Raw genomic sequence first — 70,882 nt, forward strand, 5'->3', positions numbered from 1 at the left:
TGTTGCTTCAATACCTTTACTTTGATTTATTGCTTTATGAGTTAACTCTTATGCAAGACTTATTGATGCTTGTCTTGAAGTACTATTCATGAAAAGTCTTTGCTTTATGATTCATTTGTTTACTCATGTCATTGCCATTGTTTTGATCGCTGCATTCATTACATATGTTTACAAATAGTATAATCAAGGTTATGATGGCATGTCACTTCCAAAATTATCTTTCTTATCGTTTTACCTGCTCGGGACGAGCAGAACTAAGCTTGGGGATGCTGATACATCTCCGACGTATCGATAATTTCTTATGTTCCATGCCACATTATTGATGATATCTACATGTTTTATGCACACTTTATGTCATATTCGTGCATTTTACGGAACTAACCTATTAACAAGATGTCGAAGAGCCGATTCTTTGTTTTCTCGTTGTTTTTGGTTTCAGAAATCCTAGCAAAGAAATATTCTCGGAATTGGACGAAATCAACGCCCAGGGTCCTATTTTGCCACGAAGCTTCCAAAAGACCGAAGGAGAGTCGAAGTGGGGCCACGAGGTGGCGAAACACCAGGGCGGCGCGGCCCAGGCCCTGGCCGCGCCGACCTATGGTGTGGGCCCCTCGTGCCGCCTCTTTACCTGCCCTTCCGCCTACAAATATCCTCCGCCGCGAAACCCCCGATACCGAGAGCCACGATACGGAAAACCTTGCGAGACGCCACCGCCGCCAATCCCATCTCGGGGGATTACGGAGATCTCCTCCGGCACCCTGCCGGAGAGGGGATTCATCTCCCGGAGGACTCTTCACCGCCATGGTCGCCTCCGGAGTGATGAGTGAGTAGTTCACCCCTGGACTATGGGTCCATAGCGGTAGCTAGATGGTTGTCTTCTCCTCATTGTGCTTCATTGTTGGATCTTGTGAGCTGCCTAACATGATCAAGATCATCTATCTGTAATACTATATGTTGTGTTTGTCGGGATCCGATGGATAGAGAATACTATGTTATGTTAATTATCAAGTTATTACCTATTTGTTGTTTATGATCTTGCATGCTCTCCGTTATTAGTAGAGGCTCTGGCCAAGTTTTTGCTCTTAACTCCAAGAGGGAGTATTTATGCTCGATAGTGGGTTCATGCCTCCATTAAATCTGGGACAGTGACAGAAAGTTCTAAGGTTGTGGATGTGCTGTTGCCACTAGGGATAAAACATTGATGCTATGGCTAAGGATGTAGTTATTGATTACATTACGCACCATACTTAATGAAATTGTTTGTTGTTTTGCAACTTAATACTGGAAGGGGTTCGGATGATAACCTGAAGGTGGACTTTTTAGGCATAGATGCATGCTGGATAGCGGTCTATGTACTTTGCCGTAATGCCCAATTAAATCTCACTATATTTATCATGTCATGTATGTGCATTGTTATGCCCTCTCTATTTGTCAATTGCCCGACTGTAATTTGTTCACCCAACATGCTTTTATCTTATGGGAGAGACACCTCTAGTGAGCTGTGGACCCCGGTCCTATTCTTTACATTGTATACAATCTCTGCAATACTTGTTTTACTTGTTTTCTGCAAACAATCATCTTCCACACAATACGGTTAATCCTTTGTTACGACAAGCCGGTGAGATTGACAACCTCAGCTGTTTCGTTGGGGCAAAGTACTTTGGTTGTGTTGTGCGGGTTCCACGTTGGCGCCGGAATCTGCGGTGTTGCGCCGCACTACATTCCGCCGCCATCAACCTTCAACGTGCTTCTTGACTCCTACTGGTTCGATTAAACCTTGGTTTCTTACTGAGGGAAACTTGCCGCTATGCGCATCACACCTTCCTCTTGGGGTTCCCAACGGACGTGTCAACTACACGCATCACTTCCCTCTGCTTGTCCCAAAATGTGATTAATTGTGGTATAACTTTGATGCTTTTATCTTTGATAATCTCTACTTCCAATCTTTCCATGAACCTCAAAGGTGCCCGAGCATTTATGTTTTGCTGTACAAATACGGGCAAGCGAGATACCACTTTATCATATCCTTTTATGAACATTGCAATCCTGCTGATAGACATGATTCATGATGCTTATTATTACTTTGTTGGCACCTTTTCCATGATTGACATAGCTATTAGATGACTTTATTTGCATGTGTCTTATTATGAATTTCCTAAGCATTTGTCCATATCATGAGAATATTTACATCATATGAACAAATGTGTTCGTGAAAGTTCTTTTATCGCACTCAGTTGTTAACTGAATTGCTTGAGGACAAGCAATAAGCTAAGCTTGGGGGGAGTTGATACGTCCAAAACGTATCTACTTTCCCGAACACTTTTGCTATTGTTTTGCCTCTAATTTGTGTATTTTGGATACAACTAACATGGACTAACGCTGTTTTCAGCAGAATTGCTCTGGTGTCTCATTTTTGTGCAGAAACTAAACTTTCAGGAAAATCCCCGGAATTAATGTCGAAGGGCCTATTTTCCCAGAAGAATCACGGAGCCAGAAGGGCAGGCCAGGGGGAGGCCCACGACCTCCAGACCATAGGCCGGCGCGGCCTAGGAGGGGGGCGCGCCGCCTTATGGTGGCGACGCCTCGTGCAGCCCCAGGTGCTCCCCTCTGGACTACTTAAGGGCTTCGACCTAAAAACGCACGGGGGTTAGACGAAATCGCCAGAAGACATCCAGAACACCGCCGCCATCGCGAAACTCCGTCTCGGGACCAGAAACTCCGTTCTGGCACTCCGCCGGGACGGGGAATTGGAGGAGATCATCACCATCATCACCACCGACGCCTCTCCATCGACCAGCCATGTTTCCCCCATCCATGTGTGAGTAATTCCCCCGCTGTAGGCTGAAGGGGATGGTATGGATTGGATGAGATTGGTCATGTAATAGCATAAGATTGTTAGGGCATAGTGCCTAGTATCCGTAGTTGGTACTTTTATGATATTGTTGCAACTTGTTATGCTTAATGCTTGTCACAAGGGCCCGAGTGCCATGATCTCAGATCTGAACATATTATTGTTTCATGATGATATTCATTGTTTCATGATCTTACCTGCAAGTTGTATACACATGTTGTTGTCCGGAACCCGAGGCCCCAAAGTGACAGAAATTGGGACAACCGGAGGGGAAGGCGGTGATATGAGGATCACATGTGTTCACGGAGTGTTAATGCTTTGCTCCGGTGCTATATTAAAAGGAGTACCTTAATTTCCAGTAGATTCCCTAGAGGTCCCGGCTGCCACCGGCTGGTAGGACAAAAGATGTTGTGCAAGTTTCTCATTGCGAGCACGTACGACTAAATATGGAACACATGCCTATGGATTGTTTAGTACTTGGATACCGTTTTATTATTATCTGCAAATGCCCTATCTTGATTGTTACATGAGTTTCTCTCATCCATGCAACGCCCGTTCATCCATCCATGTGCCTACAGTATTTTAATCCTGTTGTTTACTATAATCACTACTGCTGTCTTTGTTACTCTGCTGCTGATATTTCACTACTGCTACTTGCTATAAAGCTGCTTACTATCGATAAACTCTTGCGAGCAAGTCTATTTCCAAGTGCAGCTGAATTGACAACTCCGTTGTTAAGGCTTACAAATATTCTTTGGCTCCCCTTGTGTCGAATCAATAAATTGGGTTTTACTTCCCTCGAAGACTGTTGCGATCCCCTATACTTGTGGGTCATCAGCATCATATGCTTGAATCTTGTCGTCCATCTGGTGATAATGGACATGTGAAGATGTGCATCAATGGAGCTTTCCCATCATAGTGTATGGGGGAGCATTTGTGAGTCTTCACGAAGCAACAATGATCAAGTGAGGCATTCCAGCTTGAGTGGAGCTTGAAGAGTTATCATCAAGATCAAGAGGGATGCGCAAGGCAAAGGTATGGCCTTGATAGGTTTTCCTTTTACCGGTCTCAAGGTGGTTGATGGGAGACCGGATTATAGGATAGATAGCCGCACTCTCAACAGGGGCTTTCGGTTCGGGAACTTGATCACATCGTCTTAGGGAGCTCAATCCTTTGCATACTTTGAATACCCCTATTTCTTCTTTGTGTTTCTCTGTGAGAGGTTCTTGAGCTTGTTGCTAGCTTTATAACAAGCCCAAGTTCATCGAAAACGGAATTCGCATGCATCTTCTATTGCGTTTTCGAGTTTGGACGTCTTCACCGTTTCTTGACGGTGGGAGACTTCCTCTCTAAAAACATCTAAAAATATCCTGTGAGGAGTCTACATATTTTATCATTTTTGTTGGGGTTCTATTCGTCGTTGTCTTTCCAACAAAATTGGTTTCATGTCAATCGGGGTCCGAACACAAAAGTTATCATAGTTTTTGTATAACATGTTTTCCTGCTGGCCCGGTTTCTCGCCCGGCGTGACCGGCCGTCCCACCGGATGGCCCGGTTCCAACCGGCCCCTAGACCGGTGCCAACCGGGGCCATGTATTGTAAGACACAGAAGTGTCCCGGTCACATGCCCGGTTTGGACCGACCGGGTCCGGTCAGTGGCCCGGTCTGACCGACACCTGGACCGGACGGCCCGGCCCCAGGCCCGGTTGACCAGTCTCCTCGACTGTGCTGAGCTGAAACTCATTCAACGGTTATATTTCTCCCTAGACTATAAATAGGCCTTCTTCACCTTGGGTTGTACAAGTTCTTACACTCTCTCTCCTCCATTGTTGACTTTGAAGAACTTGCCCTCTCTCTTGATTCCCCCCATGATTCTTGCTCATTCTTGAGGGATCTAAGAGAGGAGATCTAGATCTACAATCCCCACCAATCCATTTCTCCTCTAAGTGAGGGGAACCCTTTGGATCTACATCTTGGAGTCATTTGTTGATTTCCTCTTTGTTCTTCCAGGCTCGGGCTTCTCCTTCGTGGAGCTTGTGAAGTGGTTTTGGAGCTTGCCATCTCCGGAGTGGAGGAAAAGCTAACCATAAGGAAAGGGCCACTATCCTTCGTGGGTTTGGCTCGGAGAATAGGGTGAGCCTTCGTGGCGTTGGGGAATCCTTCGTGGGTCCTCCACCCCTCCAAACGTGATGTACCTTCTTGCAAAGGAAGGGAACACGGGAACACATCCTCGTCTCCGCGTGCCTCGGTTATTTCTATACCCGAGCTTACTTTCCTTGTGATAGCCATTGTGCTTGAAGTACATATATCTTGCTATCACTTGTGCTACATATATCTTGTGCCTATCTTGCTTAGCTCTAGTTGTTATTGTTGCACTTAGTTGAGCCTAGCATATTTAGGAGTTGTGCTTGTAAAATAAACGTTAGTTTAATTCTGCATTCTTACAAGCCAAATCCGTAAGAGTTTCTAAACGCCTATTCACCCCCTCTCTAGGCGACATCTCGTCCTTTCAGTGATACCGAAGATCGAACCTCGGATAAGTAAAGTATCGCAGGACAAAGGGAATCGGTATCGTATGTTAATGGTTCTTTCGATCATGGAGTCATCGTTGAATATGTGGGAGCCATTATGGATCTCCAGGTCTCGCTATTGGTTATTGATCGGAGAGGTGTCTCGATCATGTCTGCATAGTCCACGAACCGTAGGGTGACACACTTAAGGTTCGATGTTGTTTAAGAAGATATGGAATTTGAAATGGAGACCAAATATTGTTCGGAGTCTCGGATGGGATCCATGACATCACGAGGAGGTCCGGAATGGTCCAGAGAATAATATTCATATATGGAAATTCAAATTCCAAGTTTGGGAATAATCCTGTGATTTTTTATCAGAGGTTTGGAAGGTTCTAGAAGGTTCTAGGGCTGTCCAAAATATTCACTAAGGAAGGTTGAGTCCAGGAGGAACTCCACCAACCCTAGCCGACCCACTAAAGGGGAAGGTGGAGTCCACCACCTTGGCCGGCCAACCAACAAGGAAGGGGAAGTCCCACCCCCAAGTCCACCTTTGACTAGGTTTGACTATTTGATTTTATGGAAGGTTTGCACTAGGACTCCTAGGAGGAGTAGGTTTGGATCCTTGGGTGTTCCACCTATATAAAAAGGAGGAGAGGGGGCTGGCCAGCCACACCAAGGCTGCCCTGGCCGCACCCCTCTCTCTCCCAAACCCTTGCGCCACACCCTCCTCCACCTCTTTCTCGCACGGTGACGGCGAAGCCCTGCAGGAGATATCCACCACCATCGTCACCATGCCGTCGCGCTGCCGGGATTCCGAGGAGGATCTACTACTTCCGCTGCCCGCTAGAATGTGGAGAAGAACGTCTTCATCAACACAGTACGTGCGACTGAGTGCGGAGGTTCTACCCGATTGCGGCACCACATGGATCTTCTACTCACTCCTGAGAGCGGCAAGTGATCGACTACATCATCCATGATATTCATCTCGTTAAATGCTTAGCGATCTTCGTGGGTATGTTGATCCCATCTCGTTGCTACCATCTAGTAGATTAGATCTTGGCTTCTTGTTCATTCCTGGCAGACCTCCGTATTGTGGCCAATGCGGTTCTCAAAGCACCTCCGCGCCAGGCCCCATAAAAACTGACAACTCAACTACCAAATCAACCGTTTCCCTAGGGGTCACTCATTTTTTTCTCTAGCAATGCAACTTTGCATGTGGGGTACGTGAGGTTTCATTCACTCACTCTCCCTTAATCTCCTGCACCTACTCCCTTATAATCAACACAACCATGTCTTAAATCAAAATAAGTTGTACATGAAAAAGTATGCATCGATGATATGATTCCATTGTAATAATCGGTTTCAATTTTTGTTTGCTATAAATCTTCATGTTCATGTTTGGAGGTTTTTTGAATGAATTTTGTTAAATTCATCGCACACGGTCGACCGTGTAGTGCTTCCTGCCTCTATGTTGTTGATTGGGATTTTGGCACTCTAGAAGTCACATGAGTACCATCAATTGCTTCAATACAGTCATGTGATGATAATAATAAACAGTCAAACTTTTGTGAATTGTGTTGTTCTTGAACAATGTGGAAAGCTTATTTGTGCTCACCTTAAAGTATGGATACCATCTTTTGTTGTTCCGTATCTTGCTTGGTGTTTCACCAGAATGTGGCTTGATCATCTCTTACGTGAGCTCCCCAACTAAATAAAATACTTGGTTGAAACATCGGAATACAGTCTCTATGGATCTCCCGAGTGTGTTGTGTATAAATCCTAACCTCTAGTTATGTCCAACAACATGAAGAAACATAGCAACTTGCTCTTCGACATAGATGTGGATGCTATCTTACAACAACCCACTCTCCCTAAACCTCTTAACTAGTTCATAGAAGGGAATCTACTTATCCGAAGCATCTGAACAACCTTTACATCACTTGTGTTGTAGATGAAATTCAGATTGGTAATCCTCTCTTGATCTCGGGGAAGCATCGGACCATAAGTTACTAGTGGATAGGCAGCTCAAATAGCTGATCTTTTGTGGAGGAGGAGGATCCAGGTCTGAATCACAAATACCAGTGCTGCTATCTGGTGGATCAGGCTCATCCATTCACCCTAAGCAAATAGATTTAACATGAGTGTCTGCTAAATCTATCATCCAGGCTAACTACTAACTACGGGTACACAATAAATTGGAGGGCACGGTGATTTACCTCCGCCATTGCACATGAGGGAGAGTTGCCAGAGTCGAAAAAGAAAGAGAGATATCTCATGTCGATCATTGGTCGGAGAAGGAGGAGACCAACTGCTGCGACGGACAAGGATCTCGTGCCTGAGTGGATGGATTTGGAGTGGTGAGACAGATCAGTGGAACAACCGCGCCACCGGTGTCGAGAGCAAAGAATGGAGGTGTTTTGCTAGGAGGTGAGAGAAGAGAGGAGGTGATATTAGCTTAGCCGCGAAAACGTAGCACCCTTTTTCGCATTCTCCCGCCATCTCGCGTCGGCCTCCCGCGCACACGCTTTGCCACTTTTCGCATGGCTGACACGTGCCTCTAGGAAAACGGGTATTCCGAATGTATCCCCGGGCTTGACCCAAAACTACTTATAGCAGCGTGCCTGTCAGTATGCAGGCTGCGCCTAAAAATCTAAACATCCAAATTTTTTTTCATCCGAATCCTATTTGAAAGCGATGCGGCCTACCGATCGCGGCCTAGTCCCCAGCTTCATCAAGGATGATATTGGGCTAATTGTGATAGGCCCCAAAGATAAGGCCAATTCAAATAGTGTTTTGAACGAGCTATCCCCAAACCTGCCCGCGGCCCAAAATGGCTACACGCTGCCAAACTCGGTCACAGAAAAAAAAAACTCGGGCACCGACTGGCGTATGTATGCCGCCACGCGCGCGCACCGCCGTTTCGAGGACAGACAGGCGTCCTCCTGTTCGGCACCCTGCATGGGTGCCACCTCGCAGTACTCCTCCTAGCTTATTAACGACGCCCATCCGGCGCTGGACTGAAACAAGGATTACACGCATGTGTACCATGGCCGCGCGGCTTGTCCATCTCCTTCTAGCGCTCGCCTACGTGACGTCGCCCAGCGGCGCCGGTGCTTCCGGCTACGACGTCATCCGCCAGGTGACGGACACCGGCTACGGCGCTGGACTTCCCGGGCTGCTCCCGGAGGCACAGTTCGCGGCGTTCGTGCGGCGGCACGGCAAGGAGTACTCCGGCCCGGAGGAGTACGCGCGCAGGCTGCGCGTGTTCGCGGCGAACGTGGCCCGCGCCGCCGCCCACCAGGCGCTCGACCCCGGCGCACGCCACGGCGTCACGCCCTTCTCCGACCTCACCCAGGAGGAGTTCGAGGCGCGACTCACGGGCCTCGTCGGCGCCGACCACGACATGCGCAGCGTGCAGGGGATGCCGGCCGCGGCGCCGGCGACGGAAGAGGAGGTGGCCGCGCTGCCCGCCAGCTTCGACTGGCGCGACAAGGGCGCCGTCACTGAGGTCAAGATGCAGGTATATATGTTTGCCGACACAGTTCGCTCAGTGTACGCGTGCGTTCCGCTCTTGACCTTGCATGTATGTGTGTACGTAGGGTGTGTGCGGCTCGTGCTGGGCTTTCAGCACGACCGGCGCGGTGGAGGGCGCCAATTTCGTCGCCACGGGGAAGCTCCTCAACCTCAGCGAGCAGCAGCTGGTCGACTGCGACCACACGGTGCGGACTCAACAAGCACCCGCTCTCCTAATTACTTCAGTCTATAATGTCTATTAGCTAGACGATCAGAGTACAATCCGATTTAATTGTTCCTCTTTATCGCTTGCGAAGTGTGACGTGGTGGCGAAGAACGACTGCAACAACGGCTGCTCCGGCGGGCTGATGACGAACGCGTACGCGTACCTGATGAAGGCCGGCGGGCTGATGGAGCAGGCCGCGTACCCGTACACGGGCGCGCAGGGGCCGTGCCGGTTCGACGGGAGCAAGGTCGCCGTCCGCGTCACCAACTTCACGACGGTGCCCCTCGACGAGGACCAGATGCGGGCGGCGCTCGTCCGCGGCGGGCCCCTCGCCGTGGGCCTCAACGCAGCCTTCATGCAGACGTACGTCGGCGGCGTGTCCTGCCCGCTCATCTGCCCGCGGGCGATGTTGAACCACGGCGTGCTCCTCGTCGGCTACGGCGCCCGCGGCTTCTCGGCGCTGCGGCTCGGTTACCGCCCCTACTGGCTCATCAAGAACTCGTGGGGGGAGCAGTGGGGCGAGGGAGGCTACTACAAACTCTGCCGCGGCCGCAACGTCTGCGGCGTCGACAGCATGGTCTCTGCCGTCGCCGTTGCGCCGTGATCCACAAGGAACGATGGCCTGCGACCAGCGTAGTGCGTTCATGTAGTAGCTCAGTAGCCTAATGAGATATGTACTCTATCCGTGTCCCGACAGATGGTGCTGTTAAAATGGGGCGAAGGTGAAATCCTGATCGTTGTTGTCGCCTAGGGATCCGAGTCGACTGTTGACCAAACTGCATGCAGCTGTCTGTATATCCAGGTATTGAGAGTATAGCAGTTTTTCTAGCCGTATGTATTGGAAGAAAGATTCCCTTTAGGTAGGGCCGGAGACGGGTCCGGACTGGCCGCTCAGGCCTGCACATGACTGTGTCTCGGTCTCCGAGCTCTGCTTACTTTCTCGGGACGGGACTGCGAACCATACCCACCACCTGTACTAGTAAAGGCTTGAATGTTTTATCCGATTTCACCTCCATGTTCTACCACATGACTGACTGCCTATGCAACTAGTACAGGCTTCCTTTTTGACAAATGATTATGATTACTATCTAATTAGATTTCACATGGCTTGATCTTCGAAGAGATTAATTACCTATATACTCCAAATTGTGAAACTGTCACAGATAGGTTCGCTCATCGTGGAGTTCTTCTCTTTTTTCTTACAAAGCACATACGACATATCTATAAAGTCCTGTGTGTGTTTCAAAAAAGAAAGTCAACCAGCCTAAGCACATACGACATATCTATAAAGTCCTTTTATAGTCTTGTTCGTATCCCAATATCTTTAATTTTAATTTGATCAATATAATATCTTTACTATTATATTGGAGTTGGGATGGTGTACCACTTTGACATCAAACATTGGAGAAATCTCAGCCATCAAATCACTCTCTAAAACTCTCATTAAACACTGGACCAATGGACCATTTGTTGCCTTCACCTTCCGTGCATATCAAAAACATGGAAAGCAAATAACAAAGAATCACGAGAAGTAATTATGTACCAAAAATAAATATGTCTTCATAATCAGGACAAGCAAATAATTTGGAAATCAATCACGCTTAACGATCGGTGATAGTTGGTGTTATGTCGTTCCATTCTCAAACACCTCTCGCCGACAATCTTACTTATTTCGTTGCTTATTTTCCCGACCCCCCTACGTCTTGCGCTGCCACTCCGTCCTCTCGGCCGCTGCCTCCGGCGACGTCACGCTCCTACTCAAGCTGGCTGACGATGGCTCGCTGGACACCGTCATGGCCCGGCGCGGGGGGCGTTCCCGGAGGCGACGCTCACAGACGTGGCGGCGCAGGAGCTGTCCGGCCTCGCGTACCTCCACGCCCGACGCGTCTTCCACCTCGACGTCAAGCCGGCCAACCTTCCCGTCGGCATGCCTGCGAGGTCAAGATTGTTGACTTTGGAATCACCAAGCTGCTCACCCGGGTTGGCGCCGAGTACGAGGGCATGACGGCATACATCAATACATGAGCCCCGAGCGGTTCGAGTGATTTGGAGCGCCGCCACAACACTGACCCATGCGCTGTCAACATGCGGGGTCTGGGTGTGACCATCGTGGAGCTTCTCATGGGGCACTACCCGCTGCTCCGCGCTGCAAGCATAAGCCGACCTGGGCGGCGCTCATGTGCACCATCTGCTTCGGCAAAAATGTTGATGGTACCGGATCCGGGGATTCGTGGCAGCGTGCCTGCAGAAGGACTATGCGAGCGGGCATCTGTATAGGCTAAGGACATGGGTCCGCATGTGGCGAGGGACGAGGAGGACGGAGGACGTGCAGCAACGGAACCCCTTATGGCGTCGTTGAGTTGCCCCAACAAGCGGCAAATGGAGGTGAAGGAGATGGTGCTGCAAGTGGCGAGGGATGGGGAGGACGAGGACGGAGGGCGTGCGTCGGCTTCACTTGAGTGGTGCTGCCGAGGATCAGTGTCCCAACACGCGGCAAATGGAAGCAAGGGAAATGGGGCTGCAGGTGACGAGGGACGAGGAGGACGTGTCCTTCGACTGCAATAACGTCGCGACCATGGTCCGGGGCCCCGGGCCATCATGCGTGAGGGAGAGGCCATGAGGGGCTTCGTCGTTGGAACGGCAACGATGTACGAGTTCGTCGCCGATGCCAAACGCCATGAGATCATCAACAAGTTCAAGCGAGCTACTGATGACAAATTCGATACTGCCACCCCCTACTTGATTAAATCAGACTCTGACATGTACTTTACGGATGTCTAAGCGAAATAGAAATCATGTGTGAGTATTCGAGGCGCACATTTTGTGCTGTGGCATATCTTCGCGATAAGCCTTAAGTTTGTCTCAGGGGTTGTCATGTGTATCGTTTCAATAATGGATTTATTGTAATTGGTATATTCTTTGCATCTGGTGATTTTCTTTGCTACTGCTGGGCTTCTCATTGTTAACCTTCTTGCACATTCAATTTTCTCAGCTACTTGAAAGCATTTGCATCAGGTTATAGGTTTTGCAAATTGCAGGGCTTCTAATCATGATGATTTGTCGGATAACTGCCAGTGCAATGTCCATTAGTCCATCTGGTCTACATTTTTCTTTTTGCCATAAGTTTAGCGAATTAATTTTTCCATGGAGGGAAAGGTACGAAGAATTTACACCCGTAAAGGAGACAAACTAGGAAAGTATTTTGCGCCCATCGTATTTCCAAGATGTTTCTGTATTATCCTTTTTTTGTGTGCAAAAAATAACAAACACGGAGGAAGGAAAAAGGGGAGATGTTGGATGGCTGGCTAGCACCAGTGGCGCAGCGGTGGAGTACGCTCGGGACGCCGAGCGAGCAAAGCCCCCTCCTTGATTTCATATTTTCTTGATATGCATATATTGCCTTTATTATCGGGAACAATAATATTTTGGATGGTTCGTACGCTGCCCCTCTGATAGCGACCTCAAAATTTGCACATGAGCCTGCCCAAGGCCTCGCAATAATCACGGTTTCTATAGACGAGCAGCACTTGCAACATACTTTTCCGCTGATCCTTCGGTGATTCTCCTCCAACAGTCCATGCCGGCGGGGGATATTCGATCGATTTCATTCCATGGGGAACTCGACAGACGTGAAACCACGATCTTGGCCACCATTCCACAACCTTGATGGGTCCATGGTGGATCCTCATGGGCGTGCACAGACCTCGCCGATTCCACCATAGACAGAGGGGAGGTGGAACGCTATGGTTCCTTCGAACATGTCTACGTCGTCAACCGCTCGGAGCGTCCACTCGATCACCTTGATGTATACTTGCGACAACCTCCGCATACCCTTTTGCCGCGGGGGGGGGGTGGGCATCGTTCAAGGGTGGATTACTTCACGCAGGTAGATCAAGAGAAATCAATAGGAAGGTACATTTAAAAGAGTTCGATCTCGCCTTTTGTCTTTTTTGATCTGTTCCTTTCTTGGTGCTTAGAGATGTCATTACTAGATGCTTGGCCTTGTTAAATCTTAGATGAATATACGTCTGTGGTATTCTAAATTCTTTTAATATTCCGATACCGGTGGCTTGTTTCTTTGTCCTCATCGATGTTGTAAATTTGGAGGCAGCTGCTATCAAAATTTCTAGAATTGTTAAACATCCGAGTTTTTCTTATCGTCAGCCGAAAATTTTCTTGAATTGTTAATCATATGAGTTTTTAGTTCTTATATTTTTTGAATTCCTCCTAAGCTATTAAATCCTTTTCTTTTTTGGTCCCCAATTAGATGGGTGACATTTTAATATCTTTTGAACTTTCCTATCTATTTTCTCCGCGTGTTCACAATATTGGCATACAAAGACTGTAATGACTAAGTTTGGTTTAGTATTTTTAGAGCTACGCTAGAAAAACTTATGCTCAGGTGCATACAGCATTGGACAGAACCTTTAGGATTTATCTTTAATTTTGATTATAGAAAATTGGTATTAGAAGTTACTTCTACATATGTGTGCAAGGTGTTTTCGAGCTTACAAAGATTTTTCTGGTAGACTTTTTCAAGTACCATAAAAATAAAGAAGCATAAGAAAATATCCCAAACATTGTACGACATTATCTAAGAACCATCGAGGAGTAGATTATTTAATATAAAATAATTAGTCGAGTGCTTATTTCATATTCAAATGACGTCAATTATATATTTTGTTGAATTATATTTTTAGATGGGCTAGACTTTTATGAGTTTTTAGAATAGATTATTTTCTATGATCTATACTAATTATCGTTAATATGGATGTATCTAGATAGATTATAGTTCTAGGTATACCTATATTAGCAAAAGGAGAGTATGACTTTCTGTTTGACACAAGTGAGTTTTTTACATCTATTTTATTAGCACATTTAGAGAAAAATTAGAGTCGTAGCAACGCACGGGCATTCAACTAGTAAATTATACAATATGAAATCACACCATTAAAAAATATGACATTCAAACTTTTTAATATGTTTTATTGTATATTGTATATGTATTTTTTAGGGGTAATGAAAAAAGCAACTAAGGGAGACAAAACTCCCAGGCCGCTCACGGGAGGGCGGCTCCGGAGGCCACCCACCAACCCAAGAACACCTGATCCCGATCTCCCACACCGGCCGCTGCCGCCGCCGATGCCGGCGGTGACGGCCACGCCCTGCTGTCGAAGGGCGGCGGGCAGGGATGGTGCGGCCCGTCGGGCTTCCTTCGTGTGGGGGGCTTGACATCGGGCGACGTAGGTGGAGTCGAGGCGGCGGGACGGCGGCGCTGGCCGGTGGGCGGCGCATGCTGTGCGCGCGTCAGGGAGGCGTGGAGGAGACAGTGTTGGGCGCGCACGGTGGTGGGCCGGCGGCGGCGGACGGCGGCGCTCGCGTGCAGTCCTGCCTCTCGGTACCACGCTTGCGCGCTCGATCTGGGGACGACCTGGATCCCGATCTGGGCCAGCACGGGTCGACCCGTTCCATCTGTTAGCCGGAAGCCGACCGGCGGTGAGGGGGCTGCTGGCCTGGCCAAATAATGGCGGTTGTCCTAGGGTTCCAAATCACGCCAAGATGAAGATCTTCCTGTTGCGAGTTCCCGTAGATCTGGCTGGAGTGTCGTGTTCCGGAAGGCGCCGTCGGCGAACTCCATTGGGCGATTCATGCCTAGAGATTGCTGGATCGAGTGGGATTCGGTCGTGCGCTCCCATGTTTTTACTCTGGCCGTTTGGTTACAGAGGGAGCGTTTCGAAGCTCTGCTGGTGGTTATTATCATGGAACACGTTTTCGTTCCGTGGTGCTGGCGGAGAATGCCATGGAAGTCGAGATCTGTGGTCTTGCAATGGTGACTCGCGTCTAGGTGGCGAGGAGGAATTGGCTTCGTGATCGGTGTCTTTGGAGCAGCAGCATGCGAGTGGGGGCAACTGCACATGAGAAGTTCAAAATCTTACCTTTCAGGGTGAAAATCCAATGTCTGGCCTTAATTGGTTGTGCCTGGCAATGTCCTTGTTGAAGGCATTGTTTTGAGAGTGATGATTTTCTTCAGGGTGAAATCCTAAGATCTATGATCGGGCGACGACAGCGCTGGTGCACTGTTACCTTCTTGGAGGCGTCGCTTTTGGAGAAGCTGAACTTCTGGTGCTGTCATGGTGGTGTTAGTGCTGTTGTTTAAAAGATTATATCACTGTAGCGTAGCGGGGATATTCTTTTTTGGTAATTCTTCTTTCTTTTTTGGCTGTGTGCATTCGTAATGTCGCTAGGGCAGTGTGTTGTTGCAGAGGTTGGGTGTAATTGGTATCTCTGATATTAATATATACTCTTTATCGAAAAAAATCTTTTATTATTTTGGTTGAATTGATAATCTAGGGATACGTGTAGACTAATAAAGAGAGACAAAGGTAGTAGTATTTTCAGCAGCTTACCTTTAATTATTGGCAATGTCACTACTATATAATGATGATGATGATGATGATGATGATGATGATGATGATGATGATGATGATGATGATGATGATGATGATGATGATGATGATGATGATAAAAGAGTTGAAGTTCAGGATAAAGAACACGCCAATCATGCACCATGACAATCCTACAATAAATGAAGAAAAATAGCTGCTACTTTTACAATAAATTAAATTTGAATTTATGATAGAAAAGAGTGACCAAACTAGTGAACATACTAAATTAAGAACCAAACTTAATGAAAATTTTAATGTGGTGATTTTTATAATAGATCTTTTGATCAAATGTAAAAGATATAACTTTACACCTGATTAAGAAAGTTGAATAACAAATTTTACATACTTTAGAATTTCAAAGTAGAGGTAGACAAGAAATCATCTGAGAGTTGTTTGCCTCGATTATGAGTTTGTGAGAGTAAATGTAATATTTTTTGTTAGTTATATATGTTTCCAAGTGTTTTGAATTTGGATGTGGTTATATTTTCATATTCTGCATGTAATACTTGTTAGTTATGTTTCCAAATGTTTTGAATTTGGATGTGGTTATATTTTCTATTTTGCATGTATTATATGTGTTTCACCTTGTTGGTTCTCCTTCGAGAGGTAGAGGCGCAGCTGGATTGAAACTTTCCCTGATGCATCTATCAAACATACCATTTTTTTCTTGTAGTTTCTAGCCTTGTGAGCTTGAATTTAGGTATCTCTGATGCACTTTTCTTTCCCTAACATGATGCCTTGATTTTAATATACTCATAAGCTCTACTAAAAATATCTGTTGACCATGAAACATGTGCATCAGGTACACGCAACACAGCTCCGCCCCCGCCAAGAGGCGAGGTTTGGCTAACATTGGCATCATCGTGGGGGTAGCGAGGTCAAGTTTGTGCAGATATATTAGGTTAGATCGTGTGGTTGTTTAGGCCTCTTTGTCGAATAGTATATGCTTGTAAAACCATTGTCATTGGCCTCTTTGAACCTCGGCATGTGACTTCTCAGTTCCACGTGAACAATATTTTTTCTAACTCCCACGTGGCTAGATTGGATGCATCACCTAGTTTCCACAGATGAGTGGAAGAGAAAGATGACTGACTTATGTGTAATTTTATTTTATTTTTTATATTAAAAATGGTGCCGTGACCTGTCAGTGTTGATTGATATATCATTTGGCCTCTTAGCGGGAAAAGAGATGAAATATATTCGGACAAAAACTAACTGGATAAATTATACAGGCTAATTTAGGCTTCCTTTTTCAACATCCATAGAGTCGCGCCAGCCGTAAGAGCATATCCAGCGGCGTGACCCAAAACGACGACCAAATGGTTCGTTTCTGTTTGAAAAGTTGCGCCGCAGACAAAATTCGGGCCGCTGTTCGGCCGGTCAGGCCAGTGCACCCAGCGACTGACACATTTTGTTCGATGTTTGACCAATTTCATAAAAAAAAATTTAAATTGCATACATATTTGGAGACAAATTTGCTTGAAGAAGATTGGTAAGACCTTCATAAAACATTGTAGAAGACTACATCGTCTTCATTTTGCCCTCTTCTAGTTATCCTCGTCAGTGTGGCAGTGGCGGCGTTACATGGTCTCGTCGAAGACCTTAACGGTGAGCATGCCACAACTGTCATACTTGAAAACAATGAAGTGTCCGACTTCAATAGCATGTGCGCGGAAGGGTCTTCAACCGTGACGGAGGAACATCTGCCCTTGGCCATCGAACTACACCTCCATTGATGGCCAGAGAAATAAGGTCATGAGTCGCTGCCATGCGGGCACTTGTTCCACGTGGACAGACATAGGAGGACACGCGTTGTCCGCACTGATACATCGATTTATCAAATTTGGTCAGTCCGTTTGAGTCTCGCTGAAACATGGGCGGCCGATCTGTCTGTCCGCACATACGTATGAGAACCGGTTACGCTGCTGCTGGAGATGCCCTAAATCCGTCGGTGTTGCAGCTTCCGTCCGCCTCGAGCTCTTGTGTGACCGGGGGAAGGTTTTGGGTTTTGGAACGACGGCCCTCGCCGGAGGAGCAAATAGGCGGGCCCGAGGAATCTCCGGTATATCGAACGGTTTTCGCTCCTGATCTGGCGGGTTCGGATGGACGTCTTGAAGGGCCTGCTGAAGCCGCGGCCGACGCCGCAGCAGTTGCTGCGTGAGTGGCAGCGCCGCCTCCGGAACGAGCGCCTCGTCCTCGACCGCCGCATCCGTGGTAACTTCGTCTTGTACTCGCCACCACCTGTATTCCCCGTTGCTGCGTGAGTAAGCTTGGTAATCTGGTAGATTTAATGTAGTACGGGTCAATTTGGAGGCGATTTCTAGGTTGTACAGAGGAATCGCCGCACGGTTCGGTTGAATCAATGATCGCGGAGCGAAGGCGTCTCATAATTGACTCAGAGTTCGCATCTTGCTGACCTCATTAATCGGCAATGCACTTAATGGTAATCCTTGTTTTTTGTTTCCTCAGAGGTGCAACGGGAGGAGAAGAAGGTGGAGAAAGCGATCAGGGAGGCTGCCAAGCGCAACGACCTAGCATCGGCCAAGGTGTGTATCAGTCACTGGCGTAAGCATATATATACCCTGCTCTTTATATCATCCTTGACAGTCTAGCAGGTAGCAGCAGCATAAGTTCATCAGAAATCCCCGTTATATAAAAGTGTGCTCCCTTATTTACGATTTCTTAGGGCTGGAAATTTTGAGCTGTTTCAGTTCTTAAAACGACAGCTAGTTAATGAATTTGTGCTAGGAATTTGTACCTCTAGGTATTTGGCCTTTTTGATGCTATGTATACTATATCCATTACGTGTTTCACAAAATTTCCTCTGCACATTGTTCAGAAGTTACCGCTGGTTAGCTAATACCATTAAATATATAACCATGACTGTATGCTCTGATCCTTCTTATTTTTTTTAACGTTCCAGTAGATACCACAGATTACTTCACTGTTGGTGGTTCTAATTTCCTTTTCATGTTCCAGACTCTCGCTAAGGAACTGGTGAGATCAAGACATGGTGTAAACCGTCTTCATGAAAACAAGGCACAACTGAATTCGGTTTCAATGCGTCTTGGAGAAGTTATTGGTATGATCTTTTCTGGATGCTGATGCACCTTACATTTTCAACCACTACCCCATAGTTATTAATCTATAGTGGCATTGCCCTTCAGGCATCGGGTTTAGTTTTCTTACACAGATTTCAATAGCAACCAGTTCAACACCACTCTTGGCATCACAATGTAATATATTAACTTTCTGACAGTTTTTGTGGTTCCCCAATTCCCCACAAGTTGTTGTTTTTTGATTAGGAGTACACATATAATGCGCTCCAGGAGAATGCATGATCCTACGGCGTTTTTCTTGAAGCTTTGAACCATGATAGAACTAGTAAATTTAGTACAATGAAATCTCAACTCTCAAGTCATTATCAGGATCATATGCTGATTGACACTCATCCATCTGATAGTATTTCAATCTACATTTTGACATGTCTAATAAAAAAAATACCATTTCTAAAAAAAGTTTACCCACTTCTTGTCAATGTCTGACATCCCTGAAATGTGAAGACATTTGTTAAGTTATGTCATGCTCAAAGGTTTATTTTTCCGCTTCCTGATGCATAATTTAATATTTTGCATTTTATAGGGACCGAAAGGATGGTTGGTTGTCTGTCGAAGAGTGCTGAAGTTATGCAAATTATTAGCATCTAAAGCTATATATGATGCCCCCCATAGGGGGCCTCACAGAGATTAGCTGCTCGTGGCCGTTGGATCTTACCCATCTGGCAATCTTGTCCGTTCATTTTTTCACTAGTGGAGTAGTCCAGGACGAGGCCCTCGCGCGAACCCGCTTTTTATCCATGGGTCGATGAAGCCCTCCCGGCCCAGCCTCTCGCGTCGCTCGTTACCCTCCTCTCCCCTCGCGACGCGCCGCCGCCTCGCGCTCGCCGTCTCCTCCCCTCCCGTTCCCGTGCGCGTGCGGCGGCCGCCGCCGCCATCCCCGCCGCCAGCCCCTCTTCCTCCCCCACGTCCCTAGCCCACTTTCGCCCAATCCCCGCGCGAGATCCGTCCTCGCCCATGGCAGCGGTTTCCTGCCGCAACTCCTCTTCGCTCGCGCCTCGCCTCCCACCTCTCTCCTCCCACTCCTCCCTCTACCTCATCTCTGATGGCTCCGGTTCGCCTTGGGCGCGGCCACCGCGCAAGGCGCGAGCGGGGCGTCGGCCTTGGACGCGAGCACTGCTATGGCACGCCCCGTCTGCCCCGCTCACCGCTGCAACGAATCATCGCGTTGCCGGGAGGAGCCGCGCCGCGAGCTGCGCCGGCTCGGCCAAGGCGACGAGGACCAAGATCCGGGGCGGCGTCTTTCATCCTCGCCTTCCTCTCCCACTTCCCCACTGATTCGGGGAGAAACATGGCAGCAGGAGCGACATGGAGCGACCGAGCGTCGGCGGCAGGAAGCGCACGCCTGGGCGACAGCGGCGGCAAGCGCGGGCCTTGGCGACGGCGGCGCCCATCGGTGAGCAGCGAAGGGGTCTCCGACGGCGGAAGGAGTGCTGCGCCCGGCGTCCGGACAAGCTCCCATCCTCAATCCCTCCATGTGCGCCGTCGTCCGCGTCCCGTCGCCGTCACCTTAGTCTTGATGCAATGGGGCCAGGCCCTGCCTCGCACGCGCTCATCCTAGGTTGGAGATGCGGATGAGGCAGTGTGGCGCTGTGTGACCCAGCTCCTACAGCTGCAGACCGAGATTAGGGAGAAGAGGCAAATTCAGGTACGCATCTGCTAGATTCCTTCATCCACGCCCTGCATCAGTCCAATGGCATGTGTAAACTTTTGCTCTCCTATCATTTGTTCATCTTCTACACCACTTTCTGAAGAGAGATGCCACACAAGGACATGGGAGACCAACGTGGAAGGAGGCTCAGCCAAGCCGTGGCCATGGTGCAGCTCTCTCCCAATTTACAGAGCGTTCCATTTTGTTCAGATGTATTTGATAAATTTATCTTATATACTGGCTATGATGTTGCTAAATCCTGATTGCCTAGATATGTAACACTTTGTTCCACTTCTCTCTTTTTTAGGTTTGTTTGTGGAAATTTTTTTTATCTGTGCCTACCAGTTTTTGATGAAAATCGTGGCAACCTAAAGGTGAATATTCATCCATGAAATGTTTATGCTCGCTTACTTAATAAATATTTCGTTTTTACTGTTAATGCTTCGCTGCATACTAAATAATCAGATAAATGTCATGCATAGTCCAGTACTTATAAGTTGTTCTCAGTTAGCCATTTCTTGGATTGTATTATTGTGTCCTCTTGGTCATTTGCATTCCAGTGGTTTGAGGAAGAGGGTCTAAACAATGTGTTTGTTGATGGTCCGTAGATAGGTGTACTAAAATGCAGTCTCCCCCTTGCTAGATGTGCATCCATGGATGGAGCTTACCCGGTGGCCTTGCTAGATAGCTGAGACAGGTTGTACTTGGAGTGAAGGTAAACAAAAGTAGCAAGCGATTTCTGAATTGTGAGGTTATGGTTCATACAAAACAATTTGTTGTAGACCGACGACAACAACTACAAATGTCTAGCTTTCGGTTCAGTTTATGTTGTGGCGCCAAAGTACACATCAGTTTAGTTCTGAAATGCATAATTACTATTTGCAGTCCATGGTTAATAAGGTTCTTAGTTAATTTTCTGTGTTTGTATTTTGTTTCGCAGATGATGATGATAGATCAACCATTACAAGTACTGAGCCACTCACAGAATATTCAGCTCTTCGGTTCATGTGGTTTTATCACTTCTTTCAGACCATGTGAGCTGATTCCTTTTCCTTTATATGCGCAGATTATTTACTTGCTTAGGCTACAATTTTACCTGGTCGGTTATTAATGCATGCCGAGATAAGAAAATTTATCCAGTGTTTCTTGCTATACCAAATCAGATAACTAACTGAGTATTGTAGTTATATACATCCGATGATATTTATTACCATGTTTGTCAGCTATGGTGATGGAAAATCAAGCAGAGCCACTTGATTTTTTTAGTCTATTGACGTTTTTCTGTGGTTACCTTTGCTTCTTTGACTGATTTCAGTCTGATTAGTACAAGGGTGTTGTTTGCTGTATAGTAAGGTACCGAGGTGCTGTTTGCTTTGCAGTACAAATGATAGCTTGGTTGCTTAAAATGCAGATGTTGTTTGCTGTTTAGCTTCCTTACTTGAAAATCAGAATTTGACTGCAAAATGGGCAGTCCACGGCTTCTCCTTAATTTGCACATCCAGGAAAAACAAAACTGGAGCTGTAGCCCCTTTTAACACCACACTGTGATCTAGCCTGCTAAGAGAAAAAGAAAAAGAAAAACTAAGCAACCCAGGACAGATTAAGTATTACTAGAGAGACATGCTCTAGAATAACTTTTACTCTACAGAAAATACTTTGGTTATATCAGAACCATATGCTAATTACTATTGTAATGTATTATGTATCAGAACCATATGCTAATAAGTATTGTAATGTATTTTCCTATTTCAATTGTGCTATGTATGCAGTTTCTGCCCTGCCTATATTTACGTGTGAATCTCTTGGGAATTTTATTGGTCACCCTCACGTGATGTTATATATTCTTATTCGCTACTTCTATGTGTCACATTTCAGCGTCGCACCACCTGGTAATCCGCAAATGGTTCTTCACTTTGTTTAGCCTGTACAAGTCATCGATGAACCATATGAACCAGAATTAGACAGATACCGATAGTACGATTTTTTTTACTAAAATAAATATATTACCAGGTCATTAAAACAGCATACTTACCCCCTCTATTTCATTTTCTCTTTCATCCCCATCTCTCTGGCTCGGTGGCGGCATAGCCTGCGATCTGCCGAGCTGGTGTTTTCGCTATTATGGTCCATTTCGTTTCGACCATTTTGTCTATAATATTGTTTATTATCTTTTTATTTCAACTATTTTATCGATTGTTGTACAGGATGTGTTACTTGAGGTTTTTTTTAAAAATTCTTACCAAAATTGAGATAGCATTTCTGAAAAATTATCCACCAAAGATGATGCATGAGGAGCAACTAATATATCATCATTTCTATATTTGGTTTTGTTTCCTATGAAAGTAAACAGAGTTCCACTGAAACCGACAGAACATTCATCTTTCTATGGCCATCAGATTGAATAAGAGTTTGTTTGTGCTTATGTTATATATATTCTCGGAAGGTATGAAAGGTCATCAGATTGGGTAAGAGTTTGTTTATGTTTATGTTATATATATTCTCGGAAACGTTTGAATAGCGACTTATGTGGAATAGTTTTTGTTTAGAAAAATCATGTGATCTCATATATTCATGCCCTTACATAGTACCAATGACTTTTACAAAACGGATGCAGAGTAGTCAGCCATCTCATTTATGCTCTACACATGCTTCTATGTAAACCAGGGGCCTCCCTACATGTGTCATGCCATTCCTTTAAACATCGGCAACCGGAGATCTTGGGAGATTGTTGTTCTGGTGTAGAGAAAAAATATTTAAATTGTATGAGGCCAAAGTTGTTGGCTATCTGATACATTATAGGCACACAAGCTGTTATTATTTGTTGATTCAATTCCATTATTATTTTTTTCCTTTTGTAGAAATTGCAGCAGCCGAATGAATCAAAATAATATCTCTCGCTTCTGCCTTTTTTGCAAGAATTAGGATTTTCGTTTCTCATGTGCATTATTACTCCATAGACAATCTCACTAACAAACGAATTGGATTTGAGCCATCCTACTATCCATTCTTAGTGTTCAATTTCATTGGTGAAAAAAAGCCACCGCTCAACTTGCATCCCTGGCCGCCGGTACCGGTGTCGCCCGACCGCCAAAGGCGGTGAGGGCGTGCGCGCACCCTGGCAGGGCTCCTTCGTGCGAAGAAGCATCGCCTTCGGGTCGCGCGACCTCGGCGAGGCGGAGTGGAAGCAGTGATTCGGAGCGTTGGAAGGCGTTGTGGCGCGGTGCCAGCCTGCGCGAGAGGTTGGCGGCAACGCTCTGGCCCGACCTGGGCTGGACGGGCCACGACCGTGCACCCCCCGTTCTAATATCCTTCCACCGATCCTCCGCTGGTGGAGGACGCCGTGCATGCGAGCAGGAGCCTATTGTTGCTATGGTCTATAGTCGAGGGCACCTCCTTACCAAGTTGTATTCGCTTGGTGAGGACGACCGTGTATGTGTGTGTATCGTGTGTGTTCCCCTGATGTCTTCTTCCTATTCAATGAAATCGAACGCAAAATCTCTTGCGTTTCCTTGAAAGAAAAAACTAAAAAACATATTACCATTTTCTCACTTAATTTTTTATCACCGTTATATAAAATGTAGATCAATATGAATTCTACGGGGTCATGCGCCAAGGCGCACATCTAAATCTAGTACTAATGAAAGCCCCAGCATTGGCAGCCACAATGGAACAATTCACCAAAGAAATGATAAAGGTAGCATTTGTCTGTGCTTTAAACATCTCTTGCATACGAGGCTCAAAAATCTTTCAGTTCGTTGCCAGCAGGGCTATCTTCGGAACTTAAGACTTGCGTTCTAATTGCTAATATGATCTATCATTTAGGCAGAGGTGATGGAAGAGATGACGAGTGACATGATTGATTCGGCTTTGGACTTTGAGGACATGGAGGATGAAATTGAAGAGGAGGTTGACAAGGTTCTTGCTGAATTAGCAGCTGAGACTTCCTCACAGCTACCAGCAGCAGCCAGGGCGCAGGGGATGAAGCAAGTCTCAGTGGGCAGGGCTCAAGGAGAGGTATGTGCTTTTGTCGAGTGCCCTTCTGTGTGTTTGCATGCATGTTATAGCTGTGTAAACTATAAACTATGCAAAACAGTAATTCTGGGCTGCCAAGAGTTTACCCCTCACATCAGTCTCCACTGTAGGACGTCAACCATCCTATTTTAATTTTTAAAAAAATCTATTGATTACCAAAGCCCGATACTCTGGTAGTGGTAATAAGCTTCTGATTTCTAAAGAAAAATATTCCGACAATAATTGAAGTTATAAAAACAGCCACAGTGTACTCCTCGGCTGGTGAGTAAATGATTCATGTGAATTATAGTATCGAAGATTTTAAATTCGGATGATGTATAGATACCAGTTTGGATGGTACCTAAGAGCCTTTCTGTTCCAACATATTGCAGCAACAAGCTGTTGCTAAGGGCGCCGACGATGAAGAAGGATATTTAAAACTAAAAGAGATCAGATCACGGCTTGCCAATGTGAGGTCATAAGGTCTGACCATTGAGCCCCGAATTTAATAAGTAACTCAATTTATTGATGTCTCTTGCGGGACAGCACACCCTTGCATACTTATACGTGGGGGCTTGTGATGTACGGAGATATTTTTTCTCACCCATTCATGATTGAGGTATTGAATACTTTGTACTGCAATTGGCGAGCTGTATGATGAAGATCAAATGCTAGTTTGCTTTTTTACTTGTATATAATCAAATTTATTATTCACTCGTTCGTTTCCAGACACCTATGTAGCAGTGCATTCTTCTCTGGGGTAAATGACAAAAGATCTGAAGTTACAGTGCATTATTAACAAATGGCAAAGCCAAGCAAAGATAATATAATACTATAAAACAAGATTTCAAAGTTCTCTGTATCCAATCTTGGAATGCTGATTTGATACTTGATGATTTGTTCTGTGAATGAACGTACAGCTTGTTTTCCACCTCTCAACAATAGGAGTTCATTCATAATTATCCAACTATTCATTGTTTATGAAATCCACAAGACTGCAAGAACAAGAATTTCCATGGAAGAGGAGACTGCAGGGCTTCTCTTAAGCTTGAAATTTCATCAAGATGTGAAATGCCACTATGTCTGGACAGATGATATCGCTTTATTAATTTAATTAATGGCTTAAACATTATACCCAGCATCTGTTAACTAGGAAGCGCATAGCCACACAAGTTTTAAAAAATCTAAACAAAAAAGGCGCAATACAAGTAATCCACGTAGAAATTGTAGAGATGCCTAAGGTGATAAGGTGATGGAGTACTAGTCCGAAGATCACGCTACCATCCATGTTGATAAATATCTCTTGATGTGTCCTCCAACTAAGTACACACTTCTATTAATAGGTCTAGATTCTCCACATGTTGTAGATTCGATCATGATCGGAGAAAAGCTATGCACCTGCAGATAACCTGCTCGATAGAAGATTTTTTATCATAAAAATATTATTATTTTTACACAGCCAAAGCGACCAAATGAAAGCAAACACTCCCGACTATATAGATATAACATATTCGCACGAGAATAATACATATTGAACACTTTCGTCGCGATAAAAAAATACACTACTTCCATGCCAATTACGATTTTATAAGGTTGTTTGGTGAGAATCACTCCCCAGAGAATGTCTATCCAGAAGATATATGAGCGTCTACCTTGTATTTTCTTTGCATAGAGCACAGTTTAAATTTGAGAGATGCATCCCCTTCCTCCCCAAAAGGTTCCCAGTGTGTTTATGATGTTAGATGGTTGTCAATCTCTGGAATCTCTATGACGATGTTAGATGACTGCTATCACTTGGAGACTGAATTCCTAAAAATTTAGTTTGAGTATGTACATCGTGAAGCAAACTCTATATCTCATGAGTTGACTATGTCAGCTAGGGGATCAAGCAAGCCTAGATACCCCCCACCCCCACCCCAGAGTCGATTGTACCTCTTATAGTTTCTGAAGAGGTATGGTGTGTTCGAAACAAGGTTCCTAGTGTTAACTGTGGCGACTGGGAATGTTCGTAACTGTGGCCATAGGTTATGGTATCAGAGTAGGACTGCCTGTAAGAAACCCTTTCTATTGGTCGATGTTGAGTCTAGTAGTTGCGAAAACTATTTGAAAGTTAAAAGTATTTGCAAAAATCCGAATAGGATTCTTTTTACTCCTTATTTGGTGTCACTCTAATGTTGAGTCATCTTACCTTGTTTTGATTGAAAAAGGTCTTACCTCTACCTTGTTAGTTCCAAACATCTAGGATCAACGGGTTTGGATTGTTTTTCTATAAGTACTTTGTACTCGGTTTCTTAACTCAAAAGTTTCCAAAGTTACATCAGTTGATCTGAATCTTTGTTCCTTCCATTCAGACAATGTTATCATCTCGTTGAATCCTTTCCAAGGAATCTGTTTCTCATGGCTTTTGTTTTTCTCTTCAGGGTGGTCGTGGTCGTGGCTACCGTGGACAAAACAATGTTTAGCAGGAACTTCCGCCACCTCCCACAATGGTGCAGGTTCTTAACAATATTGAGACCAACCGTTTGAGGAATGAACATCTTTTGGAGCGTGAGGCTCAAAACACAGAACGTTGTTCCGACAACTGTGTTACACTTGGGGATTTCATCCATGCACTGCTTGCAGTCCTCACCCACCCCAAGGAGCCTCTTGATGCTGATGATTGGCTCCGTACAATTGAGCGCAAGTTCAATGCTCTTCATGTTCCACCTGGTGAACTTCGCCACCTACCAGTTAAAAGGTGTTGCTGGTGCTTGGTGGGAAGGTTTTCTGGCTCTTCAAGCGCCAGAGTTTTCATAGCTTTCCGTGCAGCCTATATCCCCAAGACTGTCATGGACATCAAAAGGAGGGAATTCCTAGATTTCAATCAGGGAAAGTTGAACGTTGAGACATATGGAGGTGAGTTCACCCAGCTTTCTCGCTATGCCCCCCGGGATGTGGTTGATGATACCGATAAGCAAGATTTGTTCCGCAGGGACTTAACCCTGGGCTGGGACGTCGCCTTATGTTATGGCCTCTTAGGCCCTTTGATATCTTGTTATCTAGAATAAAATAATTTGCTTCCGTTGCTTGTTGTATTGTTGCTCAGTGACCTCTGCGTGTAATAATTTGGATATTAACTCTGCAAAGAGTTGTAATATTATTGCTTTCAGTCGTAGAGTCACTGTTGTGTTACCGATTCTCTCACTATAGGCCCTCGAGGTGGTTAGGCTTATGCTAGACAAAGATCTGGATTTGTCTAGCCCCGACCTCCGGTATCGCCACATTAACTCTATCATGAAGGACGTCGCCGCTGATCTTCCTCTCTCATGTGGCCTTCGGGACATGGAGGCAGGGTGAGTCTCGGTCCCCTTCGACGAGAGGACATAGTTCGGTGTTAGGATTAGGGTTTGGTGGGGTGGAACTCAGGTGGTGGTGGCGATGCCTTCTCCAATAAAATCTTCCCAGTTTTAGCCACATTTCGGCGGACACGTCAAGAAGCTTGTGGAAGTGGTGTGGTTCTCGAGAACTTCTGGTTGAGTAGATCTCTGGATCATCAAGGAGTCTCATCGATGTCCTTCTTATTCTTCATATCCCAAATGGATATGGTCTTCTTGACCTGTTCGACGATTTTTCATCCACAACCAACAATGCTAGTAAAAGAGAAATAATATGGCTTCAGTCCTTTTAAAGTTAGTAAGTGTAAAAGAGAAACGGAAAGAAACGCTGGACATAACCACTTCTGTCTAGGCCTCTCTGGTGCATGTCCATAATGCAGGCTTGCTCCTCGAAGCTAACGCAAGCGAATTTAATTTCTTGACCTAGCAGGGAGCTCCTCTATGCCAACCAGGTCGACAGACCAACCGCACGTCGCACAACCGCGCCGTTTAGTTGGGCAGCAGCCCAACAATAGCACGTATACTCTCTTTCTCTATTTTTTGTCATTTTTTTTCATTTTGTTTCGATCTTTCTTTTCTTCTTTAAAAATTTCAAAACTGGACATTTTCGAAAAACTAAATTTTTTTCAAATCTAAATATTTGAAAATATTTTAAATTTGAATATTTTCTAAAAGTTAGAAAACATTATTTTATATATATATATGAATATTTTCCGAATTTTGAAATATTTTCAATTATGAACATTTTTTGAATTCAAATATTTTTCAAACTTGAACATTTTCATATGTAAATGTATTTTAAATTTGAACAATTTTCAAATTTGAATTTTTTTGAATTTGCACAAGAATGAAAAAGAAATAAAAAAGAAAACCAAAAACCGAACAAAAAAGAAAGAAAAAATAGAAACAGAAATCGAAAAAACTAAAAATGGAAAAAAACGATAATGGGCCAGACCCAATACCTGACCATGGATGTGCAGTGCTTACTCGTTATATAGGATTGGTTCGCGGGGGTTGCTATAGACGGACCCGGTCGGGGAATATGGATATCACACACCCAAGGTGGGTGTTGGGCTGGCCCAACTTTTTATTTTTTTGCCTTTTTTGAATTATATTTTTTTTCTGTTGTTTCTATTGTGTTTTTTGTGTGTTTTCAAATTTGAACTTTTTTCAAAACGTGAACTTTAAATAAATTGAACATTTTTTGGAGTATGAACATATTTTTAATTTGAACCAAAAATTAACATTTTTTTAAAATTTCTTTAATTTTTTGAAAAAATGAACATTTTTCAAATTTGAACGGACATTTTGAAAATTTGAACTTTTTCAAAAAGTTGTACATTTTTCATATTTGAAGATTTATAAAATTTAAGAATTTAAATCTGAAAAAATAAACAGAAAACCGGAAATATTGAAAACCGACAAAAAAACAAACAGAAGGTGAAAACCAGAAAAAATGGACAGAAAATCACATTAACCGGCCGTAAGAAAAATCGCGATATATGGGCCGGCCCATAGCAATGTCCAGGGTGTGCGGCACCAGGTAGGTGCCGAATTTGGACTTAGCAGCCCAAAGAATCTAAGCCGTGGCTTTCTCATGGGCCGCGACCCCTAAGAAACCTCCTTCGAGGAAAAATAAGTTGCCCTTCCTTCTTCTTTCTCCCCCTTTGTCGACGGCAATGGAGTGCGCAGCCAAGGGGCTAGCGGGGGAGCCATGCGCCGGCGTCGCCCAGCGTCGGTGCGGCAGCTGCGGAGCCGTAGCCTACTGCTCGAAAGACCACCAGGTAGCACCTACCCCTCTATTTTTCGCCCGGTAATTTATTTTTTGACGGTGCCCCGAGAGTTTATTCAGTTCTTGAAATTTAGGGGAGGGTTTGCGTGTTCGAATGGGTAGCTCTAGCTCGAAGCATGGTAACCATGCCATTAGCAATCTGCTCATATGAGCGCGAGTGGACTCTTGGATCCAGTGAGCAGTGGGTTTTAGACTGAAAATGTGAGGAAGGTATCACCAGTATGTTGATTCTGCGACGATTCCGTAAAAATATTTCTACACAAGAGCTCACTTGATTCTTGGAGGTGAATTTCTGATGGCCACTGTTGTAAATAAGATACACGAGAATCATCAGTCAACAGGATAATGTCATCAAACTGTAGGCTAGTTTTGTGTTCACTTTGCATGAGGAGAGGAGTATTGTCTCTAAATTCTCTTAAGTTTGAGCTTTTTTAGGTTGGTTGGGTGTTTGGGACTGCATACTATAAAGGTTTGGTTGGCTGTGCACCTCACACTAGGAATGAAGGGCTATTTTATAACCAATAAAATTATTTAGCATTGCACTGCGAAATGTAGCACACATTAAGTGCAACGGAACCCTGTTTGATACAGTCAATATAGATTATATCAGTTTACTAGGAAATGGATTCTTCTATGGTTGTATTTCTTGTCATTCTCCTTTTTCCATATAATTTTCATGCATTAATATAGCTAGTTATTTTAATCCCTCTTCAGTTCGTACATTGGAGATTTCATAAAGAGGAATGTGCAAGGCTTGCAACACAAATGAGCCGCATTGATGTGCTCAGCCAATTTCCATTCACATTCTCTGTTGAGCCTCTTGCCCTGGTACTTCTATCTTTACGAATAACTTATACTCCATTCCTGCATCTTTACCATGTTCTTGTGTAATCTCTCCTTTTTCACACATGTTGTTAATTTAGAACCATACACTCCCAAGTATGAGGTGCCTATTTTTAGAATCAATCAAAGTTCACCTAAAAGGACTCTGGAAATCGGAATGCATATGTGGCCCAGAGATTGCTTCTGTCAAGGACTTAAGGTTTGCTTTTCTTGGATTCCCATGGTACCAACCAGCTCATGAACTATATCATAATGACCTACTATTGTTTGTTGAGGACACACTCTTGGTCATTCTGTTTGATATACTAATGATACTATCTTATCAATGCACGATCTTCCATATTCTGGGAGCACTGTTAGTTAACTCTACAGATCACATGGTTACCTTTTTTTGGAATGTGACATCTCTAATTAAGTTATTATAGTCAGAGCAGGGGGGGGGGGGGGGGAATTCCTGTGATCTATGTACACATTTTGAATGTTTGAACTGATACGATTTGACTGGCATTACCGCTGGATATATTTTGTGCTGATTTTATTAGAAGTTGTTTGTAGAGGTCTTATGTTCATCTTCATATTCTTTGCTCAACTACATATATGCGATCAAAATAATTTTGCATTGGCAATATGGGTGCATCGATTTTGCAATGGCATATCAGGGTGCGGGGAACTTTGATGTACAAAATAAGGATGCGTCGATTTTGTATCTCAACATTTTTACCTAATCAATTCTACCACTTATGTTATTCCTATGGTCAAATTTAAATAATCCCAAGTCTCCCTTCTTGTGTACATGCTCTTCCTTTTTAACTTCATTAGGATTTATGATCATCATTTTCTTGTTTCTGTAAATGTTATCATGACTGATGATTTGTTAAACAACCTATTTAAATGGCTTAAATTATCATTTCTGTATTCCAATGTTAGTGTCACTGTCAGGTAATTTGTCTTACACTTTGTATCATTCTGTATAATGTACAGTATAACAGCTGAATGGAACATGGAAAGCTCCCTTTGCCCGTGTACAGGTGCATTTCTGGCTTTTGTGAGGTTGCTCCTGGAAGTATATTTATTTTACTGTACTTAAAACTATCCCATTCTTTGTAAACAAAACAGAGCCTGAAAATCCTGTGACTCGACCCCTGGCAAGCTGGGAAGACTACTATCAGTGGAGATCCCTTCCTTTGCATTCACCTGTCGCAGTTTTACTTCACTGGGTATGTGCTATATAAAGTCATTTGCGATGTTACTTTTTAGTCTACAATAAGTACTCTGTTTATATCCTGCTACTCCGATCCATATTACTTGCCACTAAAATGAATATATCTACAATTAAAATGTGTCTGGATACATCTATATTAGTGTCAAGTAATATGAATCGGAGGGAGTACTAATTATGCCACCTAGTGCCCCTAGTGCCTACTGGATTTGATTTTCTCAACAAGAACAACTGTGTTTGTGTGTGTGTGTGTGTGTGTGTGTGTGTGTGTGTGTGTGTGTGGGTGGGTGTGTGGGTGTGTTGTGGTGGGGGGTTATTCTGCTGAACTTATGTTACAATAGTACGAGTGCAGCAAAGTGCAAAATAAAGGTTCAAAGGAGAGACAACAGATTTGAGAACCCCTTCACAAACAAAAACGGATAGAGATCACAAAACCAACAGCGGTGTTTTATGTATGGCAGTACATGGGATGTACCATGTATCAGCCCCTTAGGTTTTTTTTTGTAGGGAAGTACCCTTAGGTGGCTTATCTGTTTCGGTTCCAAAAGGTAGTTTAACTCTTTAAGTAGGTAAGATATCTTTTAGCTTGGCCCTTCATCCAGTAAGAGACAAGTTCAATGATTCATTACATTGTTGTTCCTCTGTATACAGAGGACCCTCTGTGAGTATATTACCGTGAAAACTAGTGCCCCATTTTGTTTTACTAATATCTGTGGGGTCTCATTAATGGGCCACAGTGTTCACAACACTTGCTTCAATTTTGCAGCCACTTACTCTATATCACTGCCTTCAACTATCTCGCATCCAAACCTCAAGACATGATGGACATGCCACTCTGAACATTCACTATTTAGGTAAAATATGTTGTGTTTAGCTCTCTGCCATGTTAGAGTACTTGCATGAATCTGTTGAAGTCTGGTTGTATCCTTTTAGCCAGCTGGTTCCCACTAGCATCATTCTTTACTGGACCAAGCTAGTTGTTTAATGCCTAGGAGGTTCACTCTATGCTAGGCCTAGTTGTGAAGGATTGCATTCTTTGGGAAGTCTTTTTTTAAAGGAATATGGTAGGGGAAGTCCCTATAGTGATTTTTTTTTGAAATAATAAGAACCCAAATCTGTGTCCATGGGGTTATTTGTCATTGCAATGTTCCACTTAAGCTGTTATTGTGCAGATTGCAGCAGAGATTGTTAGTTTTGTAGACAAATTGCTGCCATTCCTTCTCTTTTGTAAAAGCAGACAACCTATTTCTGGGTGTTATAATATCTTGGAAGCTTCACAACAGATCAAGTTTTAATAATGTGCGTTTCCAGTTTAACCGCAACTCGTCCCGCAACTCGTCATAAAAGTATCTTTGTTTAAGTACTGGAATGCATAGCTCTTCCAACCACGATGGAAGAGACTGATGTTTTGTTTCATTCATGTATATCATGCTAATTGAAGGACCTGAGAAAGAGCTGCTTCAGCTTGCGGTGTTTGCAGAACTACTTGCACTATTTCCTGGTGTCCACCTTCGCATTGAACTTGTGGGGCCAGCAGTTCCAAGATCCAGGTTAGTCACAAAATTTGATATTCATTTCTGATGTTTGAATTTCCTGGTGTTTGTGTGACAATTTGTAATAGCTGCACTTTTTTCCATCAACATTTTTATCTTTTACTTATGAGATTTAAAAAGAAAGTCTCCAAATTGTTGCTGTGTTGATGCAGCTCTAGTAGGTGCATTTTGAACATTACTTATGCAAGTTCTAGTGTTAAAATAATCCAAAACGAGGCAGCATACTGAACAAAAATGTTTCGACGAGACTTTTCTACAAGCTGTCAAACATATGAAGGCTAATATTGCATTCATGGTCGACTTAAAACTTGGCTAGACTAAATTCAACATGATCCGAACAATAAATAACAGTTCACATGATGGAAATTTCTTATAGTGCCATGGATGGAGAGATTGCGATCTGTTTGTAAGTGTACGAGGAAAGTCGATGACGCCGGAGTAGACGAATAGAGTCATTGGCGACTGGAAGTAGATGAAGTAGAGGCAACAATGGTAAAAGACGTGAGTAGTCACATGGATCACTATGTAGAATCTTTATGGCCCGACAACTGTGAGAGACCTCCATTGAAGTGAAATGTTGGAGAGTTGTACTCTTCCTCGGCCTACTGCACGGCAGGCAAAGGGCTGGCATGGATAAATGGCAGAGAACATAGAGGAGAACTTAGATGTCTTTGTCTGGCATATTTATTGAAGAGACTGGCTCCTTATAGACGACATACCATAAACCACCCCCCAACAGGATCTAGATGTATCGTAGGAACATTCCCTATGATATCTCCACCACGCACAACCCAATATCATATCTGCACATGAGTGCACATGTATATCATTTGGGTTAGCGCGTGGAACAGATGCAGTATGTATAAGATAAAAACCTACGACAAAAAGATGCTACTAACTTTACGCCACAATCGCGCATCGTAAATTCCAGAGCCACAAGTCAAGCCTAATAAAACGTGAATAAATATGAAATGCACGCACAGATCATAACTTGTGTGTGCGGCTGGTACACTATACACAGATCATAACTTTCATTTGCCATCTCATCTTGGAGGTCCATGTGAGAACCCTTTATATGTTGGCCTCTCTCTTACTCCATTGGCAAACGTGTGGTACTGAACTCCCACATGCTAGCCTTCCACAACCCTTGACTTCTACTTCTAATATTTGGGACCAAGTCCCACTATTTCCACCCCAAGGTCTATAATTTTCCCTCTGGCTTTTATATACTGATTTTGTAGTACAAACCTGTCTCGGTTGAGCTGTACCTACCATCGATCCAACCCTCGCAGTTAGGCAATGGATATAGCTCCGGGTTGCCAGTGAGTGAGGCGCACCTGAAAGTATCACTGATGTTAGACTGCCGTGCTCCGTACTTCTCTAATCAGCTCATTAATTACCCAAATCACTTGGACTCAACTCCACAGTCATGCTCACAGGTGTGTGTTCTTCCAAGAATACTCGGGCGGTATCACACGAACAAGTTTGGCCTTAAAGCTCACCAATACATAAGTAAGCCTCCCATGCAGTACTTGGAGTGCTCATGACATAGTGGGAAATGGTAGTTCTGCATGTACTTGCTTCTGATTTCAACAATTTGTTTTTTTCCTTTCCTAATTGAAGAGACCTCCGATCATACAGGATGGGTTTCCACTGGTCTAGTCAACTATGGCAGCTGAATTTTCAGTGTAAACCCAACCTGTATGATTGGAGATCCCATGAATTAGAAGGGAACACAAACTACTGGAGTAACCGAGAGAGTACATCCATCCTACCATTTCCCGCAATGAGATGAGTACTCTAAGTACTGCATTGGGGGATGACTTTTGTCTCAATGCGTTCTAAGCCCAAATTCGTGAGCTAGATACCACTCTGCAGGTATTTTCGGAAGAACACACTTACGTGGGCGTGACTGGGCAAAATTTTCAGCTCATTACAGGATTAGGGAGCACAATTGTAGGCTTGCCTCAAGGTGGCCTAATGTCGCAATGCCTTCAGGTGAACCTCGGTTACACAAGCCTGATAATTCAATGCTATGTCCATCCCCTAGTTGTGATGGAGTGGCTCTTGCCATGCTAGGTATAGCTCAATCTGAGAGATGTTTATACTGTAAAATTGGTGTATAAAAGCTAGTTGATAAAAAAATTACATACAATAACTTATTGATAGGGATTGTCGGAAATAGTGGGCCTTAAGCCCAAATTTCGTAATGATATAGTCAAGGGGTGTCGAAGGATAGCTTGTGGGATTTTAGTCCTGCATTGTCAATGGAGTAAGAGGCAAGATCAACATATAAGGGATGCACACATGGGCCCTAAGATGAGATGGTACGACAAATCTATGTTTTGTGTACACTACAAGCCTGCTCACCTGCCGACAGACTTTTTGCATTTATTCACATTTAGTTACATGTCACTTTGACTTTGATCTATGCAACGTGCGAATATGGCGTAAAAATAGCAGCTTCTTTTTTCTGTAAGGTTTTCATCGTATCGACACCATGTCTGCCTCCTGCTCTAATCTAAAGGATGAGCACACACATTTTAGCAGGTTGACCAGCATGGTAGATAGAGCCATAGATGTGAGGGGGTGGTTCCTAGGATATATGCAGATCGTGCTGCTGAGGATGTTTAGAGTGCGACATCTATATGAGAGAGGCATCCCTCTTCGATAGAACTCACGCTGGGCATTCGGGTTACCTGAATTTTTCGGGTCGGGTCTGTCGGGTTTCTCCTAGTTCGGGTATCTAATATCAGCACCCGATATTCCCTCAAAATTACAAAGACCCGATGAATCGGGTACCCGGAGAATCGGGTCCGGGTCCGGGTCCGGGTTTTCCCCGATTCACCCGAATTGGAGCAGCGCCTCTCGAAGCTTCTTCCGTAGATGTACAAGCAGAGCATGAGGAGACCGAGAGGTGGCTGGTGGCCGGCAGGAAACGAGAAAGGTCGCCGGCGCAGAGTATTGTCGAGGTGGCCGGTGGCCGGCAGGAAACGAGAAGCTTTCTTTTTTATAAACACTGTCGAGGAAGGAAGCCAGAGTAGAGCCGCGGTTGCTGCTCTCCGGCGGGGCGCCGAGATGCGGAGAACGGAAGGCATGCGCCATTGCGCCTTGACGAGAACGGGGATGCAGACAGCGGCGGCGGCCAGGTCGTGATCTGGATCTTGCGAAGTGAGCCAGCCGTGCACTAGTATCTTCTCGTACGCTAGTTAGCTGGGGCTGGGTTGACCGAGGGAATGGGCTGATGGCTTCTGGGCTGCTTAGCTGTTGGGCTGGGACGCAGGACAGTGCGGGGATTCGGCCCAAGTTCGGGCTGAACGGGCTGTTTGGGTCCCCGAGGCCTGCACCCGATTTTCCCGAAATTAATTCGGGTTTCTGTATTTGCCACCCGATTTAACACCCGTTTTTTCGGGTTTCGGGTCATTCGGGTTCGGATCCGGGTAGCTCGGGTTCGGGGCTCGGGTTTCGGGTTTTATGCCCACCGTGAGATAGAACACACCAGAAAACCCCATCTATAGTTCTGTATTATCGCCACCACAGATTTTTCACCGGCAAATCGAGGTCCTACATGACTGTTGGGCAACAAAGATTCTGGGAAGTGCTCCTCACTTCCACTCACTTCTCTGATTATCATTGTGTGTCCTTCATCTGTGTCCAGTCCCCATCACCTCTCCTTCATCTACATCTGGTCATCGCCGCTCTTCCTCATCTACATACGAATGCATCGCCAACTCATCCACAACACTTAAAAAATTCCCATCTAGTGGTCTGTTATTCATGTGAATCAGATCACTGTTTTACTCATGCCAAATTATGTCTGGCCAAGTTTTAAGATGATGGTACATGTAGTATTACTGTATTAGCCTTCATATGTGTGATAGCTGGTAGAAATTTTGTACACATAACATTCAGTGTGTTGTGTATTATTAGAGTTATTTAATTGGTCGGACTTGCATATTTTTGAAAAAGATATTACTTATTCATTTATATCCTAATACTGAAACGTAGTTGGTTTGGAGTTCCTGCTCTTTTTCATGGTTTTGATATGATGCCTGTTGACAGGGATGGTGAAGTTGTAAATATTTCCAGCTATGCACATTGTTCTGTTCAGAATTGCGGTTGTAGATCTTCTACTGCCCCCGAGGACTTGAATTCCAGTGCAGTCACACTCAAACTATGGAAAGGACTCTATCATGAGAGATACAGTGATATAGTAAAGGTTCTCTCAATAATACTCTTGATTTGTTTTTAAATGTGAAGTCCCCTGTCATTTAACAGTCAGCATGCCATTTATCAGTGAGTGTAGAAATATTTTTAAATGTTGTGGGCATGCTTTTGGTTGCATAACACATGATACTGAAGTGATTTGTTATTGCTTAAATTTCTTGCCTGCATGTTTAACTTTCTTAAAACTATTTGCTGGAATGTTTATAACTGTAGATTTCATTGTCTAACAGTAGCAGTTGTACTAAGTAGTTCACAGAATTATTTTCAAATGCACCTTTATGTGTACTGTGACAAAGTTAAACTAGCAGCTCTGATTCTTGTTGTGAATAAGTGTGACTGACTCACCCAGCCAGATTCATTTTGTATTTACTGGTTCAGATCCATATTTTCATGCACGATTGACTTCCTCTATTTATATTTTTTTCGCCTTTTTTTCCCTTGGTAGGATTCAAATCCCCATCTTATACTTGCTCCAAATGCCGGTGTAGCTGCCTATCCTAGTTGGATGCCGACCATTGTAAGTATGTTATTCATAATTAACAAGTTAGTTTCATACTGTGGCATGCGTTTATGACTTCAGTTGTTTTATCCTATATGAATATCCTCCTTGCCTTGCAAATTAAGTTGGTGATATTCAAGTAAAAAAGCATGCAATTGATTGATATCTCGGTTTCTATAATCCGATCTATCTTTATATCAGATGCATGATTCATGGAAGCATGTTTTGGCGTTATATAGTAATTACACATTTACACTGCCTCTGCTCTAGTTGGCAGTACAGTTGTAAGAGGCTTTTGTTGATTGGTGCCTGTTATCATTTGTATTTCATTTCGTTTGAAGGAAATGATTAGGGAGATTGGTATTCCTGCAATTTTTACGGACTTTTGTGAAGAAGCTGCTCATCTAGCATCTTGCTGCATAAGTTCCATAACTAGTCAACCCCTGGGAGTCCCTGTATGTGCTATCCTCTGTCTTTAACTATTTCTCTGATGTTGTACTTATGGAGCATCGTACTAACACCTTCATCATCTGTCATTTCTCATCCAGATCCAGATAAATCCTTTCAGGCAGCCGATTGCAGAGAATAATAGTGCACTATATATACCATGCTACTCAAATTGTTTTGTTTTTGGAATGTAGAATCGCCAGTTCCCCCATTTGTCACCACAAAATATCCAGAATATTCTATTGTGGAGAAATTACATTGTCACTTTTTGTAAAAAATAGAGAAAAATACTACTCCCTCCGTTCCAGATATAAGGTGTATAGTTTTTTGACAAAAATCTCCAAAATATAACGTATATTGCGGTGAACAACCCGTGTGGACATTTTTATAGGGATTTGCTTGTGTTTCCTTGTCTTTTGAAAACTCCTATATTTTATCATGTCAATTGTCCATGATCAATCCCGCCAAAACCTTGTGTAATTGTCTCTTCATGTGCGTTTCTTAATTTCCGTGCCAAAAACTATACACCTTATATCTAGGAACGGAGGAAGTATTAAATAATTTAATTTGGATGAATTTTCCCTTCATTGTTTTCTGCTGTGTGTATTAGAAAATATGTGCTTGCAAGATGCACTCATGAAATCATTATTGAAATTTAATTGTTGTACACTTGCAAGATGCTTCATACTATTGGTGTAATTGCGCAAAATTTATTTCTTGCAACATCTGTCCCATGCTGAACATGGATGGTTATTAATTGAATTGCTTGGAAAGGTGGTGATGCTATCGCCTATCCACCGCAGACAAACTATGAGTCTGACCCAATAGCGTTCATATGGTGATTCCTCGGCTTTACATGATATTCAGTTATTTATGGCCTTGCCATTTCATTTCAATGTAAAATTGATGTGCTCGAGACCTCTTGTGGCTAAGGATGGCAATTCTACCCACGGCTACGGGTACCCGCGGGTACCCTACCCGCATGGACAGGGTATGGGTACCGTTAAGTCATGGGCAGGGCACGGGTATAGCCTCGTACCCGCGGGTATACCCATACCCTGCCCGTTTATTGTCAAATTCATACGTGACACGTCTACTTTTGTTAACTTATGGGTTAGAATATGAGAATGTGATTTTTATATTATGTTAATTGGTAGGTACCCAACTACCTATTATTGAGTTGAGATAATTAATTTTTTTAATCGAATTTGTTATCGATAAATGTAAAATTGTGATTGACTTGTGTACAATTTAACCTACCCACCGGGTACCCAATGGGTATGGGTACCCGCCGGGTATGGGTATGGGTAAATTTTTATACCCATGGGTACGGGTACGGGTAGAAGTTTATACCCATTAACTATACGGGTATGGGTATGGTATTGCTCTACCCTGCCCATACCCTGCCCATTGCTATCCTTACTTGTGGCTAAGAGGAAACAGAGGTGTTCTTTTGTGAAGAGAATCAGTTCTTGCATTTCTTTGAATAACTTGAGTTTTTTTTTTCCTTTTGAAGTTAGAACAAGTAGAAGTAATCATTTTAACGATGAAAACAGTGTTTGATGAAAGATGTATTTAAATAAAACTGTTAGATTTATGTTTGTGACCTTTTCTTATCTACCGAGGTCTGCACATGTGATGAAGCTGTCATATATAATTACACACATCATGACATCAATCCATCTCCCAAAAAAAATGACACGCACACAGACACCACTCAGTAAAGTCTTGACGCCAACCATAAAGAATTCTATGCAGCCAAAGAATCAGTTCATTTGTAATCTGTTTGTGTGTTCATCATCCTCATCGCTGAGGAGAGACCTGGCTGAACACCTGCTTCTGTATTCTGGTGTTGTTCCCTTGCTTTGCATTTTCGTCTGCAAGGAGAACATCGTCTATCCATGAGACAATATTGTAGGCCAAACTTTCCAGCACCCTTGAGTAGCTTTCAAGTATTGCCTGTCCAATATCCTGTGGGAGAGGAAAAAGAAGATGCAAAAAGGTTAGCTATGATGTATAATGTCTCTGGTTCTTTAATGGAAAACAGGCCTTTTATGGTATATCTGGAAGAGATGTGATTCCTAAAACAGTTTTAGTATATGATATATCAGAGAGTTCTAATGTTTTGCACATGTATTCACTACTCCCTCTTTTCCATAATTATTGTCATGGTCGTTCAAATTTGAACTTAAACACGACAAGAAATATGGAATGGAGGGAGTAGCATTTAGTATAAGCATGCACTAGTTTCACAAAGAATAACTTATCCTGTAATGGAAAACAGGCCTTTTATGGTATAACTGGAAGAGATGTGATTGGTAAAACAGTTTTAGTATATGATATATCAGAGAGTTCTAATGTTTTGCACAGGTATTCACTACTCCCTCTGTTCAATAATTATTGTTGTGGTCGTTCAAATTTGAACTTAAACACGACAAGAAATATGGAATGGGGGGTTAGTACTTAGTAGCATTTTGTATAAGCACACACTAGTTTCACAAAGAATAACTATCCTGTAAGAGAAACATCAGATGACATGTAATTTGTACATTCATTTTATTTAACCGTTTAGCTCTCCTGAACTTATCAATCATTACCTTATTGTACTGAATCTTGCTTGTGTCCAGGGTAGTCTGGGACAGGCCCGGAAACCTTTGTTTCAAGCAGAGCAGCAGGCCCCTGGCCCTGCTTGCTAGGATCAAATTCTTGTCCCCATCAGCATTCAGCTCGGTAACATTCTCCCATTTTGTCACCACGTGGGTCATATTTGCTTTCCTTCTCCAGACATACATAGCAGCCTCGACACGGTCTGCGATCTCAAGTGCCTCATGTTCGGAGGTCAAGTTTAGGAAGTCAAGGAGGTGATCTGGTGAAAACTGATCCCCTGAAGACATGTACCGGTATATGACATCACCTGTCCCGACTTTCCCTGTCTGTTGAGCAGCAGAAATGCATCAATCATAGGAGGGACTGAAACATTTTGATAGACTACATGAATCTATATTGATCAGATCGATTAACTGTCTACAACATACCTTTGGAAGCGTTTCTATGTATGACAATGGGATTTGCATTTCAGAGAGGATAGCATTGTTGATCTCCATGGCCATCTTGTGGATCTGGCTAGCTTGGTCCCTCTTGTGCTGCAGCTCACGGTGCACAGAATCGGACAGACCTGATTCTGGCACACACGGCTCAGGTAACCACCACTTATCCTCATTACGTTTGAACGACTTCTTGGTTTCGCTGAAGGACTGCTTTCTCTGGTCTTCATACCAGAACTCTGCCTTGTCGAAGCTGTCCAATATACCCTGCAAACAAGCATGTGCACGTCCAGTGAATAAACTCAGCTAACAGAGAGAGTTGCTTGACTGGAACTTGCACAAGTATCCGAATTGAGACTTTACAAGGAGCATGGTTTCTAGCTTTTCAAGTGCAGGAAGGTTCATCAGAATGTCTGATCGCGGTGAGGTTGCCATCACCTGTAGGCAGCAATCGCACGCAAACATTAGTAAGCAGATGCGACAAGGAGGAATCAATATATATGTGATGTTGGCATTACATCGTGGGTGCTTCCATCAGGTCTGGCCTGGACTATCGGTGCGAATTCTACAATGTATTCGCAAATGGAGAGGAGGCAATCCATCTCCCGGTTCCACTTTGATTTCTTCTCAGGAGACAGTGACTGCAATCTGTGACAGGTCCCAAACACAGTTGCTGGAGCCATAGAGGAGAGAAGTTAGCATGCATCTGGACCAGTTTAGCGGAGATTTTCATCCGATTACTAGTACCATATAGGTTGGTGATGGCATTGGAGATGGCCACGGCAGTGCAGACACCCTTGCCGCCCCCTGACATGTCCTCCCCAAGGAGCAGCTTCGTGTACTTTTCCTTCATCAGCTCCATTTCTGAACAGCACTCATCAGCCAAACAGAAACGCAGCAAGAGAAACTTCATCAAAAACAGAGTCCCATCCATACCTTCATCTTCCATGGATTTCTCCTCAACAGCCTGTTGCAGCTTCTTCATGCTCAACTTGCTCATCGCCTGCGAGAGGCGTGACGTTGGTGCCACCTTGAATGATGCCATACGGCCCATGCTATGGCCCCGAGGTGAAGCCGCATTATGCCCGTCGCTGCTTTCAGAGAAGGACGCGACACGGAACAGCGGGCGCGCGTAGTCGCGGTCGTAGCTGTGGTTGTGGAACCCCGGGAAGGCCGAACTGTCCCCCATTGTTGCTGCTGCTCTGCTTCTTTAGACCATCGAGAAAGAGGAATGGTACAAGAATGGCGCCAGGCTGAGAACAGAAGACTTTGGTTTAAGTCTACGGAACAACAAGGCATAGGCTGGCTTGCCTGCCTCTACATGGATTGTTTTAATCAATAGGGTTTAACTACATGGCTTGTGAGAAATCAGCCCCCCCACAGTATCGTACATTTTGATTGGATTTGTGGTTGGAGAGAGTGGTTATCACAAGTTCATCATTGTGTTAAACTCCCAGCAAAGGTACACAAAAGGGGACCTCTTGGAGAGGCTAACTTACGCTGTTAAATCTCTGACCCAGATTTTGAATACAAGAGGACAACATCATATACTGCATTAATTGCTATATCGTACCGAACTAGTAATTTTTTTAGCCCATCATTATATAATTCGTATCCCCACCAGGCCAACATAATTGACACTCTTCTTTTCTCTTCTCCTGTCCAGCTCATGGAGGTTGCTTCTGTACGCCAGCCATTCAGCCATTCTCTGGTTCTTAATAATATCTGTAGTTGACATCGATGTTATCTTGTGCGCGAGCAATTTTCTTGAACTTATTATGTGGGGGGCGGGTGTTCTGATCTGAAACACCATCTTTTTTTGTCTGGAAGGAAAATGATGCTTCTCAAACATGCAAGGCAGGCATGCTGGTCCACTAATTCGAACTTGTAATCACAACCACGTAAAACATAGGTCGTGCCTGCCATGATCATATATCTACCAAATTGAAAAGGGCAAAACGTATCTCACGGCAACGAACTGGTGGTCACGTAAGATCAGTATATCTTAATGCTAGACACTGGAGCATAAAATAGGCAAGAAGGTGGCTGGGCAGTCGGAGGCAACTAAACTAGTGGTTCATATCCATTTTTTTTTTTGAGAGAGAAAAACTACATAATCCATTAGTTGAAAAGCAAGTTATGAGAATTAATTGAAAATCAATTTATAAGAATAAACAGACCTGGAAACTAAAACATATCCAGCTGTTTGAGGTCATGTTTATTCAGGCTGACTGTGTTGTCATGCCTGTCAAAACTAACTATTGTACTGAGAACTCTATGTTGTTCGTACAGCGAAGATGTCCTGGTGTACCCTCGACGATGAGTGTGACACGCGAGACAACATCGCCGAGGGAGGCTGACTGAAAATGCGATATGCAATAGCTTGGCCGCCGTTTTTTAGACCCCAAACCCTGCTTGGAACCCCGTCAGGGATTGCGGCAACTATGGGCTAAAGTGCTAAACTAGATTGGACTGTCTCCCATCAAGATGCAATCAACAACACATTATTTCACGAACACAACCAAACGCCATGTTTCCCAGTGGATTATAGAGGCTTTAGCAATGGGACACTGCTTGAAGTGGTAAGTGTAGATTCACATAGAGGCTCACCTCTAGCACTGGCGGCTGGGTAGTGTTGTGTGTGTGTTAGGTCTTGGCTCTCCTCCAGCCTCCTCTTTATATAGATCACGCATGGGCTTGGGCCTCTTGGGCGACAAAACTGTTCATATGTTCAACACATCCTCTCAAAATGGGTAGTAGATATCTACTAGTTCCATCTTTGTCACATGCCAAGTTACAGTTCTTTGTTCCCAATCCCTTTGCCAGACAATCTGTAATTTATTGTCCAGAGCTAACATGAGTAAGGTTGATGATCCCAGCATCAAGTTTCTCCTTAACAAAGAAGCAGCCAATTTCCACATGTTTTGTCCTATCATGTTGGTTGATTATTTGCAATACTTATAAGTGACCGATTATCACACCACACTCTTAGGGGTACCTTCCTTAGAAGTTTAAACTCGCTCAGAAGATACTTCACCCAGAGCATCTCACTCACCCCTTAGGATAAAGCTCTATATTTAGCTTCAACTGTTGATCTAGCCACAACAGCTTGTTTCTTGCTTCTCCATGACAATAAGTTTCCTCCCACAAACACATAATAGCCTGACGTTGATCTTCTATCATCTTGACTACCATCCCAATTAGAATTACTATAGCCATCCACCTCAAGATGTCCACTCTTTGCAAACCCTAGGTGTACCCTTAAAGTATCTTAGGATCTTGTGCATTATATCAAGATGCCCGCTCCTCGGTTCATGCATGTATCTCTGCTCACCACACCCACGGAAAATGTAATGGCGGGCCTTGTATGGCACAAGTACAATAGCCTCCCAACAAGTTTCTGATAAGCTTCCTTATTCACTAGCTCGCCTGATTGTGCCGTCACTTGATGATTTTGCTCAATCGGGGTTGGGGTTGCACGACATCACATCATTCCCATGCCACTCAGGAGATCCAAGGTGTATTTTCGTTGACACAAATATATTCCCTTGTCGTCCAGGACACTTATATGCCAAGGAAGTATTTAAGGTTGCCCAAATCTTTCACCTCAAACTCGTTGCTCAAACACTCCTTCAATCTCTTTATTTCCTGATAATATCATCCACATAGACTGCAAGAATGGTGATCTTCTGATCGTAGTGTCTGTAGAGCATCGTGTGATCACCATTGCATTGACCATACCTCTTACCACAAATAACATGTTTGAACCTATCAAACCAAGCCCTTGGTGATTGCTTCAGACCAGATTCTTCAGCATGCATACCTTTCATGTGGTTTGTGAGGTACCAAAACCTGGTGGTATCTCCATGTACACTTCTTCTTGCATGTCATCATGTAAGAAAGCGTTCTTGATATCTAATTGATGCAACTTCTACCCAAAGTTAGCAGCACAGGAGACCAATATCCTTACCGTTTTCATCTTTTCTACTGGAGAAAACGTCTCATTATAGTCAATTCCATAAGTTTGACTAAACCCTTTAGCAACCAATCTAGCCTTGAACCGTCCTACCTACCCCTCATGATTTTTCTTCACAGTGTAGATCCACTTACAACTTACTGTTTTCTTTTCTGTCAGCAATGTGGTTAACATACATGTCTTATTTTTCTTTGGTGCCACGGGTATATAAAAAATTAAAATTTGAAACTTGGGATCGGAATACTGTGGCGCACCAGGACATGGTGCGTCGCCCCCCCCCCCCCGATTGCCTTTTCAGTTTTATAAAAAGTAAAACAAAATGATAGAAAATTCAAATTTTAAAATCCTCTAAGATGTCTATATGTTATGCCATCTAGTTTTAAGGAAACTTAAAAAACATGAATTTTGACATTGTTTTGCAAAATGACGCCATGTTTCGGTAAAATGGCTCTTGGTTTTGCATACGACTTCCGATGAAATAAGTTTTTTATATGAAAAAGTATCTACAGAGAAAGTTACATATGATTTTAATGGCCTATGGAAGTTCCCCGATTGTTTAGATTCCTCAAATTAAAAATGGAAAACTGAGTTTTTCAGCTTTTAGTTTTCACGGTTAAAAAGATAAAAAAAAACTTACCAGTGGCGCACCAGCTGTAGGGTTCGTTGCATAGAAAACAAAAAGTTTCTACCGCAAAGACAAATAAAACCAAGATCCAATCTATGGAAAAACCAAGATCTAATCTATGAGATCGGAGCAACGAGAAAGAAGAGAGACTAACCCTCGAAGAACCAAAGCCTTAACGAGATCAGATCTTGTGGTTGATGTAGACGATCGTTCCGGTGCTGCAATCCGGCAGCACTTCTGTACTCGGTCACACGTACGGTATCGATGACGTCCTTCCTCTCCCCGTTCCAGTGGGAAGTGGAGGTGGTAGATCCCCTCGGAATCCCAGCATGACGAAGGTGTGGTGGTGGTGGTGGAGGAGAAAATCCTGCAGGGCTTCGCCAAGCCGGTGCGGGAATTATGAGGAGGAGAGGTGGCAGCTAGGGTTGGAGGGAAGGGTGGGCTGCGCCCCCTGCACCCTCCCCTCTTTATATAGGGGGAGGGCCGGCCAGGGTTGCCTTGGCCCCTCCTCTAAGCCCTAGAGCCGGCGCCAAGGAGAGAGGGGGTAACTTGCTATCCCTCCTTTAGGGTTTCCCCAAACCCTAGGGGGTTGGCCGCCTGGGCCTCTGAGGCTTGGTGCACCTGGCCTATTAGGGCTGGGCTGCACCACCTCGTCTCAGGTGGCCCCTCCTAGGGTCGTGGGCCCATGGGTGGCCCGTCCAGAACCTTCTAGAAACTTCCCGGTCTTCCACCGGAAAATTCCTGAACTTTTTCGAACCCCCAAAAATAACTTTCCTTATATGAATCTTATTATTCGAACCATTCCGGACCTCCTCGTGATGTCCTGGATCCCATCCGAGACTCCGAAAAATGTCCGGTCTCCATCTCATATTCCATATCTACTGTACGACATCGAACCTTAAGTGTGTCACCCTACGGTTCGTGAACTATGCGGACATGATCGAGACTCCTCTCTGATCAATAACCAATAGAGGGACCTGGAGATCCATAATGGCTCCCACATATTGAACGATAACTTAGTGATCGAATGAACCATTAACATACGATACCGATTCCCTTTGTCGCGCGATACTTTACTTATCTGAGGTTTGATCATCGGTATCTCTATACCTAGTTCAACCTCGTTACCGATAAGTACTCTCTACGCGTACCATGTTATATCATCCCCTGTGACCTTGTCACATTCTTGCAAGCTAATTAGATGACATTCCACCTAGAGGGCCCAGAGCATATCTATTCGTCATCATGATGGACAAATCCCACTTTTGATCCATATGCCTCAACTCATACTTTTTGAATACTTAATCCCATCTTTATAACCACCCATTTACGAAGTGGTGTTTGATGTAATCAAAGTACCCATCCGGTGTAAGTGATTTACATGATCTCATGGTCGAATGATTAGGTTACTATGTATCGAAAGCTTATAGAAGATGAACTCAATGACTTGATCTTATGATACGCTTATTATGGGTGTGTGTCAATTACATCATTCTCCTAATGACATAAGCTTGTTATTAACAACATCCAATGTTCATGATCAGGAAATCATGATCATCTATTAATCAACAAGCTAGTTTAACAAGAGGCTTACTAGGGACTCTTTTATGTTTACATAACACACAAGTATTAATATTTCCGGCTAATACAATTATAGCATGGGATGCAAACATTTATCATAAACACAAAGATATAATAATAACCATTTTATTATTGCCTCTTGGGCATATTTCCAACAGTCTCCCACTTGCACTAGAGTCAACAATCTTGATTACATGGTAATGTACCTAACACCCATGGCGTTCTGGTGTATGTCATGTTTTGCTCTAGGAAGAGCTTTAGTCAACGGATCTGCCACATTCAGATCTGTGTGTTGTTTGAAAATCTTTATGTCACCATCTTAGATATACTCGTGAATCACATGAAAATTAGCTTGATATGCTTCAGCTTCTTGTGTGACCTTGACTCCTGTGCATTGTATGGCACCCATGTTGTCACAATAGATGGTCATCGGGTCCAACGCACTAGAAACCACACCAAGCTCAGTAATGAACCTCTTCATCCATATCGCTTCTGATGAAGCCTCCGAAGCATCTATGTATTCAGATTCAGTTGAAGATTTCACCACCATGCTTTGCTCGACACTCATCCAGCTCACTGCTACACCATTCAAAATAAACACGTACCCAGACTGAGACTTAATTAGAGTAATTTGTATCAGTGTTCCAACTAGCATCGGTGTAACTGGTTACAGCAAGCTCTTGGTCACCTCCATAACAAAGAAACATATCCTTAGTCATTTTCAAGTACTTCAGGATATTCTTTACCGCTGTCCAATGTTCCATTCCAGGATCACTTTGATATCTCCTAGTCAAACTAACAGCATGTGCGATATCCGGTCTCGTACACATCATGGCATACATGATAAAGCCTACTGTCGAGGCATAGGGGATCTTGTTCATCCTTTCTCTTTCTTCTGTCGTAGCCGGACTTTGAGTTTTACTGAAAATCTTACCTGGCAACATGGGAAAGAACCCTTTCTTGCTTTCATCCATTCTAAACTTCTTTAGAATCTTATCCAGGTATGTACTCTGTGAAATCCCTATTAGGCGTCTTGATCTATCTCTATAAATCTTGATGCCTAATGTATGCTACTTCTCCAAGGTCTTTCATTGAAAAACATTTATTCAAATAGCCTTTGACACTACTTAGAAGTTCTATATCATTCCCAATCAATAATATGTCATCTACATATAATATCAGGAATGCTACAGAGCTCCCACTCACTTTCTTGTAAATACAGGCTTCTCCAAAAGTTTGTATATATCCAAAGTCTTTGATCACCTTATCAAAGCATCGGTTCCAACTCTGGGATGCTTGCTTCAGTCCATAAATGGAACGCTGAAGTTTGCATACCCTTTCAGCATTTTTAGGATCGACAAAACCTTTGGGTTGTACCATATACAACTCTTCATCAATGTCACCATTAAGGAACGCCATTTTGACATCCACCTGCCAAATTTCATAATCGAAAATGTAGCGATTGCTAACAATATCCTCATAGACTTTAGCTTCGCTACAGGTGAGAAAGTCTCATCGTAGTCAACTCCTTGAATTTGTTGGAACCATTTCACGACAAGTCGAGCTTTATAGACAGTAATATTACCATCGGCATCTGTTTTTCTTTTGAAAATCCATTTATTCTCGACAGCCTTGCGGCTATCAGATAAGTCTACCAAAGTCCATACTTGGTTATCATACATGGATCCCATTTCGGATTTCATGGTCTCTTGCCATTTATTGGAATCTGGGCTCATCATTGCTTCCTCATATGTCGCAGGGTCATCATCATTGTTGTCCACAATCATGACATTTGAGGCGGGGTCATACCAATCAGGAGTGGTACGAACCCTCGTCGACCTGCGGGGTTCAGTAGCAACTTCGCTCGAAGTTTCATGATCATTATCATTTGCTTCCTCTCTTATCGGTGCAGGCGGCACAAGAACATCTTCCGGTGCTGCGCTACTCTCAAGTCCGAGAGAAGGTTCAGTAACCTCGTCGAGTTCTACTTTTCTTCTAGTCACTTCTTTCGTGAGAAACTCCTTCTCAAGAAAGGATCCGTTCTTGGCAACGAAAACTTTGCCTTCGGAGCTGTGATACAAGGTATACCCAATTGTTTCTTTAGGGTATCCTATGAAGAAGCATTTTCCGCTTTGGGTTCAAGCTTGTCAGGTTGTAACTTCTTTACATAAGCTTCACAGCCCCAAACTTTAAGGAACGACAACTTAGGTTTCATACCAAACCACCATTCATGCGGTGTCGTTTCAACGGATTTAGATGGTTCCCTATTTAAAGTGAATGCGGATGTCTCTAATGCATAACCCCAAAATGTTAACGGTAAATCGATAAGAGACATCATAGATCTACCTTATCTAAGAGAGTTCGATTACGGTGTTCGGACACACCATTGCGATGTGGTGTTCCCGGCGGTGTCAAAAGTATTCCGCATTTTTTTAAATGCATGCCAAACTCGTAACTCATATATTCACCTCCGCGATCAGAACGCAAAAACTTAATCTTCTTGTGACGCTGATTTTCTACTTCACTTTGGAATTCCTTAAACTTCTCGAAAGTTTCGGACTTATGTTTCATAAAGTAAATATACCCATATCTACTCAGATCATCCGTGAAGGTTAGAACATAACGATAACCACCGCGCGATGATACGCTCATTGGACCGCACACATCGGTATGTATTATTTACAATAAGTCCGTAGCTCGCTCCATTATACAGAGAATGGAGTCTTAGTCATTTTTCCCATCAGACATGCTTCGCATCTATCATGTGATTCAAGAAGTCCATCAGAATGGAGTTTGTTCATGCGCTTCACTCCAATGTGACCAAGACGACAGTGCCACATATATGTAGAATTATCATTCAATTTAATTCGTGTAGCATCGATGTTATGAACATGTGTATCACCACTATCGAGATTTAATAAGAATAAAATATTCATCTTAGGTGCATGACCATAAAAGATATGATTCATATAAATAGAACAACCATTATTCTCTGACTTAAACGAATAACCGTCTTGCAATAAACAAGATCCAAATATAATGGTCATGCTTAACGAAGGCACAAAATAACAATTATTCAGATTTAAAACTAATCCCGAAGGTAGATGTAGAGGGAGTGTGCCGACGGCAATCACATCGACCTTGGATCCATTTCCAACGCGCATCGTCACCTCGTCCCTCGCTAGTCTCCGTTTATTCCGTAGTTCCTGTTTTGAGTTACAAATGTGAGCAACCGAACCAGTATCAAATACCCAGACACTACTACGATTACTAGTAAGATAGACATCAATAACATGTATATCAAATATACCTTTCTTCTTGACTTGGCCGCTCTTCAGATCAGCCAGGTACTTGGGGAAATTGCGTTTCCAGTGCCCATCACCCTTGCAGTAATAGCACACAATATCAGGCTTAGGGCCAGCCTTGGGCTTCTTAGGAGGCGCAACAGCTTTCTTGCTGCCCTTCTAGAAGTTTCCCTTTTCCTTAGGCTTGCCCTGCTTCTTGAAACTGGTGGTCTTGTTGACCATCAACACTTGGTGCTCTTTCTTTATCTCCACTTCAGCAGTTTTCAGCATGGAGAAGAGTTCAGGCAACTCCTTGTTCATGCACTTCATGTTGTAGTTCATCACGAAGTTCTTATAACTAGGTGGCAGTGATTGGAGGACACGATGAATACCCAACTGGTTAGGAATCACTATTCCCAAGTCATTGAGCTTCTTCGCGTGCCCAGACATCTTGAGCACGTGCTCTCTAACGAAGCTACCATCTTCCATCTTACAGCCAAAGAACTGTTCTGAGGCTTCATAGCTTTCCACAACCGCATAAGTTTCAAATATTGCTTTGAGCTCACGGTCTATCTCACAAGGGTCGTGGTTTTCAAAAAGCTTCTGAAGCTCTGCCTCTAGGCCGTACAAGATGACGCACTGAACTGTGGAGTAGTGAGTTTTCCGAGTGAGGTAAACATTTTTTACCTCATCGGGAGAAGTTTCTGCAGGTGGGGCACCTAGCGGTGCATCGAGCACATATTGCAGTTGTCCAGCAGTGAGGACAATCCTCAAATTACAGAACCAGTCCGTAAAGTTGCTTCCATTGTTCTTAAACTTTTCTTTCTCTAGGAACTGATTAAAATTGATGGTGGGAGCCACCATGATCTACAACATATTTGCAAAGAGTTTAGACTAAGTTTATGATAAACTGAGTTCAATTTTAATTCTTAAATTAACTAGGTGAACTCCCACTCAAAACAACATCCCTCACGTTTCCTTAGTGATTACACGAACCAAATCCACTACACCAAGTCCGATCTTCACAAGAGAAGATGTAGTTTCAAAGGAGAACATTCAACATGTTCATCATATCATTCATATGACTCATGATCTACCTTTCGGTATCCCTTGTTCCTAGACCATGTCTATACATGCTAGGCTCTTCAAGTTTAACCTTAGTATTTGCATGTGCAAATCTGGCTTGCACCCGTTGTATGCACACGTAGAATCTATAACACCCGATCATCACGTGATGCTTCAAAACGACGAGTCTTAGCAACGGTGCATACTAAGGACGAACACTTTATTATCTTGATATTTAGTGAGAGGGATCATCTTATAATGCTATCGTCGCGATCTAAGAAAAATAAGATGCATAAAGAATTAACATCACATGCAATTCATAATATGTGAGATGATATGACATTTCTTCTTGTGCTTTTGATCTCCATCTCCAAAGCACGGATATGATCTCCATCATCACCAACATGGCGTCAAGGTCAGTGGCGCCGCTTCATGGTTGTCCATCACTAATAGCAACTATAACAACTACTTGAAATAAAGCTATTGCATGTGGAATAGACACGCAGGTCTTAACAAATTTAAAGACAACCATTAGGCTCATTCCGGTTGCCATAATACAATAATGATCATCTCATACATCAAATATAGTCACAATCACATAGCCATATCATATCACATGCCCCTGCAAAAATAAGTTAGACGCCTCTAAAAAGTGTTTGCATGTTTTACGTGGTTTGGGGATTTCGAGTAAGATCCGATCTACCTACGAACAAGAACCACAACGCTGATATAGTGTTGTCAAGTGTAGATTGTAAATTGGATCTTAGCTATGGTGAGAGAAACTGACACCCGCTATGCCACTCATGCAATACAAGTTGCATGTCAAGCGTGGAGCAAGTCTCATGAACGCGGTCATGTAAGGTTAGCCCATGCCGCTTCATCCATCCCGCAAGATGCAAAGTACAAGAAAAGCAAACGACAAAAATAGCATGAACTCCCACAAAACCATTGTGTTCTACTCATGCAACAAATCTATGCATAGACACGACTCTGATACCACTGTAGGGTTCGTTGCATAGAAAACAAAAACTTTCTACCACAAAGACGAATAAAACCAGGATCAGATCTATGGAAAAGCCAAGATCTAGTCTATGAGATCGGAGCAATGAGAAAGAAGAGAGACAAACCCTCGAACATCCAAAGCCTTAACGAGATCAGATCTCGTGGTTGATGTAGACGATCGTTCCAGTGCTGCAATTCGGCAGCAATTCCGTACTCGGTCACACATACGGTGTCGATGACGTCCTTCCTCTCCCTGTTCCAGTGGGCAACGGAGGTGGTAGATCCCCTGGGAATTCCAGCAGCACGATGGTGTGGTGGTGGTGGTGGAGGAGAAAATCCTGCAGGGCTTCGCAAAGCCGGTGCAGGAATTATGAGGAGGAGGAGAGGTGGCGGCTAGGGTTGGAGGGAAGGGTGGGCTGTGCCACCTCCCCCCTCCCCTCATTATATACGGGGAGGGCCGACCAGGTTTACCTTGGCCCCTCCTCCAAAACCTAGTGTCGGCGCCAAGGAGAGGGGGGGGCTTTCCCCCCAAGTCTATCCCCCCTTTAGGCTTTCCCCAAACCCTAGGGGGTTGGTCGGCCTAGGCCTCTGAGGCTTGGTGCGCCTGGCCCATTAGGGCTGGGCTGCACCACCTCGACTCAGGTGGCCCCTCCTGGGTTCGTGGGCCCATGAGTGGCCCCTCCGGAACCTTCTAAAAACTTCCCGGTCTTCCACCAGAAAATTCCTGAACTTTTCCGAACCCCGAAAAATAACTTTCCTTATATGAATCTTATTCTCCGGACCATTTCGAGGCCTCATCGTGATGTCCTGGATCCCATCTGAGACTCCGAAAAATGTTCGGTCTCCATCTCATATTCCATATCTACTGTGCGACATCGAACCTTAAGTGTGTCACCCTACGATTCGTGAACTATGCGGACATGATCGAGACTCCTCTCCGATCAATAACCAATAGCGGGACCTGGAGATCCATAATGGCTCCCACATATTCAACGATAACTTAGTGATCGAATGAACCATTAACATACGATACCGATTCCCTTTGTCGCGCGATACTTTACTTATCCGAGGTTTGATCATCGGTATCTCTATACCTAGTTCAACCTCGTTGCCGATAAGTACTCTTTACTCGTACCGTGGTATATCATCTCTTGTGACCTTGGCACATGCTTGCAAGCTAATTAGATGACATTCCACCGAGAGGGCCCAGAGCATATCTATTTGTCATTAGGATGGACAAATCCCACTTTTGATCCATATGCCTCAACTCATACTTTCTGAATACTTAATCCCATCATCATAACCACCCATTTACAAAGTGGCGTTTGATGTAATCAAAGTACCCATCCGGTGTAAGTGATTAAGCTTATAGCAAGATGAACTCAATGACTTGATCTTATGCTACGCTTATTATGGGTGTGTGTCCATTAGATCATTTTCCTAATGACATAACCTTGTTATTAACAACATCCAATGTTCATGATCAGGAAACCATGATCATCTATTAATCAACAAGCTAGTTTAACAAGAGGCTTACTAGGGACTCTTTTATGTTTACATAACACACAAGTATTAATGTTTCCGGTTAATACAATTATAGCATGGGATGCAAACATTTATCATAAACACAAAGATATAATAATAACCACTTTATTATTGCCTCTTGAGCATATCTCCAACACCAGCACCACCGGGTTCAATAGCCATCCAATCAGCAATGACTTGATGGCCTTCCACTTCTTTCCCTCCGCACTTGTCTTGTCTCGAGACCAACTTAGATAGTTGGAAGAACGCCCTAGTTTGAGGTCAGTTGGCAATATTAAAAGTTTATGGACCACTTCCCCATGAGGAACGACAACCCCCGAGGTTGATCCATCATCCTTAGAGATGAGGAACGGCATGAGCTTCTCTACGGCCTCAGCTAGGATCTTTGCATCAGACATCTTGTTCCCTTACTGAGAAGCCGCACAGAACAACTTCCTCAACAACAGCCCCTTCTGCTACCACAACCACCCACAATAGCCCCTTCGGTGCCCAGACGTGTGCGGTGTCTTCGGACTGCACGATCTGCTTGGTATCTCCGACGGCAAGCATGGCCAGCCTGGGATGGTCGGTGGCGTGGGGGGGGGCCGACCTGAATAAAGGCGGCGGTCCTAGGGTCTTTCTTGGGTGAAGATGAAGACCTGCCGGAGGCCTGCCCTTCATGATCTGGTCGGAGTGTTCAGTTTCGGAAGGCGCCGTCAGGGAATGCAATAGTGTTTCTATTGCCTGTAGTTTGCTGGATCGGTGGTATTCGGTCGTACACTCCCATCCTTTTATTCCGACCGTTTGGTCTTGGAGGGTGCTGCGCGAAGCTCTTTTCTGTGTTGACACCAAGTGACAGCTGATCCATGGTGAAGTCAGAAGAAGAGAATATCATGAAGGCCGAATTTGGAGGACTAGCTAATGGAGGTTCAAGTCTTTGCGTTGTTGAGGGGCTTGCTTGGTGTTCCGGACTTCGCAACAGTGGTATGAAAGTGGGGGCGACATCCCATGTGAAGGTTAGAGTCTTACCTTTCAGGGTGAACACCCAAGGTCTGGCCTTAACTAGTTGTGTCTGGCAATGTCCTTGTTGAAGGAATTCTTTTGAGAGCGGAGACTATCTTCAGGGTGAAAACCTAAGATCTTTGATCGGGCGACGACGGCGTTGGTGCACTGTTCCCTTCTTGGAGGCGTTGCTTTTGAAGAGTCTGATTTTCAGGTGTTGTCTTGGTGGTGGATGTATTACTGTTGCTAGGGCCGAGATACTGTAGCGGGACTTTTATTTCTTAATTTTATTTTTCTCTTTTTTGGTTGTGTGCATCCGTAATGTTATTAGGACATTGCGTTGCTGCAGAGACTGGGTGTAATTGGTATCTTCTGATATTACTATATTTCCTTTATCGAAAAAATAGCAGCCGCAGCTCCGCTGCCCTCGGCAGCCTTCGCGCCACCACCGCCTGCATCAACCGCAGCTCTGATACCATGTAGAATCACACAAAGGCTCACCTCGTTCCCAGTAGCACTGGGGCTAGGATGTGTTGTGTGTGTTAGATCTTGGCTCTCCTCCAGGCTCCAGTATCCTCTTTATATATGTCAGTCCCACATGGGCTTGGGCCTCTTGAGCACAAAACTGTTTCATATGTTCAACACTAAGAATATGGTTTTGACAGCGATGGTGGTGAAGATGGCAATCCAGTGTCGCCGGAAGCAATTGGAAACGTCTCTCCCCTTGTAATTCTTCTGTGGACCTCGGGGGGGGGGTCATGTCAATACTAAAAAGGAGAGGTGTTTATGGGTTTATCATTTGTAGATGATGGTAATTTTATTTGGCCTCCATAATGAACTACCCTGGACTGGAGGAGTAGAGAGTATCGGCGGTGCTGGAGACCGCAACGAAGCCGGCGGCAGAGGAGGTCCACGAGCAGACGGCACAGGAGGGCCACGAGCAGCAAGTACAGAGGGAACCTCAAGAAGACCAACACCACGAAGACGAGTCTCCTCAGCATGAAGCTCAGCCAGTACCTCAGAGAGAGGAACACGACCACGGGCAAGCACCTATGCACGGCGTGGCTCAAACCCCTTACGGAGCCGCGACAAGAACTCAAAGACGCGCTGAAACTCCAGATCCGCGCGCACAGTCAGACAGCAGGGACAGGTGGCACACACAGCTGTACGAAGAGAATCAAGCTTACGCCAAATAGCAGCACTCTGAGTGTAGAACTCATCAATAGTAGAATCATCCTCCTGAAGGGAATGCTCCTAGCGGACCACAGACAGGTAAAGAGCATCCCCAGACGGATGATAGCGCTGACGAAGAAAAGCCCACTGAGCAGCAGTGGTGGGAAGACCCATGAACTCAACAGCATACGGAGGCAGAACACTGGAGGTGAGAACAGCAGCAGCACGAGCATCCTCATCTATCCACCGAGTGTAGTCAGTTCGATCCAGCCGGTAAGTCGCAACGGCGGTAGAGTGGTCCTGGACCTTCCGGTCATAATCAACCAGAGCAGTATCATCAGCACTCGTGGCTGCATCCTTATCCGCCTGAGTAGCATCAGGGCAAGGGCAACGGGGGTCGGTGCAACAGGCGCCGTAGGAGCAACGGGGCACGGCGGACAGGAGACTTCGCCAGAAAACACACCCCAAAGACGAAGACCGCGCATGTGGACGCGCATGAAGGCAGCGAAATCAGGGTAATTCGCGCCATCAAAGATCACCGGGCAGCGAGGAATCGCAACATAGCCCGACGAGGAAGACATCTCTCTCTCTCTCTCTCTCTCTCTCTCTCTCTCTCTCTCTCCCTTTTTCTCTTTTTTTCAGATCAGATCAGATCGAAGCAGCCCGAGCGAGAAGTTCTCTGCGGACTCGGCGCGACGGAAAAGCGGAGGCAGGCGGCAGGGAGAGCACCCGGGGGCGGGACGGGGCAGCGGGCCGGCAGCGGACCAGCGGCTGGAGGCGGAGGGCGGCGGACCGGCGGCCGGAGGCGGGTGGAGCGGCCGGGCGAAAGCAGCAGGGGCAGGGAGGCGCGGGGAGGCGCTCAGGGGCGAGCGGACGCACGGGGACGGCGGCCGGGAGGTGGAGGGCGGCAACCGGGGGCGGGGAGCAGCGCCGGAGGGTCGGCGACCAGTGGCCGGAGGAGCGGCCGGACGGCGAGCGGCAACTACGGCTGGGAGCGGCAACTACGGCTGGAGGGGCAACTATGGCCGGGAATACGGGATTAGAGGCCAAACTTTGCTCTGATACCATGTTAGGGCAATATGCTTGATGTATTACCAGGGGGCCAAAGGCCACAATATATAGTACATGTACAGGTGCAAATATGCAGGAAGCCCCCTAACATATAGGGAAACTACAATATACAGATATATACATCTAACATGTGAGTTGTACGTTTAATGAACTATTCTAATCCTATGATTTTTTTTCTAAACCTATGAATCGGTCAACTTTTTCGCACCATAATTATGATAAGCCTGGTACCAAGTGCCAAATTTGAGGAAGACGTCCAATTCTCTCAAATTAAACCAATTGTGCATCATATGTCTCAGAAACCACAGACTGATAATGAAGTTGACCAGAAACCAGCGAGGCAAATTCACAAAGATACTGACAGCATAATAACCAGTATCAATTCAAAACAGCTCAAGTCTAACACCTATTTAAACACACTGAAATTCTTGCATACTCTGGCCCACAAGGCAGAGAGCCAAACAGGCAATGACGTTCAGCTTATTTAGTACTCAAAGCAACAGAACGTCACGAACAATGCATTGTAGTGAGAAATCAATGTTGTTCGTACAGCCAAGATGTCCTCGTGTACCGTCGACGATGAGTGTGACACTAAGACAACGTTCCCGATGGAGGCCAACTGAAAAGGTGATATGCAATAGTTTGGTCCCCGTTTTTTAGACCCAGAACCTGCTTGGGACCCATCAGAAATTGCGGCGGCTATGGGCTGAGCTAGATTGGATTATTTCCGATCAAGAGGTAACCAACAACACATTTATTTCACGAACATCAGAGAACAAATTACTACTCAAACAACCAAACACCATGTTTCCCGGTGGATTACCAGTGATGGTAGTGAAGATGGCAATCCAGTGCCGCCGGAAGCAAGGGCAAACGTTTATCTCCTTCTCTTTCTTCCGTGGACCTCTAGGGGAGGTATTTCATCTCAATAAAATAAAGGAGATGACAGACAGAAGTGATAGCTCTGGCGAAAAGATGGACAGGGAGGATAGCTCTGGCGACTGCGGGGGCGACCCCGCGCTCGCCCTGACCCCTACGACGCCGCCGGAGAAAGGAGGGAGTTTGAGCGCGCCGGCTGGCCGGCGGGAGGCGACCGCAGGGGCGGGGCTCCTCCGTGGCAAGTTCTGGGTGCTGGCTGACCCGTCGGACGATGAGGTGGAGACGGCTGCGGGTGCGCCGGTCCTGTCGGGCTCGGAGGAAGAGGAGCAGGGGCTTGCCTCTCCTCGGCGCCGCCCCTCACCGGCGGCGACCCTGGAGGACTACATCAAGCGTGCGGAGGAGCTTGGGGGCTCGCTTCGTCACCGTCGACGCCGGCGGACGTTCGCTCCGGGAGGGCGACCGGCGCGGCATGTGGCGGCGGCGGCTTCGTCGCGGTTCTGGCGGCTGGGGGATGCTGAACTACACTCCAGGAGCCGCGGTGTTGGGCGCTCCGCCGATGTCCAGTGTGGATCTCTGGCGTCCACCGGGCCGTCCGCTGGGGCGGCGCCGCCGGTGGCGCAGGAGGAGCCCGTGGCTAGGGTTCCGGGTGTGACGGCTCCCTCTGCGGGTGCGGTCAGCCAGGCCTTGGCTGGGCCTGGGCCGGACACACAGCCCAGTGGGGACTTCATTCTGGGCGTTCCAACGGGCTTTGAGGGCGGCCTGCTGGAGCCTGTGACGCCCCCTCTTCTAAGGGAGATAGTGCGAGGTGGGCCGTTCGGTGAGCTGCGGCCCATGGAGCCTGGCCCAGGCAGACGCGTCAGATATAAGTGGCTTTGGCTCCCGTCGGGCTGTCCCATTCCTTCGCTAGGGTTTCCTGCGAGAGCGAGTGAAGTGCGGCGGCGGCTGCAAGATCCTCTCGCACCTCCTCACCGTCTCCTCCGTAGAATCCCACCACCATCTCCTCTCTCCCGTTCCTTTGCGGACACGCTGATGGATCGCGGTGGTGATGAGGGTCGCAAGCGGCGCCTCGACGAGCCCGGTCGGCGAGCGGGGGGTGCGGGGTACGGCAGGAGGTTGGGAGGCGGAAGAGATGGGGGAGGCGGAGGGAGACAGAAGGGAGGTGGATCTGGTGACGGCGACTGGCAAGGCCGGGAGGGAGGCTGGAGGCAAGATCAAGGCAGGGCTGAGGCTGGGTACCGGTACCAAGATGGTGACCAGGCTTACAGGTATCAAGAGCGTGGCAGGGATGATTGGGCTGCTCCGCCGCCAAGGTGGAGGGACCAACAGCGTTTGGAGGAGGCTCGCGATGCGCCACCACAGGAGGCCTATGGTGCCAGGGGGCAGGGCGAACGGGAGGGCTTCGCCGGTCAGGGAGACCGCGGCCCGCGTGCGCAAGCCAAGGCGAAAGGGAAGAAGAATGCGGGCGGCGGCGCGGGTGCGGCGGCGCAGAAGGGCAAGAACAAGGTGGGACAAACCAAGACAGGTGCACCGGCAGCCGGTGAATGTTTCAAGTGTGGCCGGGAGGGGCACTACCAGTCCGAGTGCCAATTTGAGCCTCTTTGTGTCATCTGCAGCGGGGAGGGGCATGCTTCGGCGAGTTGTCCAAGCCGCGGGAAGACGCTGAGGCTTCAGTCCATGGGGCACGCCATTACTGGGGGAGGTTTTTACAACATTGATGTCGAGCCATTGGGGGCGGGGCAGGGTGCCCGGGAGTCCTTCTCTGCCGTCATAAAGTTCAAGGGCGAGCCGCTGCAGGAGGACAAGCTGACAGAAGAACTTAAGCTGCTGGTAGATGATCTTTGGGATTGGCAGGTGACCAAGCAGTCAGAATCTGAATTTACGGTGGTTTTTCCTTCGCGCGCGACTCTCCGCTTGGCTACTGCGAGCGGAAAACTCTTTCTGCCGCTGTGCGAGAAGGAGACGGAGATCAGGGAGGCTTTCCTAGCTCCCAAGCCGAGCCTGGCGCTACCGTCGACTTGGGTCCGCCTGTCAGGGGTACCGGAGGACCTGATGACCAAGGAGCGGCTCATGGCTGCGTTTGTCATGGTGGGGAGGCCTATTGATGTGGATGAGCTTTCGATCCTCAAGCATGACAGGGAGCCCATCCGCATGCGGTTCCAAGGGAGGTACCCGGACCGCACGAAGGGGTCGATTCAGGTGTTTGTGAATGGTGAGGGTTACACTGTGACACTGCAGACGGAGGCGGAGCCGCGTGGGGGTGCAGGTGGGAGCAATGGTGGTCCGCCGCCTCCACCTCGGCGGGATCACGAGGATGTGGACTCGGATGAGATGTCCTCTGATGATGAATGGAACAAGAACAGGAAGAAGTCCACTGAGCAGGAGAAGGAGAAGGGCAAGGACACGGTGCCGGGTACCGGGAAGGGTACGGGCCAATCTGGGGCTCGGAAGGCGGCTTCGCAGAGCGCGCCCCCTGCGTCCAGGGTCCAGGGAGGATCGCAGGACGGGTTGGTCCAGCCCATTGACCAGTATGGGACCAACCTGGGTCTCGCTATGGGGTTGGCTACACCTCTGCAAGTGGGGCTGGTGGATGATAAGGAGCCAGTCATGGCATTGGGCCGTGGGGTGCTAGAGGCCACGGAGGGTTCGCTGGTGTCTATGGAGACGGACTCACAGGTCACTGACCCGACTGCATCCTGGGTGGCGGAGAGCCCATCCATGGGAGGTCCTCCTTCCAAGATTGCGAGGATGGGCTCGCCGGCGAGGGAGCCAGAGGTTGACACGGAGGACTGGGTGGTGACTGACTCGGAGGAGGAAGACGGGTCTCGCAGGGAGGTGGAGCACACTCCGGCCTCGAAGAAGGATCTGGTGCGCGAGGCCATGGTGGATGCTCCGCTGGTGCAGGGGAAGAGGTCGCTCGCGATCCCTTACGCGCGCAAGAAGAAGGCGGTGGTGGCGGCCGTTCGCAAGAGCGGCAGAAACGGGGGCGCTGATGCGGGGGCCACGACGCTGGAAAAGGTGTAGCGGCTAGCTGCGGAGAAGAATCTGGAGACCGTCAAGGACAAGGCCAAAGGTACGGACTTCTCGATTCTCGACGTTCTCCCTGACTCTCATTTGTCCTCGGTAGTTAGGGATAGCTTTTTGATTTTCCATCCGAAGACCGGGGTGCCTGGGGAGGCACTGTCATTGATTAGGGCCAAGGAGGCCGTACAAGCGGCTTTGGCGGAAACGAGACACCGCCTCGAGGCGGAAGAGGATGCCAGGCGGGCGGAGGCTGCAGCCAAGGCGGCTGAGGGGTCCGGTGACGCGGGTGAAGGGACATCCGCCCCGGACATCTCCTCGGCGGTGGCCACAGGGGAGGCTACGTGTGCAGGGGCACCCGACGCGAAAAATCAGGGCGTCGACACACCCGAGGTGGCCGGGCGCGCTGGACGACCGAGGCGAACATGTACTCAGTCGTGCAGGCCCGTGTTGACTGTCCGTAAGGGACAGACCAAGCGGAAGGGGTCCAGATGAGGTCGCTTATCTACAACCTCAGGGGTTTTGGGCGGCTAGGGCGCTGCTCTCAACTCAGATCGTATATGAGGCAGGAAAGGGTGGATATTCTTGGCCTACAAGAGACCATTAGACCGGATTTCACCTCAGGGGAGCTTAGGAGTCTGGAGTGCGGGGGCCAGTTCGCTTGGAACTGGGTACTAGCGGATGGTCATTCAGGGGGACTGCTGCTGGTTTTTAGGGACGAATGCTTTGAAGTTGGCGTGTGGAGGAAAGGGAAATTCTTCATTAGCGCGGATATCTATCAACGCAGTAACAAAGCTAAGTGGTGCTTTGTGCTCGTCTACGGCCCAGCTGACCACTCTAGGACTGGGGAGTTCCTAGATGAGTTGGAGGGGGAGGTGGCCAACTGCCAGCTACCTTTGGTGGTGGGAGGTGACTTCAACCTCATCAGAAGGAGAGAGGACAAGAGCAACGAGGTGGTTTGCTGGTCGAGGATTAGACGCTTTAATGATGCTATTGCGGCTATGTCCTTAAGGGAATTGAATCGAGCAGGGGCTAGATTCACTTGGACCAACAACCAATTGGATCCTATCCGCTCGGTGCTCGACAGGGTGTTTGTCTCACCGTCGTGGGAGACGATGTTTCCGCTTTTCTCACTCTCGGCGGTCACCAGGATAGGGTCCGACCACAACCCCCTATTGCTGGATAGTGGGGAGTGCGGGCTCATGCGACCACCACGATTCTTCTTTCAGACGTGGTGGTTTCATGTGGCCGGGTTCGACGAGCTTATTAGGGGCAAGATTGAGTTTTGCATCCATGGGAAGGGGCCTCATCGCTGCAGCATCGACCTCTGGCAGTGTATCTCCAGGAGCTTACGCCAGTTCCTCAAGGGGTGGGGGGCGAACCTCGGAAAGGAGAAGAGGGACTTCCGGGCGGAGCTCTTGCGCAAGGCGGGAGAGTTAGACTCAATCGCGGACTCCGCAGGGCTGGATGAGGAGGGATGGGCCCTCCGCTACCACCTTGAGGACCAACTTTTCCACTTGGATGAGGTTGAGGAGGAGTACTGGAGACAACGGAGCCGTCTCCAATGGACCCTCAAAGGGGATGCATGCATCGCCTATTTTCATGCGATAGCTAATGGGAGAAGGAGGAAGTGCATGATTCCGCGTCTTAGGGTAGACAATACGGAGATAGATGACCAGAAGGGTTTGATGGACCATATCTATAACTTCTACTCGGGGCTGATGGGGGCTGAGGGAGAACAGCGGATGTTTTCACTTGGCCCTGACCTCTGGGATGAGGCGGCCAAGATCTCTCATGAGGAGAACTTAGCCCTGGAAATTACTTTCACGCCTGAAGAACTAGACGAGGTTCTCCACTCGATGAAACAGGACTCGGCTCCGGGACCGGACGGCCTGCCGGTTGTGTTCTTTAAGAGGTTCTGGGGAACACTTAAAGGACCTATCCTTCAGATTCTCAATGATTTTGCCCTAGGGAGGGTGGACATCGCTCGGTTAAACTACGGTATTATCTCCCTTATACCGAAGGTGAAAGGGGCCGACGACATTAAGCAGTTTCGGCCCATAGCTCTTATCAACGTCATTTTCAAGTTCATAGCTAAGGCGTACGCGATTAGGCTTGGACCTTTAGCGAATAGGACGATTGACAGAAATCGAGCTGCGTTCATTAAGGGTAGGTGCCCGCACGAGGGTGTGCTGGCCTCGCATGAGATCACTCACGAGTTGAGAGTCAAGAAACTTAAGGCCATTCTTCTTAAGCTGGACTTCGAGAAGGCTTACGATAGGGTCAACTGGGATTTCCTGAGGGAGGTCCTCCTGAGAAAGGGATTCTCAGGGACGGTGGTGCACCGTCTGGTGCAACTGGTCATGGGGGGACAAACCGCGGTGAATGTCAACGGGGAGATTGGCCCTTACTTTCGAAATGCAAGGGGCGTTCGTCAGGGAGACCCTCTTTCGCCTATACTATTTGACTTCATGGCGGATTCGTTGGCGGCTATTCTTTCGAGGGCCAAGGAGGCGGGGCACATCCAGGGAGTGGTGCCTCATCTCATCCCTGGAGGGGTGACCCATCTTCAATACGCGGACGACACGATGATTATGATCGAACCTTCGCAGTTGGGGATTGCGAATCTGAAGTTTATCCTCCTCTGCTTCGAGAATATGTCGGGGCTCAAGATTAACTTCGACAAAAGCGAAGCCATTGTGACAGGGGTCTCAAAGGAGGAACAATGCGAGTGGCAGCGGCTCGAACCGCAAGCTAGGGAGCTTCCCTTTCCGCTATCTTGGCCTCCCGGTGAGCGACAAGAGGCTGACTGTAGCATACTGGTTCTTTCCGACGGAGAAGGTGGGACATAGGGTCGACCCCTGGCAGGGCCTCTACCTGACATCGGCGGGAAGACTAGAGCTGACAAACTCTTGTCTCTCCAGCTTACCGATGTTTGCCATGGGCCTTTACCTTCTTTATGATTCGACGCATGGGGCGATGAACACCACTCGTGGCCGATTCTTCTGGGAAGGAGTTGGTAACATGCGCAAGTATCATATGGTGGACTGGGCTACTGTTTGTAGACCTAAGGAGTATGGTGGGTTGGGAATCCTCAACACCAAGAACATGAACATTGCGCTTTTGGTAGGGTGGATTTGGAAGCTCTATCATAACGTGGAAGGTCTTTGGGCGGACCTCATCCGAGCCAAGTACCTGGGCAATAATGACTTGTTCTCCCCTCTGGTCCCAACTAAAGGGTCCCAGTTCTGGAATACATTACAGAAGCTCAAATGGTACTTCAAGCTCGGGGCTAAGCACCTCGTTCGCGATGGGAGGCGGACGTATTTTTGGTTAGACTGGTGGACGGGGAGGGCCCCCTTACACCTGTCTTTCCCTCGCCTCTTCGCTTGCTGCGATAACCACTTCGCCACGGTGGCCGCGGTCAGAGCGGATGGAGGGTGGCACATCAGGTTTCGGCGTACCTTCGGCACGGCAGAGATGGTGGAATGGGGAAACCTTTGCAGGATTTTTGATCTTCATCCGTACTCCATGGGGGAGGACCAGGTCTCTTGGGCCCTGGAGCCTTCCGGGATTTTCTCCTCCCACTCTCTCTACCTCCGCTTGTCGCAAGGGGCGACGGTAACGTTCTTCAAGTAGGTCTGGGCTACTAGGGTTCCCCCGAAGATTAGAGTGTTCCTCTGGCAACTCATTAGGGGGAGGCTTCCGTCCGCGGAACAGGTGGCCAAGAGGCATGGTCCTTCTGACGGGAGTTGTGCGATGTGTGGAGTCTTGGAGGATTGCGACCATATCTTCTTCAATTGCCACCTCGCGAAGTTCTTATGGGCAGGAGTTAGGGAACTCCTCTCATGCAATTGGAATCCGACAGGGGTCGGCGATTTCATCGCCTTAGTGCAAGGCCTGTCGGGACCCTTACGTAGGTTAGCTTGGTATGCCTTTGCGGCGCTAGGTTGGACGCTTTGGAATACACGCAACAAGCTAGCTCTAGAGGGGAAGGTCATTGCTCATTCGGCTGATGCTCTGTTCTTGATGTCTTTACACATGCAGAGCTGGAGGGTACTGGTCAGACAGCGGGACCGGGGCCTACTGGACGAGGCGCTGGGAGAGCTTAGGCGGCTACATGCGAGGACGAGGACGACGGCGACATACCAGGCGTCCCAGTGATCCATCTTTCTTTTTCCTTTTCCTTGTATGTTGTGCCTTAGTGGCGTATGTCCGGACGTGTAGCAGTGTGGATAATGGTGGGATCGGTCTCAGACTTGTCATTGTATCGTTTGACTTTGCCGTGAGGGCTTTATATATAAAGCCGGGCCGTGGGCCTTATGTTTAATAAAAAAAAGGAGAGGTGTTTATGAGTTTATCATTTGTAGATGGCTCTAATTTTTTTTGAGATACAGAATTTACTAACGATGAACGATTCTAATCCTATGAATCGGTAAACTTTTCGTAGCATGATTATAACCTGGTACCAAGTGCCAAATTTTAGAAGTCATCCAAAATTCTCTGATTGAACCAATCGTACATCATATGTCTCAGAGAGGACAGACTAATATTGAAATTGACCAGAAACCAGCGAGCCAAATGCACAAATATACTGAAAGCATAATAACTAGTATCAATTCAAAACAGCTCAAGTCTAACACTTACTTAAACAGACTGAAATTCTTGGCAGACTCTGGCCCACAAGGCAGAGAGCCAAACAAGCAAAAAACGTTCAGCTTATTTAGTACCCAAAGCAACAGAACTTCACGAAAATGTATTCACAATCCTCCAGGACGAGGCGCCAAGCTCCCTTCAGTGTCCATCAGCAAACTATACCAAGGAAAATTTCACAAATGTCAAGCTCCATTGTAGCGGCCGCACGTGCAAAAGATGTAACACAGGAACATTCTACATGCCCAAAAGAAGCGAAAACAACGCCCTTACCGTTTAACCCACACGGAGGAATGTGACAGAGCAAAATCCGGAGACCGCTAACATTTCTTGCTGCCACCTACATACAGAAGTTTTTGGAAACATCGAAACGCGGCCGTCTTCGATAACGCGTGGCCTTCGGTGACATCCCTATTCAACGATATTATGGCTGAGGCGCGGCAATGGTCGGAGGCGGGTGCCTGGGGCGTGCGCCTTTTGCTCCCCTAGATTAGTCTTTTCTTTTTCTTGGGTCGAGTTGTACGGCGTGATGTTCGTCCGTCCTCGGATTTGTATATATGACCTTCTTTTTCTATCAATGCATCGAAAAAACATACAAAAGTTTAGAGGGCATTAGTAGGTAAAAAAATTAGACGTCGAGATAAAAACTTTTAGTTTGTGGGGGACAGACCTAGTGATGTGGCATTCAGGAAAGCCTCATCTTCAGGGAACAGCTGCAGATTCTTTGATTTCAACAAGTATTCAAGAGCGGCATCCTGGAAGTCCACAAAGCTGCCAAGCTTTATGAGTTCAGCGAGTGAAGGGATACGGTCTGGCATCTCAAACAGCAATCCTTGAGATATCTCGTCCGCGAAGTTTGTTGCATACTCAATCTTTTCTTTATAACCGGCTGCACCATTTCTTTGCTGCACATACAGTGTCGAGTTCTCCCTCTCCCATCGGATCATTCGGTTGGCCTTCACATCCACAGACTTTCCAGAAGATAACTGCACACAGTATCTCACTGTGATTGGTTTCTTGGTCTCTAGGACACTCACATTCAGCAGGCAAGAAACCATCGTGTGCCGCTCTTTGCAAGAAATGTCCAGAGCAGGATCGGCAAGGAAACCAAGAACAATTCGGAGCAAACCAACACTAATCACCTTACACTGATCAACTGTTTGACAATTGCCACCCTCCAAGGTGAAAGAATCGTCCGTCTTAGCTGCTTTGGATATTGCCTGAACTCCAATACTACCATATATGCTGTTCAGCCTTGCTCGAGATACAGAAAGGCTCGAAGAAGGATACCAGATAAAAATTGATTGCTGAGGAAGCTTTTCAAACAAATCCTTGAGCAGTAGATCATCAGGAATAAACACATCCTTCTTCTGCGATAAAGTGATCTTCCCATCTGCACAAACTGGAACCTTAACAAAATCAGAAAGAAGCTTTTCCGTGTTCTTGCTCCAGTTCCTCGCAATGAACTGCCAGAAGGCAGAGCAATCAGCTACAGATATCTCACTGCCCGAGATCTCCCATGTTCTCCATAGTTTGGAATGGTCTTCAGCACCAGGGCCATGCCTGACACCAAAAACAGATGAAAAGAAGACAAGCAGCTCCTTGTCATAGTATCTGTCCAAGACATTCAGCTGCTGGCTGAAAAGACTGCTCGGATCACGTAGGACAGAGCTTAGCGGGCTCACCCATTCTCCACCTTCCCGTTCATTTGGTTTCCAAATCCAATCACTCTCTTTGTCCGCAGGACTCCAATTGCACTCCTTAAGGTACATGTAGATCCGGGTAATAGTAGCAGTTTCTTTGTGGTTCCTCAGATATTGAGCAACAAGGTCACCTCCACTTCTAACATCCACTGTAACTCTAATTGCCGCAAGGGCATCCTTGAACGAGGCTATCTCTGAACCATAAAAAGATTCATCGATGAAAGGGCCATCTTTTATGTGGATGGAAGGCTGCTTTGGTTCAAAGAGTATGCACTCCTTAGGAGATCGGTACCCTAGGGTGTGTTTGGTAGCCCGGGGCTGCTCAGAAATTCTCCTCCCAACCGAGATTTTGAGGCAATCCAGTGTTTGTTAGCCCGGCTCGTACCATCTCCACACTGCTGAGGGGATACGGAAAAGAGCCTAGAGCCGGGACGAGGAGCGAAGCCCAGATCGAGCTTCGCAACTCATCCGGGATGAGCTGATCCCGCAGAACACTGTACCGCTGGACCCGCGCCCCCCAGACCCCCACCCCGCACGGCATTCTCCCCCAAATTTCCTCTCCTCGCCCTCCCGGCATCGGCAGCCACGCCCTCCAGCGCCGCCAGGGCCTCGCGCGTCGGCAGCACGCCCTCCGGCATCGGCAGCCACGCCCTCCCGCGCCGCCGCCAGGGCCTCGCGTCGCCGCTAGGGGCCTCGCGCCGCCGCCATGGACTCGCGCCGCCAGGGACTCGCGCCGCCGCCATGGTCTCGCGCGCCGCCGCCAGGGCCTCGCGCGTCGCCGCCGCGGTCTCGTGCCGCCGCCATTCCCTCACGCCAGCCACGGCCTCGTGCCGCCACCACGCCCTCGCAGGCTCGCACCAGCCACGGCGACCAGATTGCTCCAGGGATGATGAGATTTTTGTTCCAGGGACCCGATTGCTTTTATGTTTTGTATTTAGGGACCCGATTGCTTTTTATTTTTGTATGTCCCAGCTCTACTCATACATGACCACCAAACAGCTTCTCTACCCAGCAACTCTCAACACAGCCGGTCTGCCAAACGAAGCAAAAATCTGAACTCAGCATAGTTGAGGTGAGCATAGTTGAGAAGAGATGGAGAATCTGAGTAGCCCCGGGCTACCAAACACACCCCTAGTGTTGTTCTCAACCACCTGCAGCTGGTGATTTTCTCCATAAAGTCCTTGGGAATTTCAGGTATACAAGCCAACCAGCTCCGGACAGACCCAAGCAACGACAAGACGGTAGCTGCAGAAATAACTGCAGGGTCTTCAGGAATGTCGAGACCGGCAATGACAAACCTAGCTCCATGAGCTTTCAATTCTGTTGTAACACCTAAATCTTTCAGTTCATCTTTGTAACCATGTATCTCTTTGCTTAAACCATCAAAAGAGTCAGCATCATTGATGAAAGGTAACTTTGCTATTGGTGACAGAGACTGCCAATCCTCATCAAATAAGATTGCCTCTGAGGGAGACCTGAATCCCAGCGATGTGCACAGCCAGTTCTCACTCCGCATGCAACGGAAAATCTCAACAGGAATTGGGTCATGTGTTCTCAGTTGCCGATAACATTTTAGCAGACCCAAGACACTTATCTTTGTGAGCGATGATTTCAGGACCATTTGCTTGAAAATATTTACCATAGCCTTCGATGCCTCATCAAATTTTGTGACCAGTCCTGTCTTCTTCAACTCTTCTTTGTACGGACTGATCTTACCCCCATAAAATCGAGAATCAACTACAGGGATTCCATCGAACACCATTAGAAGGCACTCCCATTCCGGATCCAGGAGAAAAGATTCACTGGGGGCACAGAATCCCACATTTGTCTTCAACCATTTCAAAACTCTGAGCTTGCTCAAGAATACATCACAGTGGCTAGCATACCGGATACACTTGAGGATTAGTGCAGTAGCATCAGAAGTAATAGATGAAGAACTGAACTCGAAATTGTCTATTATAAGCTTATAGTTCTTTTCACTATTTTCAAACCCAATTAGAACGCCAAGCAACTTCAGCTCTAGTTTGTATGTAAGGATGGCCTCGCCATAGAATTTGACATCCAGGAATGGTTGGTTACTGATACAAGATGCCACTGCCCAGTCTGAATCATAGATAATACAACAGGTAGGAGCCCTGTAGCCCAGAGTAGTCTTCATCCAATGCCCATCTTTCACACTGTCGATCAGTTCACTTGGGGACAACACCTTTTCTTGAAGAAATCGAATCAGACGAAGCAGTTCATATACATTCTCTTTGGTTAGCATATTGCTTGCAGCCTTTGACATGAGATGGCTTCCAATGTAGGTTGACGCCTCCCCAAATTCAAATCTTACCCCAATCACCTTAAGTTCCTCCTTGTACATAAGCATTTTGTTTTGATAGAACTGTTGATCGATCATTGGTATATCAACAAAGGAAGATCCATTTTGCAATAGATTTCCCCACTCAGAACTGGATATAAATGATTCGGTCGGTGGCTTGTACCCAACTGATGTCTTCAGCCAACTTCCCTCTTTTATACAAGCCAAGAATCTAGCTGGTAATCGTACACCTTTTGACTTCAAGTTCCGTAACCATTGCAATAGCAAGATTGCATTGTCCACAGTTAGAGGTGATGAGGCTGTCAGGAAACTTGCATTTGGCGGGTGTATGAAGGGCACATCCGAGGCCGGCAACTTTGTCTTTAGAAAATCTAAGACGTGGTCTTCAGGTGTGGAGTTCCCGGCAAAACAGCCCGCTGACTTGTAATCTGCCGACAGCTCAACGTATTTCTCATTCCTCCATGGATTTGTGCCTATCAGTCCAACCCATTTGCTACCCTTTGCAGGAACTAAAATGCTTTCTCTTTCCTTCACCACATTGCCATAGTTGTCAATTACCGGCATGATGCGGCACAAATCTGCTAAGAGGTAGCTCTCCATGTAATTCTTATTGGATGAGTGATACAGAAAGTGAGAAAAAGCAATGACAGGCCTTCTTTCATTGTTCAAGGAATCAAC

General features: G+C 46.0%; 4 protein-coding genes and 1 long non-coding RNA gene across 6 annotated transcripts; 4 read left to right on the forward strand and 1 right to left on the reverse strand.

Annotated features, from left to right (window-relative positions):
• The first annotated feature begins 8,410 nt into the window (after positions 1-8,410).
• LOC124679331 (probable cysteine protease RD19D) lies at positions 8,411-9,707 on the forward strand. Its single transcript, XM_047215111.1, has 3 exons — positions 8,411-8,884; positions 8,964-9,083; positions 9,195-9,707. The coding sequence occupies exons 1-3, from the start codon at positions 8,411-8,413 to the stop codon at positions 9,705-9,707; spliced, it is 1,107 nt and encodes a 368-aa protein (XP_047071067.1).
• A 7,944-nt stretch (positions 9,708-17,651) lies between these two features.
• On the forward strand, positions 17,652-24,809 carry LOC124669485 (vacuolar protein sorting-associated protein 24 homolog 1-like). Its single transcript, XM_047206101.1, has 8 exons — positions 17,652-17,763; positions 18,019-18,095; positions 18,529-18,631; positions 19,192-19,248; positions 23,041-23,043; positions 23,949-24,010; positions 24,139-24,330; positions 24,720-24,809. The coding sequence occupies exons 1-8, from the start codon at positions 17,652-17,654 to the stop codon at positions 24,807-24,809; spliced, it is 696 nt and encodes a 231-aa protein (XP_047062057.1).
• A 4,571-nt stretch (positions 24,810-29,380) lies between these two features.
• LOC124676818 (zinc finger MYND domain-containing protein 15-like) lies at positions 29,381-38,868 on the forward strand. Its single transcript, XM_047212845.1, has 11 exons — positions 29,381-29,485; positions 30,208-30,321; positions 30,417-30,535; positions 31,318-31,364; positions 31,453-31,553; positions 32,322-32,409; positions 32,997-33,105; positions 37,171-37,327; positions 37,781-37,852; positions 38,176-38,289; positions 38,383-38,868. Exons 1-11 carry the CDS (start codon positions 29,381-29,383, stop codon positions 38,473-38,475), a joined length of 1,119 nt encoding a protein of 372 aa, XP_047068801.1. The 3' UTR covers positions 38,476-38,868.
• Positions 38,869-40,048: 1,180 nt separating this feature from the next.
• Positions 40,049-42,473, reverse strand: LOC124678132 (rop guanine nucleotide exchange factor 3-like). Of its 2 annotated transcripts, XM_047214058.1 has the most exons (7): positions 42,262-42,473; positions 42,073-42,189; positions 41,844-41,998; positions 41,689-41,763; positions 41,317-41,592; positions 40,879-41,214; positions 40,049-40,252 (listed from the first exon to the last, which is right to left on the reverse strand). In XM_047214058.1, exons 1-7 carry the CDS (start codon positions 42,377-42,379, stop codon positions 40,085-40,087), a joined length of 1,245 nt encoding a protein of 414 aa, XP_047070014.1. In that variant the 5' UTR covers positions 42,380-42,473; the 3' UTR covers positions 40,049-40,084. The 2 variants fall into 2 exon arrangements, with proteins under 2 accessions (XP_047070014.1, XP_047070013.1); XM_047214057.1 differs by having other exon boundaries at positions 42,073-42,473.
• Positions 40,921-42,184, forward strand: LOC124678133. The gene is made up of 3 exons (XR_006994341.1): positions 40,921-41,181; positions 41,361-41,480; positions 41,561-42,184. It is a non-coding gene; the product is annotated as an uncharacterized LOC124678133 (long non-coding RNA).
• Positions 42,474-70,882: the final 28,409 nt, after the last annotated feature.

The sequence above is a fragment of the Lolium rigidum genome, chromosome 7 (genome assembly GCF_022539505.1).
Source record: "Lolium rigidum isolate FL_2022 chromosome 7, APGP_CSIRO_Lrig_0.1, whole genome shotgun sequence".
In the NCBI taxonomy this organism is placed as follows: domain Eukaryota; kingdom Viridiplantae; phylum Streptophyta; class Magnoliopsida; order Poales; family Poaceae; genus Lolium; species Lolium rigidum.

What these genes read in the sequence shown, in the direction of transcription:
- LOC124679331 (XM_047215111.1), top strand. Translation starts at nt 8,411, where the DNA reads ATGGCCGCGCGGCTTGTCCATCTCCTTCTAGCGCTCGCCTACGTGACG. An exon ending in TCACTGAGGTCAAGATGCAG is followed by an intron (nt 8,885 to 8,963) that starts GTATATATGTTT and finishes GTGTGTACGTAG; the next exon opens with GGTGTGTGCGGCTCGTGCTG. An exon ending in TGGTCGACTGCGACCACACG is followed by an intron (nt 9,084 to 9,194) that starts GTGCGGACTCAA and finishes TCGCTTGCGAAG; the next exon opens with TGTGACGTGGTGGCGAAGAA.
- LOC124669485 (XM_047206101.1), top strand. Translation starts at nt 17,652, where the DNA reads ATGGACGTCTTGAAGGGCCTGCTGAAGCCGCGGCCGACGCCGCAGCAG. An exon ending in CCTCGACCGCCGCATCCGTG is followed by an intron (nt 17,764 to 18,018) that starts GTAACTTCGTCT and finishes TTGTTTCCTCAG; the next exon opens with AGGTGCAACGGGAGGAGAAG. An exon ending in TGGGCAGGGCTCAAGGAGAG is followed by an intron (nt 24,331 to 24,719) that starts GTATGTGCTTTT and finishes AACATATTGCAG; the next exon opens with CAACAAGCTGTTGCTAAGGG.
- LOC124676818 (XM_047212845.1), top strand. Translation starts at nt 29,381, where the DNA reads ATGGAGTGCGCAGCCAAGGGGCTAGCGGGGGAGCCATGCGCCGGCGTC. An exon ending in ACTGCTCGAAAGACCACCAG is followed by an intron (nt 29,486 to 30,207) that starts GTAGCACCTACC and finishes ATCCCTCTTCAG; the next exon opens with TTCGTACATTGGAGATTTCA. An exon ending in CTGTTGAGCCTCTTGCCCTG is followed by an intron (nt 30,322 to 30,416) that starts GTACTTCTATCT and finishes TTGTTAATTTAG; the next exon opens with AACCATACACTCCCAAGTAT.
- LOC124678132 (XM_047214057.1), bottom strand. Translation starts at nt 42,379, where the DNA reads ATGGGCCGTATGGCATCATTCAAGGTGGCACCAACGTCACGCCTCTCG. An exon ending in CTGATGGAAGCACCCACGAT is followed by an intron (nt 41,764 to 41,843) that starts GTAATGCCAACA and finishes TGCTGCCTACAG; the next exon opens with GTGATGGCAACCTCACCGCG. An exon ending in ACATAGAAACGCTTCCAAAG is followed by an intron (nt 41,215 to 41,316) that starts GTATGTTGTAGA and finishes GCTGCTCAACAG; the next exon opens with ACAGGGAAAGTCGGGACAGG.